At 52.1% G+C, this 68,680-nt stretch overlaps 1 protein-coding gene across 1 annotated transcript; it reads right to left on the reverse strand.

The window, feature by feature from the left end:
• Positions 1-14,687: 14,687 nt before the first annotated feature.
• RHPN1 (rhophilin Rho GTPase binding protein 1) lies at positions 14,688-56,118 on the reverse strand (the record flags this gene model as incomplete). Its single annotated transcript, XM_084260310.1, has 15 exons — positions 14,688-15,013; positions 15,323-15,481; positions 16,892-17,038; positions 18,177-18,253; positions 18,579-18,773; positions 21,916-22,035; positions 24,290-24,446; positions 24,614-24,801; positions 25,489-25,655; positions 25,968-26,092; positions 27,150-27,227; positions 27,583-27,658; positions 34,781-34,909; positions 42,351-42,469; positions 56,017-56,118. The coding sequence occupies 15 exons, from the start codon at positions 56,116-56,118 to the stop codon at positions 14,819-14,821; spliced, it is 2,034 nt and encodes a 677-aa protein (XP_084116436.1). The 3' UTR covers positions 14,688-14,818.
• Positions 56,119-68,680: the final 12,562 nt, after the last annotated feature.

The following is a 68,680-nucleotide window of genomic DNA, read 5'->3' on the forward strand; positions in this document are numbered from 1 at the left end:
GTGGAGGGTGTCAGCTCAGCCCTCCATCCCTGAGGCTGGTGGGGAGACAGGCTGTGGGGTGGTGGAGAGGGATGGGGAGACCAGGGAGAGGCAATGGGTTGGGGATCATGCTGGGAAGCTTCTCCTTGCCTCAAAATTACTCCCATTCTTGACAGAGCTGGATCCTATGGAGCCCAAGGATCAATACTTGTCCTTGCATTTCTGATGGAAACCCAACTGCTCTGCAGGATCCAGCTTGCCCAGTACTTTTCCTGTTGAAGCCTGGGCTTCTGGGATGGGGAAAATCCTCCTTGGGATGGTGCTGCAAGGCAATGGGAAAGGTGGTGGGGGCTCAAGCTGAGCTTGGTCTTCGGTGGTCCTTGTGGCATGGGGCAGCAGCTGTAGATGACAGTGCAATGGGGGTGTTGACCTGTCTGGGGATGCTCATTCAGAGAAATGAGGAGTGTTGAAACCTGCAGCTGCAGCCAGGAGAAGTGTGAAATAAGCCAGGTCCTGCTGAATTCTGGATTCCCAACCCCTTAGCCAGGATATTATAAATGCCTCTACCAAGGGGATGCACTGATTCTCTTCCATCTCTTCCCTTTTCCCATCTCCTCTCACCCTAGATGTGCGTTGAGAAGCTTCCTGCAAGAGCTGTGAGCTGGGTCTTTCCCACTTGAGCAGCAGAGGGGAAGGAAGAGCAAGAGAAAGGTTATAGAATCATAGAATCATAGACTGGTCTGGGTTGGAAGGGACCCCAAGGATCATAGAATTCCAACCCCCCTGCCACAGGCAGGGACACCAACCTCCAGGCCTGGAGCTACACAAGGTTGCCCAGGGCCCCAGCCAACCTGGCCTTGGATACCTCCAGGGACGGGACATCCACCACCTCTCTGGGCAGCCTGTTCCAGCCCCTCACCACTCTCTCTGCAAAGAACTTCCCCCTAATATCTCATCTCACCCTTCCCTCCTCCAGCTTCACTCCATCCCCCTTGTCCTGCCAGTCTCTGCCCTTTGAACAAGCTGATTCCCCTCCTGTTCCTCTGCTCCCTTCAGGGACTGGAAGGCTGCAATGAGGTCCCCCCACAGCCTTCTCTTCTCCAGGCTGAACCAGCCCAGCTCCCTCAGCCTCTCTTCACAGGGGAGCTGCTCCAGCCCTAATACATCATGGACCAAGGACTGTACAAAGTCCCAGCCCAACCATGAGCAAGAGCTTTCCTGCTCCCTATGGATGAAGTTTAAGAGACCAAATGGGATGCTCTGACAACTCACAAGGAATATCCTCATGCCTCAATGAGGGTGTCCCTGGTGAGGGCACCCCCAGGATGCTGTACCCATGTAGGCACTGCTCTGTGCCACCTTAGTTTGATGAGTATCTCTGGAATTAAAGAGCCTCAGCAGCAACATGGACTTGGGCAGGGTAATGGATGGGAAAAGCCAGTTCACTGAGAGGGAAGAAGAAAAAAAAATAGAAGGAATGAAAAATAAAATCAATGAGCAGGATTGCAATGACATCATATTGCCATTATTATATCATCAGCCCCTCACTGCTGATTTATTGCTGGGGTAATCACTCTCCTTCCTCACCCGCTGGCCTCAGCTCGGTGTCTCCTGCCCTACTTACCCCAGAGCTCTCAAAAAGCAGCTCTCTCAGGTTAAAAAGCCCATTATGGGTCTGTGACAACCCTCTGGATGCTTCATGCTCTGCATGTTTCCCCAGAAGGGTTTGGGGAAAACAATGATGCTGTCTCTTCACTATTTGCCTTTACACCAGGGTGCAGTGGGGCATCATTTTGGGGGGGGGAGGGGGGTGACCCTTTGCCTGTCCCAGTCACTTTGCTCATTCTCCTTCCTTTATTGTTTTTCCAGAGGGAAATAAGGAAAGGAGAGCCCAGAACCCTTCCAATGGCCACATCCTTGGTGTGGGGGATCATAGAATCATTGAATCATAGACTGGTCTGGGTTGGAAGGGACCCCAAGGATCACAGAGCTCCAACCCCCCTGCCACAGGCAGGGACACCAACCTCCAGGCCTGGAGCTACACAAAGTTGCCCAGGGCCCCAGCCAACCTGGCCTTGAACACCCCCAGGGATGGGGCATCCACCCCCTCTCTGGGCAGCCTGTTCCAGCCCCTCACCACTCTCTCTGCAAAGAACTTCCCCCTAAGATCTCATCTCACCCTTCCCTCCTCCAGCTTCACTCCATCCCCCTTGTCCTGCCAGTCTCTGCCCTTTGAACAAGCTGATTCCCCTCCTGTTTCTCTGCTCCCTTCAGGGACTGGAAGGCTGCAATGAGGTCCCCCCACAGCCTTCTCTTCTCCAGGCTGAACCAGCCCAGCTCCCTCAGCCTCTCTCCATAGGGGAGCTGCTCCAGTCCTCTGAGCATCTCCATGGCTCCTCCGACCCCTCTCCAACAGTTCCCCATCTTTCTTGTACTGGGGCCCCAGCTCTGGACACAGGACTCCAGCTGGGGCCTCCTGAGGGCAGAGCAGAGAGGGACAATCCCCTCCCTGTCCCTGCTGCCACCCCTCTGCTGATGAATCTAAAGGGATCTACGAGGGATCTAAAACCTTCTTTCAAATCTCCTCCTCATGCATCATCTCCATCTGTCTTGGTATGAGGACAGAAACACAGTTTGTTTACTCTCTCTCTTTCCCAGCCTCCTCTCCCATCCCTTTCTAGTTGGTTTTGGTGGAGATACCATCAGCAGGACACAGCCTGCAGCCCTTCACAGTGAATATGCAAAGGGAAAGCCCATTGAGAAGATGCTTCAGGTTTGGTTTTTTTCCTAAAATCACAGAAATAACCATGTTGGCCTCAGTCTTATTTAAAAATAAACCAAGTCAGGAGAGAGGAAACACACCCAAAAATCTCCTAATTAAGAAGTTTTGAGGCTCTGTAGAAACATTAGCTTAGTAGCATTACACAGGTAAGGCAATTTTTAATGGCTGTTGAAGCAATTTAATGTGCACTTTAATATCTATCAGTCTCCTCCACAATACAGGGCCTGGGTAGGGAGGCTGATTTTCAGCTCAGCAAGGATTAAATGATTTGGTTGTATCACATAAGCAGCTGAGGAAATGCCATCTCCCATCCCTCAAACTGGTGATTAGGAAGAATAAGGGGCAGGCACAGACCCAGCCAAGGCAGCTGCCCCTGTGTGCCTCAGTTTCCCCTCTCCATCAACCAGGCTGCTCCAAGGAAGCAACAAGCACAAGAGATTTGGGGGGGGCTCATCTATAGCCTCCTGTAGCCATGGCTTTTCTCCCTGCTGATGGTTTTATTGTCTTGTTAGCAGTTAAAACAAAACTGGAGGGGGGGGGTCATGTTGGGTTTGGGAGGCCTGATGCCCCGTGAAACCCCTTGGGAGAAGCCCCACTGCCTCACTGATAAATCTGGGGTTGTTAGCCAACCCCCAAAGGCAGCACTTTCAGGCTGCAGTGGTGTTACAACCACAGTGACTCCCTCCCAGGCTGTGCATCATCCAGATGTGTGGGACTCAGCATCCAGCTGTGCTGGATTCGGTACCCAGCTGTGCCAGGTTCCTCATGCCAGTGTGAAGCTCAGCACCAGGCTGAGCAGCATCCTTATAGGCTGAATTCTGTATCCAGATGTGCTGGATTCATTATCCAGCTGTGCCAGGCTCCTCATGCCTGTGTAAGACTCAGCACCAGTCCATGTGCAGCTCAGAATCAGGCCTCACAACATCTGGATGTCCAGAGATCAGCACCCAGCTGTGCCAGAGTAATATCCAGCTCCTTTTCTCTGTGTAGGACACATCACCAGCCTAGCACAGCTCAGCATCCAGCTGTGCAGCATCCAGCTGTGCAGAGCATCAGGACACAGCACATATCTTGCAGGACTCAGCATCCAGCTGTGCTGGATTTGGTACCCAGCTGTGCCAGGCTCCTCATGCCAGGGTGAGGCTCAGCACCAGGCTGAGCAGCATCCTTATAGGCTGAATTCTGCATCCAGATGTGCTGGATCCACTGTCCAGCTGTGCCAGGCTCCTCATGCCTGTGTAAGACTCAGCACCAGTCCATGTGCAGCTCAGAATCAGGCCTCACAACATCTGGATGTCCAGAGATCAGCATCCAGCTGTGCCACAGTAATATCCAACCTCTTATTTCTGTGTAGGACACATCACCAGCCTAGCACAGCTCAGCATCCAGCTGTGCAGCATCCAGCTGTGCAGAGCATCAGGACACAGCACATATCTTGCAGGACTCAGCATCCAGCTGTGCTGGATTTGGTACCCAGCTGTGCCAGGCTCCTCATGCCAGTGTGAGGCTCAGCACCAGGCTGAGCAGCATCCTTATGAGCAGAGTTCCACATCCAGATGTGCTGGATCCACTGTCCAGCTGTGTTGGATCCACTGTCCAGCTGTGCCAGGCTCCTCATACCTGTGTAAGACTCAGCACTAGCCCATGTGCAGCTCAGAATCAGGCCTCACAACATCTGGATGTCCAGAGATCAGCATCCAGCTGTGCCAGAGTAATATCCAGCTGTGGAGGGCTCCTTATCTCTGTGTAGGACACCATCACCAGCCTAGCACATCTCATCTCAGCTCAGCATCCAGCTGTGCAGCATCCAGCTGTGCAGAGCATCAGGACACAGCCTGCATCTTGCAGGACTCAGCATCCAGCTGTGCAGGGCTCAGCACTGGGCTGCTCAGAGGCAGTGTTGAAAGGGCTTGGATGGATATGAGACATCCCCCACCAAGGCAGGAGTCCAGGGAGAGGCAGAGACAATTCACAGCCGGCAGCTGGCAGCAGGGATTCACTCCAGGGAAGGGGCAGGGAAAGCCTTGGCAGGATGGAGATGTTTCATCACTGAGATGTCATCAAGCTGAGTTGGTTCCTTGGGGGGAATTTTTGTTTTAACAAAACTTTTCCAATGAGAATTTCCTTGTCTGAAAGTGTTCATGTTTGGTTGTCTTTGGAACAGTCAGAGCCCTTATGTCACAGAATCACAAGGTTGGAAAAGACCTTTAAGATCATCAAGTCCAACCATTCCTGTCCTGTGCTGAAACAGATCCCTGAGCACCTCTTCTCCCCTCTGTTAAACACACCCAGGGGTGGGGACTCAACCCCCTCCCTGGGCAGCCTGTGCCAGGCCCTGACCCTGCTCCAGGCCCCTGTTACACAGCCCCACAACCCTTTCAGGGAAGAACTTTTCCCTCCCAGCTGAGCTGACCCTGCCCTGGGGCAGCTTGAGCCCATTGCCCCTTGTCCCATCTCCTGGCCCCTGGCTGAAGAGACCATCGCCCACCTCTCTGCACCCTCCTGGCAGGGCAGGGGAGGTGGGGAGAAGGTCTCCCCTCAGCCTCCTCTTCTCCAGGCTCAACACCCCCAGCTCCCTCAGCTGCTCCTCACAGCATTTGCCCTCCAGCCCCTTCCCCAGCCTGGTTGCCCTTCTCTGCACTCGCTCCAGGACCTCAATGTCCTTCTGATGCTGAGGAGCCCAGAACTGGACCCAGCACTCCAGCTGCAGCCTCACCAGTGCCCAGTCCAGCACTGTCCCTGGGTTTCATGCAGTGTGAGGTGCTGCACGTCCATGTATTCATTGCCCCTGGTGGCAGCATCCCTGTGTCTCCCCTTGGCACCGTGCAGCACTCACAAGGGGCTGATGAGGGATGCGAGGGAGGTTAGAAGGGACCTTTGAGACCTCTCCAACTTGCTGCCTGAGTGCTCCCCAGCTGAGTTGGTGGCTGGAGGTGGCAGATGCCACCACCCTGCCCTGTCTATCCACGGCTCTGGAGGCAGCAGTTTCCCCAGGGCTTGGCAGCACAAGGTTATGGACTCTCTGATTTTTAATTAATGCGATTGACTCGGTGCGTGTTGGGAAAGGGGAGGGCTGGGGACGAGAAATTGTCCCTTTGAGGGACAAACCCTGACAACCTTGTCATCCCCAATTAGTGGGTAATTACCTCAATGACGTACATCTTTATTAATCCAATTAATAGAGCGGGTGCCGTGACCTCGGCAGATCTGCTGACTCAGGGTGATGCTTGCCAGGAGGGGACGAAGGAAGGGGGTGGAGGAAGGAGTGAATTCCTCCTCTCCCGACCCTTCTTCTTCATCACTAATTAGAGTGGCTGTTTGTGAGCCCACACGCTGGCACAGTTTGAAGAGGCAGCCTCAACTTCCTCCTCTCTCTACCTGCTGTCTGTCTACTGCCTTGTCTGTCTGTCCCCTTATTAATCCACCTCCCCACAGATGCTTCTCCAGGGAGAAATGACCCTATGTCAAGGTATCTAGCCCCAAATAGTGGTGATACAAGACATGGGAATGTCTCCCAGTCTGAAGTGTGGTCATCCCCAGTGGCTTCTTTAAAGACCTACAAAGGTCTCAAGGTACAAAAGGTTCCCTGGATGGAGAAAGGCTCAGACAGGATAGAAGGATGGACAGACAGACCAATGGATGGATTGAGAGGTGGATGGAGAGATGGGTGGGTTCATGGGTGGATGGATGGATGGATGGATGGATGGATGGATGGATGGATGGATGGATGGATGGATGGATGGATGGGTAGGTAGGTGGGTGGATGGATGGATGGGTGGGTGGGTGGATGGATGGATGGATGGATGGATGGATGGATGGATGGATGGATGGATGGATGGATGGATGGATGGATGGATGGATGGACGGATGGATGGATGGTTAGCTAGATAGATGGGTCAGTAGATAGATAGATAGATAGATAGATAGATAGATAGATAGATAGATCAGTAGATAGATGGGTCAGTAGATAGATAGACAGACAGACTGACTGAGGTGAATGAATAGATGGATGAATTAAAGGATATTGATGGGGCTGAGGCAAATGGCTCGATGATGTTGTTGTGAATATGTATGTCTATGGCTGTACATGGAACCAGTTGTCCAGGGACCTATGGGAATAACTGGTCAGACTGATGGGTGACTAGAGAGCCATGTGCAGGTTGGATGGGTGAGGAGGAGACAGGTCAAGCACCCAGGCCATGCCTCTGATGAGGCCACCACAGAGCTGATGTTGCCCAGTATGGATGGTGGCACAACCTGGGCTTTGTGGCCCATCACCACTTGTCCTTGTTGATTGTGAAGGGGACACCCCTGCAGAAACAGAAGGGATGCCCCATAAATATGTTTAAAAAAAGGGTAGATGAGGTGCTCAGGGATATGGTTTATCTTAGGATGGGAATGGTTGGACTGGATGATCTTAAAGGTCTTTTCCAACTCTGTGATAAATAGGGGTGCCACGTCCCTCTGCAACAAATGCTCTTGGGATGCTGATGTGTCCAGGGAGGGAACATGCTGAAAACCCCACATTCCCAAGGCCAACCAGCTGGGGTGGGATTTGCTGCTGGTAACTAGCCAGCCAGGACAAGAGCAGGAGAAGGTAGAGTGAGCTCTTTTTTTTTTTCCTTCATGGCTCTCTTGTGGAGCGACCTCTCCTCTGTCTTTCCCCACAGATGGAGCCTCAATTAAATTCGGAAATACATTTTTTAATAGGACTTTCACCTCAGCTCCCTCCCGGGCTATTAAAGCCATTATGGCAGAGTTAAGTAAAGAACTAGCAGCCAGGCAATAAGCTTGAGAGCCTCTGTTGCTGTCATCATATGTTTATGGCCCAGGCAATGTTTGCTTTATTAAAGATTCAGGAGCCATTTCCGAACGGCTCAGTTCTGTCCTTCCCATTAAAGACTGGGCTCTGGTGAAGGAAGCCCTTTGTGAGTGCAGGGAGAAAGAGGATGACTGCTCCTGAGGTGGGGGAAGAAAAAGAAGAGGCTGTTTGTTGGGTGGTTCTAAGGGCATGGCAGGAATCACTCCGTGGCAGGGGAGAAAGAGGGAAGAGGCAGAGAAGGGAGAGGCAGAGAGGGAAGAGATGCATCCCACAGCGCTGCTTCACTGACCCCTTTCCTCACACCATGACTCCCATTGCCCCATGGCATGGTCCTCTTGCCCTGTAGCATGCCTGCCTTGCTCTACTGCACCACCTTCTTGCTCCATAGTGTAACAGCCTTGGCCCACAGCATGGCACTCCTGCTCAGTAGCACAAACCCACTGAGCTGTAGCATCATCTCCTTAATCCATAGCACCATCTCCTTAATCCATAGCACAGCCCTCTTGCTCCACAGCAAGACATTCTTGACTGTCACATGGAGGTGTCCAAGGCCAGGTTGGATGGGACACTAGGCAACCTTGTGCAGCTCCAGGCCTGGAGGTTGGTGGCCCTGCCTGTGGCAGGGGGGTTGGAGCTCTCTGATCCTTGGGGTTCCTTCCAGCCCAGACCAGTCTGTGGTTCTATGATCCTCTTGCCCCAGAGCGTGACCTCCTTGCCCTATAGCATCCTAATGTGACCTTCTTTCCTCACTGCATGATCTCCTTGCCACACAGCATGACTGTCTTGACTTCATTACGTGATGTAGGTCCAGACTAGTCTCCCAGTGGATCCTGCAGCCTGGAAAAGTCCTACATCCCTGGTGTGGCTTCAGTCTCCTCTGCCAGAGAAGCTTGAACTGCAGCAGAAACGTTCTCCCATCTCTTCTTGTTGCTGTTGCAAAGTGATGGTCAAGAAGGAGTTCCTCACACAGGGATACAAATCCTGAAGTGGAACAGCTTTGTTCTCTGTCCAGGGCAAATATTGGGCAGATTAAAATAAGGAAGGGGTGGCTGCACAAAAGCTACTAGCTTGGAAATGGTGACCCAGAACCCCTCACACCAAGTTCAGCAGATGAATCCAGTAGAGGACCAGCATCCTCCACCACCCTCCTTTGGACTGCAGAGAACAGACCCTTCAGAAACACTCATGTCCCACAGAAAACAGGGCACAAGGAATTGAAGGAGGTTCCCTCTCCACCCCTGCCCCATTACCAGACCTAGGTCTGCCCTGGCTCAGGTCTAACCTGCTCCCACACAGGAGAGCCTTGCTCCCATTCATGGGAGGGTGGTTGAGCACTCCCCAAGGACCACACAGGGATGTGGGTGTCTCCAGCCACCACTTCTCTCTCTGGTAAGAAGTGGCTGGGGATGATGTGCCCTGGGGACAGGTGGGTCCATGCTCTTGGCAGCTCATCTTCCTTCCTCTCCCAGAAGCACTGGGATGCATGGATTTGCTACTGGGAAGCATCGAGGCAATAGCTGGAGTGAGAAATGAACTTACACCGGTTTGCAGAGCCACATGCATAGAGGGTATGTGACAACTCAAGGCCCCAGCACCCTCACATCCTGTGTTGGGGTGACCAAGGGCTGTCCATGCTGTGGGGAAGCAGGATTGAGCGTGTACCAGCTCTGCCCTCTAGTGATGATGCTGCCAGCTTGCATCTCCACCAGCTCCTGACCTGGTCCTGCTGATCCCTCTCCCCTGCAGCCCCCAGCACCTTGACCTGGACCCCAGCCTAGCCCCATCACTCTCTGCTGTCCTGGTGATGTTATACCCCTCCAGCAAAGCCCTTCATGGAGTATGAGCCTCCCAGGGCTGTTTGCTGCCTTGCAAGGCCATGCAGGAGGGCTTTAGCTCCTCCAAGCTGCTGGGGAGCCATGGCCAAGATGGGAGTGTGGGGGGGACTTTGCAAATCTCAGAGAGAAACTTGGCAAAGGGTCAGCACAGGGGAGCAAGACCCCCACTGCAGCCCCAGAGGGGCCCAAGGGCCAGCTTGAAGGAGTAAGAGGAGCAATCCCAGTGCTCCCAGCAAAACTTCACCCCTTCCTTTATGGGGTGGGTGGAGCTTTCTACAAGATCAGGGTGCTCTACCCCAGAGGATGGAGCCCTCCAATGCTTAGTCTCCTTTCCCTCACACCCCATTAGGACCTCAGAGGATATATATTGATTAAAACTCATTTCCATGCCCTGGTTTGCAATGCACGGGTCTCAAAAGCACCCTGGGGGCACCTCTATTCACCCTTGGGTGACTGGGGGGGAGATTGAGGGATGCCAGCCTCACTGAGCAGAGATAGGGTTCAGGTGCTGGGAGGAGTGGGTGCAGTGGACAGGGTGCTGCTGCCCTCCAGTGGGCTCAGTCTGGAAAGGAGGATGGCTCTGAGCACCCTGCACACGCGTGCTCAGGAGGGGCAAGGTGGGGATATGGGGCTGAGGATGATGCCTTCTGTGGGATGGAGTCAGCACTGGACAAGGGACCATGCAGGGACAGCATCACTCCCCTTCCTGGGAGGGCAAAACTTCTCCTGAGAAGACCCCACTGATGTGCTCCTGGCCCAGGACTGTTCAAAAGCAGCACCAGGTCCTCCTGAAGGGCCTGATCCTGATAACACATCACAGATTTGAGTGTAGGAAGCAGTGAGAGCCCCTTGTATGGAGGCAGTGTCCCAAAACCAAGCAACAACGTGGCTGAGGACCATCAGTCCAGGAACTGCTTCCCTTCTGTTGTCCCCCATGGGCAAGTAGAGACATTAATTTGTAGCCAGAGACAGCTCCAGAGGAGCTATTATGGGTTATGGTGCCAATGAGCTGTGAAGCAAGGAGGCAGGAGCATGGCCACAGCTCCTGACACCACAGGTATCTTCTATTAAGAGAGCTGTTGTGTACCTAATGGAGGGGAAAATCAACACACCTTCCCCCCACACTGGAAAGGCTGATATATGGGCTGGGTGACTTTTATTATTGAGTGGGAAAGCTCTGAAAGGAGGAAAAATTCCACCTCCAAGGCAGGAAACTCAGCTGAAACCCCCTACAGGTTTGCTGGGTTCTCTGTGCTGGGGTTTCTGGGATGGGGAACACCACTGTTTTCTGTGTCAAGAGCTCTAGAAATCAAGAGGGGATTAATAAAAAAGCAGCCCAGCTTTGCACCTGCTGTCTGATCATAAGATGCTCTTAAGAGTTGTGTTCTCTTGCTCCAGCCCAGGTGACCTGGACCAAGGAGCACTGTGCATGACCTCAGCTCCTGAGCCCACCTGGAGCTCCTCTCCACAGGAACCTCAAGTTCTTACTGTAAACCTATTTTTGTCATGGTTCTTGTGCTTTCTACTCCTATTTCCCCCCTCCAACTAGGATCCTACAGGATCCCTCCACCTCCAGGTCCAGATGGAGAAGACAAGCAACAGAGAGATCCAGCTCCCCAGTCTCTGAGCAAAGAGGGAGGGAGCACCAGGCTCTTGCTGATGGAGCACACATCTCCTCTGCAAATATGTCATCAGAGGGGGAGGTGATCCCAGCTAGAGAGTCACGAGTTTCCCACATCCACTGAACGTAGGTGGAGAAAGGATCTACTGCAGCAGAACAACTTGCTGTGGGTGGCTTAAAAAAAAAACCCCCCACCTCGTTAGGGTGCTGGGTACAGGAGGTCTGATGAAAGGAGAAACACTTGAAATTAGAAAAATGTCAAAAGAAAAAGTCAGTTGCCATTTAAACCTTGCCTTCATAGGAGAGAAAAAGAGGCTCCCCACCACCTTCTCATGTATTAATGCAATGGTGAAAGGCTTGACCCTGGTTCACTCCCATCTAAGGGGGGGTTTAATCCCACCTCCCTGCCTCAAGAGGAGTTACTCTGTCCTTTTAACCTCCTGTGGGGTGCATACTCCCTGAGGGATGGACTCATCTGGCTGCCAGGACCCATGGTCCAGCCCCACAGCCATGGGTTTGGTCACCCTCTCAAGATGGTGAGGAGGTAGGGTCCAGTGAATCATAGAATCCCAGACTGGTCTGGGTTGGAAGGGACCCCAAGGACCAGAGAGTTCCAACCCCCCTGCCATAGGCAGGGACACCAACCTCCAGGCCTGGTAAAACAGAGATTTCCAAGGTAAAAAAGAGTAGGGTGGAAGGTATCCCAGTTGAAGGACACTTACCAGCTACCAATGAGCCCCTCAAGCATGAGGATGTGCTCTTCCAAAAACAAGGGGCCTGAAAAACGTGGTTGGAAACCCAAAATATGGGGTGTGAAGCAAAGATTATTTTCTTCAATGGTTTCAATTTTTGTTGGTTTTTTTCCCCTTTTTTTTCCTATCCTCTCTCTCTCAGGAGAAACAACCTCAAGGGATCCAACCTGAGCACTGCTCCCCACCTCCTGCATCACTGCCATCAAATAACTCACATGACAAAGCCACCAGCTCCTGCTACACCATGCTGGAGATGATGGCTCACTAAGGGCTGTTGGGCCAATCTGGAGGCTTAGGAGCTTGGTTTTGCATTGGATTAGGTTGCACAGAGCCAAATGATCTCTTCCAACTCCAATAGCTCTAGATTTGTGTAAAAATGACCCCAAAAATGACCCATTCAGAAGTCCAGTCAGGGTCTCTTCCCCTCCATGGCTGGTGCACCCAAGTCCCACCTGCAACTCAGAGAGATGGACACTACAAAGGGTTTTCCAATCAGTGCTTTTTAATCCATAAAAGGTGAGAATCCACATACAAATTAAAAAAAAACCCCAACAAAGTCCCCCCCCCAAAATACCAGTGTTAGGGAAATTACCCAACTCACACAAAACTCAACCCCTCTGCCAACAGAGGAGTTGGGTGATGAGGGTGGAAGTGCAGGCTCACTTCTTCTGTCCCCTTCTTCTAAAGAAATCCATCCCCAGCTTGGAGATGTCTGGTGTTGGCAACACATTTAGGATCAGGGGGAAGATGTTGCCAGGATGCTTTAATGGCAAGGTGGATTTTTTTTCTGTAGACCTACCCTCTTCCTCAACATAGAATCATAGACTGGTCTGGGTTGGAAGGGACCCCAAGGATCACAGAGTTCCAAACCCCCTGCCACAGGCAGGGACACCAACCTCCAGGCCTGGAGCTACAAAAGGTTGCCCCAGCCAACCTGGCCTTGAACACCTCAAGGGATGAGGCATCTACCTCCTCTCTGGGCAGCCTGTTCCAGCCCCTCACCACTCTCTCTGGAAAGAACTTCCCCCTAAGATCTAATTTAAACCTTCCTTCCTTCAGCTTCACTCCATCCCCCTTGTCCTGCCATTGTCTACCACCACTCCTGCACCAAGCAGCTGGCAAGATTACGTAGCAAATCTGACTGCACCAGATGGCTTTGGGGTGGCAGCCGGATCTGTAATCCAGTCTGATGATGTCTCAGTCTACAGAGAGGCCTCTTGGTCAATAATGCAGTTAGAAAGCCTTCCTTTCGTTCTTAATAGTATCACAGAATGGTAGGGGGTGGAAGGGACCTCCAGAGATCATCAGGTCCAACCCCCCTGCCAAAGCAGGGTCCCTAGGACAGGTCACACAGGGAGACATCCAGATGGGGCTGGAATATCTCCAGAGAAGGAGACTCCACACCCCCCTGGGCAGCCTGTCCTAGGGCTCCCTCACCCTCACTGGGAAAAAGTTCTTCCCCACATTGGTGTGGAACTTCCTGTGCTCCAACTTGAGCCCATCACCCCTTGTCCTGTCCCCACAGCCCACAGAAAAGGGGCTGCCCATTTCCCCATGTATCCCAATACTTCTATAAACCCAGGGGTGAAAGCAAGCTTGGCACGTGGGCACTGACCCACCTAGAAGAAGTCATGGTACAACCCTGGGGTAGGATGGGGAGGGGGATGCTCTCACAACGTAAGCATTCACTTCATTGAGCTACTGCTACAAACACCTCCTGACTTAAGAAGTAGAAAAATACAATTGCATTTCTGAAGGGTATTTTATACCTACCAAGATCATCCAAGCACTGAAGACCAAGACAGCTCTTTAGCCTTCAGTTAAAAAAACAAATAATGCAGGAGGCAGAAATGGGATGGAGAAGATTTTGCCAATAGATCTAAGCACATATCTGGATTCTCCCAGCATTTCCAGTACAATTACCAAGATGCATGTATCCATCAGCCCAGCTCAGGTACAAATGCTGACAGCACAGTGTTAGGGTATTAGCAACGTGTGCAAGATCCAATCCTAACACAAATTTAGTAGTTTAATAATCTGGAGGGGCTATCTTCCTGGAATTTTCATCTCATACCAAGAAATAAAACCCCCAAATAAACAAGGCTCTTAGCTATTAATCTACTCACATATTTAGGGCAATCCACCTCTACTGATTAAAGGAAAAAAAAAAAAGAAATCAAGACAATAAATTCATGTTAAGTCTTTCCCTTTTCTTCCAAAGAAGCAGGCTGAGCAGCTGGGCTGCATTTACTGGGTTGATTTGGGTGTTCATTAAGTAAAAAAAAAAACCAAACAAACAAACACCAAAAAGCACTAAAAAAAAGGTCAAACCTGTCCTAACTTCAACCCATTTCACCAGGACATCCCTAACCTGTACCGTGGCAGAGATCACAGTCCAGTGCTACACCCCATGTTGGTGTCACCACCAGTCACTGATGATGCTACCCCCCCTCTTGAGGGAAAGGGGAGTTGAAGGTGACCTCCCAGCTGGAGCTGCTGAATGATTTGGCCCTGCCAGCAGCTCTCAGCAGCAGCAGTGCCATCTTCTACCTTGCAGAGAAAGCCTAGGAGACACTACAGAAGGTTACAGCTTTTGCTTTAATGGCTGGGGGCTTGGTTGGCTGCTCCTCACAGCGAGCAGAAGACACAAACCCAGGCCCTGCTTTATCCCGAAGCACAGTCCCATCCCCACCCCACCAACACCTGACCCCTTCAAAAGCAAAACCCCCCCACCCCCCAAAAATATTAAAAATTAAAAATACAGCAGTGTTTTCCCCACATTGTTTTAGCTGAGGATCATTTCACACAGGAGGAGGGAGATGGAGGAATCCAGTACTGTGCATCGCTTGCCTCTTCGGAGAGGATCTGACCAGCAGCACGTCCCCAGGGAGGGGTGGGATGGGGTAGGGGGTGTTCCTCACAGCACTGACACCAGTGCAGCCTGGACAGCCCACTGTGGCTTAGGAGAGTCCATGGGCAGCCAGCCTTGGAGCTCACAGGACACCATCTAACCTGGCTGCTGGTGCTTCAGTACATGGCTTCGTTGTCTCCCACCGCAGTGAAGGGGACACTGTAGGTGCTTTTCTTGCTCCTCTTGCTCTTCTTGCTCCACACCAGCAGAGTGCTGGCACTCTTGTTGTTCATCAAGCTCTTCCGACTGTTCTCCTTGTTGCTTTTCAGCAGCCCACTGTCTGAGGACATCGCTGCTGCCTTCTTCTCCGACTGTTTGAGAAGGGGAGGAGAAAGGGGTGAAGTCAGGGTGGCATCTGGGCTGCAAATGCCTAGCTTCAGGCCTGCTCCTCCAGTCTGGGAGCAGGGCACCAGGGAGAAGCTTTGCCCCTCACAGAACTGCCTGTTTTGGGGCCTGGCTTCAGGTTGAGTGCCTGAGGAAAGCTTCCCATCCCTGGAAATCCTCTTTCACATCTACCAAGCCACCGTGATGGAGACAGCACCCTCACTTAAGCAACCCCCAGCTGGTTTCTCCCCTCCCAGAGCTCCACTTTCCCACCCAAGCCTTGGGATGTGACTTACAGCTTTTGGTCCCTCTGAGCCTTGCAGGGTTATCACACCAATCTCCACTCCCTCTTCCCCAGTGCTCTTCAGCAGCTGCACCACCTCAGCGTGCTTGGACCACTTGCAGTCTTTGCCATTGACTGAGATGATGTAGTCTCCTTCCTTCAGCCCAGCTTCCTGTGGGGGTAAAAGAGAAAACACACATGGTTGAGCTCATGGATGCTGCTGTGTGAGGTTTTCTCAGTGTCTACCCAAACCCCATAGATCCCAATCCTGCAGACATAGGGGCTGGGGTCCACCCTCCACCTCCAACACAAGGCAGATGATGCTTTCATCATCCTGAAGATTTTAAATCTCTTTTGCAGCATGGACACAAAAGGGAGATGCTCTACAGACTGAGGATCTGCTGGAGAGATCAGAGAATGGGTTGGGTTGGAAAGGACATCAAAGACCATCTACTTCCTACCCTCCACCATAAGCAGGGACACCCTCCACTAGATCAGCTTGCCCAAAGCCCCATCTAACCTGTCCTTGGGACACTTCTAGGGATGGGGTTTTCACAACCTCTTTGGGCAACCTGTTCCAGTGCCTCCCCAACATGGTCACACTTGACATCCAGTATGCTATAAACTCCCAGCCTCATGAATTTCTGCAGCCTTGCAAAAAAAAAAGTGCATCCAACTCTTCAAGAAAGGTTAAATGCTGCAGGTCTCCAGAAGAATGAAATATCTTAAGAAAAATATTGCCTGCAAGCCTCAATGAGAAAATGGAGCAGGGTCAGCAAAGTCCTGTGCACACCCTTCATCCATCAAGGCATCAACAAGTCTTGACATGCTTGAAGGAAAGCAAATGCCAGCCTGGGGTTGTGGGGACACCATTAGAGCTATGAGCAACTCAGCCAGGCTTGGTCTATATGGAGCCCAATCCCACCCCAGCTGTGTGCAATGGTTGTTAGCAGCCCAGGGGACACAACTGTGGTCCAGATATGGACCATATATAGTCTTTAAGAAGATTTTAAGTCTCCCAAAAAGAGATGTGATCCTGCTTCTAGGGAGCGTGTTGTTACAGAGATGCTGGGCTCTGGATGGAAAGGTTAATGCTGAGCAGTGCTGAAGGAGAGGGAAGGGTTTTCAGTCCCCCCACCACCATGCTCCAGCAAGCTTCTGCTGAAAAGCAGGTGCCCCTGATACCTCAGAAAGCCCATACAGAGGATTTCCATCGAGATAACTCATGTTTCAGACTTGCCAGCTTCTTCCATCCACTGTCTCCTCCCAAAAAGGGGAGAAAGCGGTTAAACACTTGCCAAAGAAAAGCTGCCAGCAGTTCAAAACTAAGCTAAAATCCACATTTTCCCCTTATCTGCCTCCTAATAAACAAAAAATATCCCATTTTTTTCATGACACCCATCTGCAAGGCCCAGGCTGAGATCCATCAGGGATGGATCTCCATCTGAGCACACAGATCCAGTTACCAAGTCATCCAACTGAGCGTTAAGACATAAAAAAAACACCCAACACCCTTTGAGGTAACCCCTGAAATCCCATTTCCAGCATCCTCATGGGACCAGTGAGGATCTGGGGTACTTACAGCAGCACAACCCCCTGGGATGACACCGGCGATGAGGACGGGGGAGTCTCCTCTCAGGGTGAACCCAAAACCATTCTCTCCTCTCATGAGGTGGACTCTCCGCAGTGGGTACCACTTGTTTTTGGCTGAGAAAACTGAGAGGGGGCCCTGGGGTAAGGTAGAAACATAGAAAGCACCTTTTGGTACAAGAACACCACCCTGGGGATGTGCAGCCTTGAAAACACCCACTGATGGGGAGGAGGCAGATCAAGAGAACCCTCATTTTGAGCCTCCTTCATGCCCCAAAATGCAGATTTACCCACTATAAATACAGAGATGCTTAAAAACTCATGTTAGATGTTGGGTCTGTGAGCAGTAGCAGTCTCATGCAGGTTAGGAAGAGCCTAAGTCTTAGGTCTGGACATCCTCCCAGCACTGCCCCACTCTGGCAAGGCAGAAGGAGGTGGTCAGCAAGGTGGCAGCAGTTTAGACACTACAGTCCTGGAGCAAACAAACCAGAAAGCTCCAGTGGACAGAACTGGCTCCTTAAATCCCCCTTCCAGAAGGTAAACCCCATCACCCAAGGAGGGACAAGGAGGGTTGAGGTGTTTCACCACAGCCTGGCTCTGGGGGATGCAGTCCCCCTGGGGTATGAGGCAGTGGGACAGGTCACCTTTTTAGGATCAGATCCCTCCTAAACCTTGTTTTCCTGTATTTTTCTTACTGTACTATGCCTGCAGAAGCAGGATATACCTGTCTGCCCTGAGGCTGTTTGAAAGTAGAGATGGCCAACCTCTTTCTGGGGTGCTAGGAAGCCCTTGGGGTGCCTGGGGGACAGGGGCAGCATAGTTGGATTCCACAGCAGCCCTGAAGCTCAAGCCCTGCTCCCCAGGACTCTGTAAAGCTTAAAGAAGGTAGGGATAAAGGTCTAGTGGGATTTTCCTAGAGCATCCCTAGCTGGCACCATCCTGCTCTGCTCTCCTAAAAGGGGAGAAGGGTCCCTTAGGTCCTTCCTGAGTAAAGATCCCCCCAAACGCTTCTGCCTGCTCCCCCATGCTCCAGAGGAACCTCACGACCCACTTAGGTCTTGGAGACACAGATCTGCACCCTTCCACCCCTCCTTCTGCATGGGTCCCTGCCTGCAAGGAGGCAGCTTGTTCTCCTTGGAGAGCTGCCTGTGAGTGCTGCAGTGGGAGAGGGAGAAGAGGCTGTGGGGAGGAAGGAAGCCATGCAAACAGAGCATGCAGGGGAAGAGGAGGAGAAGTCTGCTTCCTTGGGGCAGCCTCCATCCCACAACTGTACATACCAGCCTATGGAAGAGGTCGGTCACCTTCACCTGGGAGAAGTTGGGGGATTTGATCTCTGGTTTCTGGTGGGTTTTGGCTAGGGAAAGAAAAATACATATGCTGTGGTCAGGCAGAACACAACGTAGGCAGCAGCTGCTGTCTCTGCATTATGTTCCCTGAGGAGGAATGGTGTGACCCATAAGAGCTGGGACCTACTCATGCAGCTGCTGGACACACAGCCCAGAGCCCCCCACTCCCACCCAACGATGCTCCATCACCATGCAGGGAGCTCAGGTCCACACCGACCTGGCACAAACTCACCGTGGAGTTTGCCCACCCCATGCAAACACCCTTCTCAGCAGCACCCTCAAAAAAAAACACCCCTACAGACACACACACACACACACACACAACCCACTTACGGTGAATGTCTGGGGCATCTCCTGTCTCAAAGAAGTCCTCCTCATGGTCGATTTCTGAGTACTTGCTCAGGGAGCGCTTGTGGGCAAAGGAGAGGACCTCCTGGAGGATATCCATCTTCCTCAGGATCTTGCACAAGCCGTGGATCCTCATGGCTTCCTCGTGCTTCATGATGGCTTTCTTCAGGTGAGCTTTGCCTGCCAAAGGGAGCAGAGAGATCACAGCCCAAGCGGAACAAGCCCCGGCTGCCGCCGTTCCCTCCTCTGCTCCGCTACCCACGGATGCCGGCAGCCTCCGCGCCTGTGTCACCCCCGACGTGACTCAGGGACAGCCCAGTCACGTTCACAGCCTGCCAGGCATTCAACGTGCCCTAAATGGAGTAGGTCCCAGCCGTCAAGCTCCAGCCCCTGATGTAGGGCTGGGAAGGGACCTTGAAGGGTGACCTACTTCACTCCCCCGGCGCCGGCAGCAGAGCTGGCAGATGTTCCCAAAAAACTGGTGGTGAAGGAGCAGCCACCACACTGTGCTGCCTCCCCCACCCCTCAAAAAGTCCCTCCTAATGCTTAACCTCATTCTCCTCCCCAAATTAACTTCTCTCCACTGCCTCACGTGTCCCGGGAGGGGGACACAGAGGACAATCGAGCCTTGTCCTCCTGGTGACAGCCCTTTAAGCTTCAGGAAAGATGCAACATGTTTCCCTCTTTTTCTAGGCGAAGCAAAGCCTTCCTTGCCCTCCACAGGTCCTGCTTCCCATCCTCTTCAGCATCCGGCTTCTTGCTTTGCTCCCCTCAACTTGCCTTCAACGTCTTTCCAGCCTCGTGAGAAGAGAGGGGCCGAAAAATGGCCAGAAGAGATGAAATCCCGAGGACCCACGAATGAAAACATCCTTTTTTTTTTTTTGGTGAGAGAGGCTGCAACCAAGACACCCGTTTCCAACGCGAAACTACCCAAAAAGCACTCGCTGTCTCTCTATATATACACACACTGTATCATAGAAACACGTCTGCCTCTAGCACTGCCAGTGCTACGACACACGGTGGCAACATAACCCAGGGAGATGGTAGGAGATTGTTTCAGACTCATGAGGACTGTAGCCAGTGGCCTTGAAGACCTCTGCTTTCCCCCACAAGAGGAAAGAACATTGAGGCTGGATGGAAACCAGACAGGAGACTCTCCAAAAGAATCGTGGCAAATGCAGTCAATCATGTTTTAGCAAAGCTCCCACAGCCACAGAATCACAGGGGTTGGAAAAGACCTTTAAGATCGTCAAGTCCCAACTGCTCCTGGCCCATGCTAAACCAGATCCCTGAGCACCTCATCTCCCCTCTGTTAAACACACCCAGGGGTGGGGACTCAACCCCCTCCCTGGGCAGCCTGTGCCAGGCCCTGACCCTGTCTCAGGCCCTGACCCTGTTCTAGGGCCCTATTCCAGGCCCATCCCAGGCCCTGACCCTGCTCCAGGCCCCTGTTCCACAGCCCCACAACTCTGCCAGGGAAGAACTTTTCCCTCCCAGCTGAGCTGACCCTGCCCTGGGGCAGCTTGAGCCCATTGCCCCTTGTCCCATCTCCTGTCCCCTGGCTGAAGAGACCATCGCCCACCTCTCTGCACCCTCCTGGCAGGGCAGGGCAGGTGGGGAGAAGGTCTCCCCTCAGCCTCCTCTTCTCCAGGCTCAACACCCCCAGCTCCCTCAGCTGCTCCTCACAGCATTTGCCCTCCAGCCCCTTCCCCAGCCTGGTTGCCCTTCTCTGCACTCGCTCCAGGACCTCAATGTCCTTCTGATGCTGAGGAGCCCAGAACTGGACCCAGCACTCCAGCTGCAGCCTCCCCAGTGCCCAGTCCAGGGGCACAATCCCCTCCCCAGCCCTACTGGCCACACTGGGTCTGACACAAGCCAGGATGCCCTTGGCCTTCCTGGCCCCCTGGGCACACTGCTGGCTCATGCTCAGCCTGCAGCCACCCAACACCCCCAGGTCCTTCTCTGCCTGACAGCTCTCCAGCCAGTCTCCCCCAGCCTGGAGCGCTGCAGGGGGTTGTTCTGTCCCATGTGCAGCACTCTACACTTGGTATTATTAAACCTCATCCCATTGGTGTCAGCCCATAGGTCCAGTCTGTTCAGTCAGCCCTATCCACAGGCAAGAAAGCATCAATGTTTTATTGAATATAATTCTATGAATATCATCAACTTCTACTGCCAAGAGATCACTCACAACAGAGGTCAAGCATGGAAGTTGTGTAAGCTTTTGCTCCACTCTGCTGAAGATGGTGGAATATACCCTGTCTGATAAAACATAATGTTGTAAGACTGGAACACAAGGGAAAGAGGAGAGGGGGGAGTTGTAATGTTGCAAGTTTATTCCTTTTCTGTAAACCAAAGCCAGAGCTGATGCTGGCATGATTTGTTCTTCACCAGCAGACATGGAAAGCAGCCTGTTTTCTCCCAAGAAGAGCAGGGAGAGCTGGAAGCCAGGTTGATACAAACCAGGAAAATAGCTGAGAGCAAAAGAGGGTGTGGGGGTGATGTTACCAAAACCTGGTATGGGTTTGGGCATCATTTAAGGAGTCTCCTCATGCATGTCCTCCACCTCCTATCCCCAGCACTAAAACTTTGCCCAGCATCCAAGAGGACTTTGCTGGGGCTGGGGATGTGACAAACTCATTCCTGGTGAGACCTGCCTCCTTTCACACGTGTGCAATGAGGGGAAAGAGCACCAGGAGGCAGCCAGGAGATGACACTCCAAAACCAGGGCGCTGAGCTTGCTCTTGTTGCAGCCTCACTGGGGAGGGGCTGCCAAAACACGACTTCAGCTGAATAAGCAACGCTCTGTTTTTCTCCTGAAGCTGAAAATCTGCATGGGAGGAAGCTCTCGTCTCCCAAGCTTTTTGATACAGCTAAAAAAGCCACCCCCCTGGCATCTGCTGTGTCTTCTTGTCATCAAGCCAAGTCAACAACAAGTCCAAGCTAAGGAACTTCCAGGATCTTTGTGTCCCTACAGATAGAAAACTTGTGTTGGGTGACATCACCTGGCTCAGGACACCTCGGTGCCTAAGGTCCAAATTGGTTGGACAGGTGAGTGCAAGCACCATAAAGTGGTCCTCAACACCCTAATAGGGAACTGTGAGTTTTTTCTGCCTTCCTAGGAAAGAATCTTTTCCAAGAATTACCCCCAAAAGGTGTCTTTGGATGGAGAAATGCCCCCCCACCCCACCCACCCAACAACTCATTGCATGCCTTCATGGAGACCATGCCTACAAGGGGAGGGTTACAATAGGGCTTGCTGCTCATGCATCAAGATTTCATCTCAAGAACTGGGGGGCTTGGCCCCTACTGATGTGCTTACCCAGCTTCCTCCTCTCCTCAGGGTCCTGCAGCAGGATGCGGAGCGATGGTCCCTCTGGCATGGTGATGTGGAACTGTATAAAAGCCTTCTCCTGCTCTGGTAGTTCAGCATCAGATGGCACTGGGTGAAAATAAATGAGTGGGGATGGGCTTAGAGAGAAGAGTCAGGGTATTCCTTGGCCACCTGGACCCCCACGGTGGTGGGGACAAAGGGACCAAGAATTCACATCCACCTTCATGCAGCCCAAATAACTTCAGCAGCAGCTTTGTGTCACCCAACCACAGCCTGCAACGACCACCAAGCCACCACTGATGGGGAGAGGGATGAGTTATCATATTTCAGGCTGCACCAGGCTTTGAAAGTTGAGTGCAGGGTTTGTCCTACGCAGACCACAAGCACCTGACTCTCTTCCTTCCTTCTCTCCCTTGCTCTGGTCTGGAAGCAGGATTGGAAATCAAGAGGCCTGGGTTTTCCTCACCAGCACCAGAGCTGGAAAGCTAAGGGTAATTTGGGAGCTGAGCCCTCCATGTTGTGCCTGGGACCCTGGCACAAGCAGAGAGCTTGCAGTGCAACCAAAGGTTTTCTTCAATGGAGAAAACAAGATGGATAGAGCTTTTACCCCCTTATTTCTAGCCAAAAGCTGCTCCTGATTACCCCTGGCTCACAGGGAGCTCAGGGTTGGATAGCAGCTTCCTCACCTGGGCATTGGGTTTGATAGGAAGGAACCATGAGGGCTCCAGGTAGCCTTGTGGACTTGCTGGTCTGAATGTTAGTTGTTGGGGCCTGGAACAGGCTGTCTAGGGAGGGGGTTGAGTCACCATCCCTGGATGTGTTTAAAAAAAGGGTAGATGAGGTGCTCAGGTGGTTTAGCATAGGATGGGAATGGTTGGACTTTGGACTTGATGATCTTAAAAGTTCTTTTCCAACCTTGTGATTCTGTGAGATCTCAAAGCCTGGTGACCAACCCCTGGTGGGCTGGGAATGGGCAGATCCAAGGCTGGCTCTCCCTGTGTCCAGCTTCTCCATGCCAGCATCCCTGGGGGGGATTAAACTGTAGCATAAGGAGTTTATTGCCAGCTGGTTACAGGAGCAAAAGATTTGTTCTTCTCAACAAGGGGGTCAGGGAGAGGCAGCAAGTGGGGCACGTGAGACCTCAACAGCATGGTCTGGATAGAGGGGAAGAAAAATAATCCCCAAAGCTCCCAAATTAGGCAACTTCTGTGGATTTGTTTTTCCCTCAGCACTGAAGGTTATTAGGTCAGGCAAACAGCCTCAAAATTTTAGGGGAAAGGTTTGCCCTGTCCTTTGGAACTCCAAGCAAACCCAGCCCCATCACCATCCTCTCCTGATTCTGTCTTTAGGCTGCTCCAGCCCCACAGAACCCCAACTCTCTCTTGTCTCTGCCCCAGCAGCTCTCTCTGCTCAATCCTGCTTCTGCAACACCCACACAAGCACAAGCCCAGCAGCAAGATTCTGGGCAGGTTCTGAAGTGGGGGAGGATGCTGGGACAGTCTGGCAACCATCACCAACACAGCACTGCTTTCAGCAACCATCCCTCAAGGCGTTCCCAACCTTGTCCTCAACAACCTCACCAAGTGATAGGTCAGCCCCACAGGTCATCTCGTGCATCAGCTGCCCACCCCCAGATCTTCTGCCTTGACCCAAAAATCACTTGGATGGGGTGTCTGGGATGGCACAGATGGAAATTATAGGTTGCATCCCACGTCCATGCTCCAGCTGGCTTGAGAGAGCTACGTAAGCCCGGCTCCAGCACAGTCATGTGTACCCTGCTGCTAGCACCTCACCACCACGACATGCCCAAGGCAGCTGTCCACAAGGCTGGCAATTCAAGGAGCCCAGAACAGTTTGTTCCATGATATCCTGGGGTTTTTTGGGGGTTTTTTTTGGCTTCTTTTTAGTTTTCAAAGCCCACAGTTAGCCCACCACGTGGACACGGGTGCCTCTGGAGGATGCCTGGCTGAGGACAACAGCACATGAGTGGCCAACAAGCAGCTGATCATCCCTCATTTACCCACCCAACCCCAAAGGAAGCAGCAAATAACATCCCTACAGCACCATTTCACTCATCTTCTTGGAAGAACTTTGCAAATCAGACTCATAGGGTTGGAAAAGACCTTTAAGATCATCAAGTCCAACCATAAGTTGGGAGAAACCTACCCCATGCATGAATTGCTGAGTCAATCGGTGAGATCAACAGCTCAGAGCAGCCCCAAGAACTTCAGGTCTTGAGTCCATCTACCCTGTGCATATGTCCCTTCACCTCTTTTTACTGCATTCCCTCCTAAACACCAGGCTACCACGTGGAGCCAACCCCTGGCTGAACCAGTAGCTACCTCCAAGCTGTAACACTCACCAGGACAGTCGCAGAGAGCAATGGCAGCGAAGTAGTGGGACAGAGCTTTGAAATGCTCTGACTTGACATGGACCATGGTGATCCAAGAGAAAGGAACGTAATCCTTTACGTGGGCCTGGGTCATTGTCTGGTGCACCAGGGAGTAGACGTTTTCCACCTGTTGGGTGTCAAGAGAAACTGCTAAGCCACCGTTTGGGATGTTGGACATCCATGAGGAGACAGTGGCAGGAGGTTCTCCTCTTCTGGGGTGTTCTGCTGACTACAAAAGGAGCCTCTCTATTGGTGACAGCCCCCACCAAGTCTTCTCCTCCCCAAGGTACTCACCCTGGCTGCCTCCTGGGCGAGCTGCAGCCGGGCAAGGAAGTTATGCTGGGCACGTAGCAAGGTCATCTTCTCAAAGACACACTCCTGGACCTGGGCAATCATCAAATGCACCAGCATGTTCAAGGAGGCTGCACTCATATCCAGGCTGGGAGCGTTGGAAAAGTTTTCCTTCAAGTAGTTAAAGGCACCTGCATGAGGGAGAATCTCCTGGTAGCCATTGGGCTTGGAAGCAGGAGGGTCAGAGTTTTGGACCACAAGTTTCCCCACCAGCAACACAGAAAAGAATCATAGAATCATAGAATGGTCTCAGTTGGAAGGGACCCCAAGGATCAGAGAGCTCCAACCCCCCTGCCACAGGCCGGGACACCAACCTCCAGACCTGGATCTACACAGAAGAGCTGTTAACCCATCTCAGACATCAAACATCTCGCTATAAATGGTGGGTAAAAAAGCTGGGGGTCCCTCCCTTGCTATCTAAACCATCCTTGTGCCCACAGATGCTTCCTCCAAAGCCATGGGTGATCACAGCCCCAGGGTCTCTTGTTTTCCCAACTGCCTACAGATGGATCAGCATATCTCCTATCACTGGCTGGGACATCTCCCATCTCTCCTCCCCCAGCTGGGATGTCCTAGCCAGGGTGAGGGGAGATGCTGATGTACCCTCATGATGGGTCATCCCATCTCCTCTTCAAAACCCACAGCACCAGTGTGCTGCCAACCCATGACCGGTTCATAGTCTCTTGGAGATGCCCTATCCTCATCCCTCTTTGACCAACTGGTCCCTCCCCATCCTGCACTCCCGAGGATTATTCCCACCCCAGGAAAACACCACCTGCAAGCCCCTGGGGAGCCAGGGAAAGGGTGAACCCACGTACCGGCCGCCTTCTGAAAGGCATCGATGGCCTGGTTGAGCCCCGGCAGGAAGGCGCGGTCCTGCCGCGCTCCGATCTGGGTGTGGAGGGCTCCGATGTTGAAGAGCACACTGCCCTTCTCAAAGGCCAGAGCTCGCTGGTGGGATGGGACTCCTGTCAGGGAGTCATACCTGGGGAAAGGGAAGAGTCAACAGCTGCCCATCCTTGGGTCTTCACCCACGGATGCAGGAAGAGCTTGGTGTATTTCCATTGTTCTGTGGAGGTTTGCAGCCACCACTTCCATTATGGCTCATCCCCATGGGGCACACACTTCCCCCTGCCTCCCCTCATTAACCCACCCAGGGCAACAGCAAACTCAGCTCCCTGTGTCCACCAGCCCTGGATTTGCTGTTGAGGCAGCCAACCCAGCCAAGTGGAGGCTTGGCCCCAACACCCTCCCCACTGGCAATGGCCCCAGGTCTGATGGGGAAAGTTGCACCAACCAGTGGAAGAAGACACCCAGGCTTTTGTTGGGAGGGAAGAAACGACTGTCAAGGAAGTAGAGCTGGTTGTAATACTCCATCAAGAGCTCCAGACCAGCTTCGTTGCGGCTCGGGGTGCGCATCGCCTGCAAGGACAGGAGAGGAGACTCATGGGAGGGAAGAAGGGTGAAGAAGGGTGAAGAAGGGTGAAGAAGGGTGAAGAAGGGTGAAGAAGGGTGAAGAAGGGTGAAGAAGGGTGAAGAAGGGTGAAGAAGGGTGAAGAAGGGTGAAGAAGGGTGAAGAAGGAAGGGTGAAGAAGGGTGAAGAAGGGTGAAGAAGGGTAAAGGCAGGGAGGAAAGTGAGGCACTGGAACAGGTTGCCCAGAGAGGTGGTGGAAGCCCCATCCCTGGAGGTGTTCAAGGCCAGGTTGGATAGGACTTGGGCAGCCTGGTTTAGTGAGGGTGTCCCTGTCCATGGCAGGGGGCTTGGAACTCTCTGATCTTTGGGGTCCCTTCCAACCAGACCATTCTATGATTCTGGAAGAGGTCTTCTGGGCTTTGAGGTCCCTTCCAACCCAAAGCACTCTGTGATTCTATGAAATGGTGGATTTACAGAGCTCCACGTGCTAGCCAGCCCAGGGAGGGAAGAAACTCCACTTGAGTTATTAGATCAATAGGATCAGATCATTATAGAAACACAGAATGACAGGGGTTGGAAGGGACCTCTGGAGATCACCTAGACCAACCTCCCTAACCAGAGCAGGATCACTTTGAGCAGGCTGCACAGGACAGCATCCAAGTGGGTTTTGAATGTCTCCAGAGATGGAGACTCCACAACCTCTCTGGGCAGCCTGTCCCAGACTGATTGGCCTGTAATATTTTGTAACTTATGAACTGAATCATAGAATCACAGACTGGTCTGGGTTGGAGGGGACGCCAAGGATCACAGAGCTCCAACCACCCTGCCACAGGCAGGGACACCAACCTCCAGGCCTGGAGCTACACAAGGTTGCCCAGGGCCCCATCCAACCTGGCCTTGAACACCTCCCAGGGATGAAGCTGGGGTTAATCCTGCACCTTAAGACTCAAAGATAAGGGAGTGGTTTGGATGGAGGACAAAAGGACCCCAGAAGAAAATGTCACACCTCCAACAAGAGTTTCTGGACAAACCAAAGCAAGACTTTGCAACTCAAAGGACACCCACCTGTCGTAGCTCCATGAACTCTTTGATTTCCTTTTCAAACAAGACTCCCTCCTCTCCATAGTGCTCGCTAATTATATCCTGGATGAGGAAACAAGAGAAGAGACATCCCTGGATTCACCATTGGAAATAAATGTTCAAGATTTAAAGGGTGACTTGGGGTGAATCTGTGTAGACAATAAGCAAGCTATCTCCTCAAGGAAACCCATGCCAAGGAAAGCCATCTTCTTCCCTGCCCAGCTCTTTCTCTCCATACTCTAGACCCCTGTGTCCCACTTTCCCATGTTTTAAGTCCAGGTCCTCCCCATAAATTTATCTCTGGCAAAGATAAGATGTTTTGCCACTGCTGCAGCATCAACTCTATAGCCCCCAACCATACAAAAGCACATGGTCACCCCCTTTCATCACACTGACTGTGCAAAACTCCAACACTCACCTTCAAGGGAAGCAGCAAATCCAGCTCCTTCGTCTCCTTCAGGCCCAAAGGGATCATGGGGACACTGATGGACTCACTGGAAGAAGACATGTTTTTTGTGGTTGGTTTAAAAGCCTTGAAGAGACCCTGTGTGTCAGCAATTAAAGTGAACCTTGAGAAGCCTGGAGAAGAGGAGGCTGAGGGGAGACCTTCTCCCCACCTCCCCTGCCCTGCCAGGAGGGTGCAGAGAGGTGGGTGATGGTCTCTTCAGCCAGGGGCCAGGAGATGGGACAAGGGGCAATGGGCTCAAGCTGCCCCAGGGCAGGGTCAGCTCAGCTGGGAGGGAAAAGTTCTTCCCTGGCAGAGTTGTGAGGATGTGGAACAGGGGCCTGGAACAGAATCAGGGCCTGGTACAGGCTGCCCAGGGAGGGGGTTGAGTCACCATTCCTGGGTGTGTTTAAAAAACAGGTAAATGAGGTACTTAGTGATATGGTTTAGATTAGGACAGAATGGTGGGACTTGATCTTTACTTCCAACCTTTTAATTCTCTGATTCTGTGAACTAGCTCCTTGCCCTGGGCTTGTGCTGCTCTTCTTAAAAGTAAAGCAAGAAGAGGACCCAACTCCACACAGTAGAAGGATGTTCTTCCCAACGTGATGGCAGGAATGGCAGAATCATAGAATCCCAGACTGGGTCTGGGTTGGAAGGGACCCCAAGGATCACAGAGCTCCAACCCCCTGCCACAGGCAGGGACACCAACCTCCAGGCCTGGAGCTACACAAGGTTGCCCAGGGCCCCAGCCAACCTGGCCCTGAACACCCCCAGGAATGGGGCATCCGTCACCTCTCTGGGCAGCCTGTTCCAGCACCTCACCACTCTCTCTGCAAAGAACTTCCCCCTAATATCTCATCTCCCCCTTCCCTCCTCCAGCTTCACTTCAGCCCCCTTGTCCTGCCAGTCTCTGCCCTTTGAACAAGCTGATTCCCCTCCTGTTCCTCTGCTCCCTTCAGGGACTGGAAGGCTGCAGTGAGGTCCCCCCACAGCCTTCTCTTCTCCAGGCTGAACCAGCCCAGCTCCCTCAGCCTCTCCTTGTAGAGGAGCTGCTCCAGCCCTCTGACCATCTCTGTGGCTCCTCTGACCCCTCTCCAACAGTCCCACATCTTTCTTGTACTGGGGCCCCAGCTCTGGACACAGGACTCCAGCTGGGGCCTCAGGAGGGCAGAGCAGAGAGGGACAATCCCCTCCCTGTCCCTGCTGCCACCCCTCTGCTGATGGAGCCCAGGATCCCATTGCCCTCCAAGCTCCAAGAACTGCTGGCTCATGTTCAGTTTCTCATCCACGACAAGAGGTGGAATGTGAAGTAAATAACCTGCAACCATCACCCTTATTCTTCCTGCTTCCCTCTCTACAAGTCCAGTAGCAACAAAACAGGCTTCAGTAACAAATCTGCTTTAATTACCAACCCTTGGCAACCCAGTGTGATGTGAGCCCAGGTCACAGATTCACCCACTCCAACATGCTAATCTGGGCTTCAGCACTGATAAGGACTTGCTTGGGCTGCAGCTCCCTTGCCTGACAGAAGTTTTCTACCTCTATTAAAAGCAGCCTAATAATAGCTCTTTATCTTTGATACTGTAAAATGCTGAAGATGATTAGGACTCTGGGAACACCCAGTTGGGGAGTGGTGTGTGTGTGTTTCAGCAGCAAAACAGGGCAGTTGGGCAGCACCAAGGAAGAAGTGCTGCAGGATGGATGCCAGGAAAACACATCCTTTGAGGGATTTAGAGGTCACAAGGGGGTTTAAAAAGCTTTCCCCAGTACCCATCTATCCCTCAGCAGGTAGCCAACCCTTGCACCAAGCTGCATTGCTGCATCCCCAGACTCTTGGCCTCTCAGGGTACCAATTTATGGCGATGCAAAGAGTTTGATAGAGAAATTGATACTGTGATAATGTGAGGCCACAGCATGAACACACACAATATCCAGGTAAAAGACACCTGCTGGTTAACTATTGCAATGTGATTTGGAACTTGTTTTGATCAGTATAAGCTCTTTGCTTGGTTAATGTAACCTCTTTTTTTGGGTCACTGCATAAAATGACAGATAAAAAGATGCCTCTTTGTACTAGCCCAGGAGATGGGTATTTTGGGGGTGGTATTATTGTCTTCAGCAGAGTGAGGATGGAAGTCCTGTGCATTACCAGTAAGAAATCAAACATGCACTTCTGAGCTGAGGTCTAGATCTTTTTGTGAGGGGGAAAAAGGCAATGTCAGTGCCTCCTGGCTGTTGGCAGGGTGACAAGGTCACCCACTCTGACACTATTGGGCTAATATCTGGTTTTTTTTCAAAACCCAGTCCTTTAAGATTACTCAAATCATTAGGAAGGGGAGAACTCTGACAATACCCAGATAATCCTTTGTCAATACAGACTTGCTGAGACTCAAATGCATCTTGTAGTTATTTTATAGGGAGTGAAGATCAGAAGGTCATGCTGCTGCTTTGCAAATGAACAGTCCACCCAAAACCAACAGAAAAAGAAACTGGGATACTGCATTTAGTCAAATTCTCCAAACAGGCATGTGAATATAAAATTCTGGGTTAATTAAAGTAAAAAAATGCATACCTAGATGGTCTAGATAAAAAAACCTCCAGGATCAAGCTGGACTTTGCAGCTCAACCTGGGACCTTCCAGTAAACAGAGAAAATGCCATGGCTGTCACATCCAGTGGAAACACTTGTGAAGTTCACTAGTCCACTGAAATCAAGATCATAGAATCATAGAATGGCATGGGTTGGAAGAGACCTCAAGGATCAGAGAGCTCCAACCCCCCTGACACAGGCAGGGACACCAACCTCCAGGCCTGGAGCTACACAAGGTTGCCCAGGGCCCCAGCCAACCTGGCCTTGAACACCCCCAGGGATGGGGCAGCCACCACCTCTCTGGGCAGCCTGTTCCAGCCCCTCACCACTCTCTCTGCAAAGAACTTCCCCCTAATATCTCATCTCACCCTTCCCTCCTCCAGCTTCACTCCATCCCCCTTGTCCTGCCAGTCTCTGCCCTTTGAACAAGCTGATTCCCCTCCTGTTCCTCTGCTCCCTTCAGGGACTGGAAGGCTGCAATGAGGTCCCCCCACAGCCTTCTCTTCTCCAGGCTGACCCAGCCCAGCTCCCTCAGCCTCTCTCCATAGGGGAGCTGCTCCAGCCCTCTGATCATCTCCGTGGCTCCTCTGACCCCTCTCCAACAGTTCCCCATCTTTCTTGTATTGGGGGCCCCAGCTCTGGCCACAGGACTCCAGCTGGGGCCTCCTGAGGGCAGAGCAGAGAGGGACAATCCCCTCCCTGTCCCTGCTGGCCACTCCTTCCTGATGGAGCCCAGGATCCCATTGTCCTTCTGAGCTGCAAGAGCCACTGTGGCTCATGTGAAGTTTCTCACCCACCCTGACACCCAGGTCCTTCTCAGCAGGGCTGCTCCCCAGGAGCTCTTCTCCCAGTCTGTATCTGTGTCTGGGATTCCTCCAGCCCAAGTGCAACACCTCACACTTCACAGTACTGAACCTCATTAGGTTCACCCAGGCCCAGCTTTCCAGCCTGTCAAGATCCCTCTGGATGGTTCCTTTCCTTCTGCTGTGTCGACCACACCACTCAGCTTGGTGTCATCTGCAAACTTGCTGAGGGTGCACTCAATTCCATCATCCATGTCATTGATAAAGATGTTACACAGCACCAGTCCCAAGACAGACCCCTGGGGGACCCCCCTTGTCACTGTCCTCCACCTGGACATAGACCCATAGATCTTTTTTAAGAAGCATGTGAGTCTCAACACAGAGGCCTCTTGCAATGAAATACAAGCTATGGAAAGGATTGAACTATGTCTCTCCGTGGGTCAGGCAGGATCAAGCCCTCACCAGCCCAGTTTTGCATAACAGCTCCTTCTTGTTACCTCCAGAAAGTGCTGATAACTTATTAGCACATCACTCATTAGCCCAGGGAGGAAAAGAGGCAAAGAAAGTTGCAAAAAACCTGGGGCCAGGGCAGGGAGGTTGCACCTCCATTGCCATCTGTTCAGACTGAATAAACAGCTTCAAGAGTTATAATTAGTGCTGCAAAACCATTATCACTTCCTTCCCTAAGAGTTCCACTTGAATCCAGTGCCCAGAGTAAACAAAGGGGCTTTTGTTTGGCCTGGGCAGGGTTTGAGGGTTGCTGCTGCTGGTGGTTTCTTTTTAAACAAGGGCAAACAAGCAATGGGTTGGAGAAGCTGAGCATCCCTGATAGGGAAGAGCTTGGGGATGATGCCTACAACATGGGAAAGAACATCTCTACTTCTAGGACAGAAGCAGCAGCATCAACATCCAGGATGAGATTCAGAGACTGAGAGAGACCCTCTGGGTGCAGCAGACACCCAATGGTGGTAGAGATATATGGGGTCCTCCATCTTTATCCCCAGAGGTGATCCCCTGACTTTAACACAATCCTGCACCAAATCATCCTGGTCCTACAGGATAGAATCATAGACTGGTCTGAAGTTGGAAGGGACCCCAAGGATCAGAGAGCTCCAACCCCCTGACACAGGCAGGGACACCAACCTCCAGGCCTGGAGCTACACAAGGCTGCCCAGGGCCCCAGCCAACCTGGCCTTGGACACCCCCAGGGATGGGTCACCCACCACCTCTCTGGGCAGCCTGTTCCAGCCCCTCACCACTCTCTCTGCAAAGAACTTCCCCCTAAGATCTCATTTCACCCTTCCCTCCTTCAGCTTCACTCCATCCCCCTTGTCCTGCCAGTCTCTGCCCTTTGAACAAGCTGATTCCCCTCCTGTTCCTCTGCTCCCTTCAGGGACTGGGAGGCTGCAATGAGGCCCCCCCACAGCCTTCTTTTCTCCAGGCTGAACCAGCCCAGCTCCCTCAGCCTCTCTCCATAGGGAAGCTGCTCCAGCCCTCTGATCATCTTTGTGGCTCCTATGACCCCTCTCCAACAGTTCCCCATCTTTCTTGTATTGGGGCCCCAGCTCTGGACACAGGACTCCAGCTGGGGCCTCCTGAGGGCAGAGCAGAGAGGGACAATCCCCTCCCTGTCCCTGCTGCCACCCCTCTGCTGATGGAGCCCAGGATACCATCAGCCTTCCAAACTGCATCATGGATGCTCTCCTGGTCTTTACACCTCTCTGTCCCCAACAGCAGAGCAATTCTTTCCCTGAGGAGGACCAGGCACCAGGAAAAGCACATGGATGGATGGATGGATGGATGGATGGATGGATGGATGGATGGATGGATGGATGGATGGATAGATGGATGGCTGGATGGATGCCATCTGCTCATCCATCTCAGGAAGGGAAGGAAAGCAGTAGCTCCCATGTTGCTGCAGCATCTCCAGTCTTTTCTGCCTGAGGGATCAGTGCTTTTCTCACCCAGCAGAACAGCACTGCTGAGCAGTCCCAGCACGTTGGTTTGCTGCTGACGAGCGTGGTAGGATTACTGCTCCGGTGAGTCAAGCCCAAGGTGGCTGGGTAAGCATTTCAAAGTGACATTTACAATTAAACAAAAGGTCTAACCTTAGAAAGGGAAGGGAAATAAAAAAAAAAAACCCTAATACCTTCAATGGGAAAAGAAACCAGTGAGTAATCCACTCTGGGAACAGCCAGACCAAGGAGGATGGACACCTGGGCAGCTATGCTTTCAATTTCTTCTGCTAAAAACCCTATTCCACCCATTGGGAAAATAAACCCCAAATAGTTCCATCAGCAGAGGGGTGGCAGCAGGGACAGGGAGGGGATTGTCCCTCTCTACTCTGCCCTCAGGAGGCCCCAGCTGGAGTCCTGTGTCCAGAGCTGGGGCCCCAATACAAGAAAGATGGGGAACTGTTGGAGAGGGGTCAGAGGAGCCACAAGGATGATCAGAGGGCTGGAGCAGCTCCCCTATGGAGAGAGGCTGAGGGAGCTGGGCTGGTTCAGCCTGGAGAAGAGAAGGCTGTGGGGGGACCTCACTGCAGCCTTCCAGCCCCTGAAGGGAGCAGAGAAACAGGAGGGGAATCAGCTTGTTCAAAGGGCAGAGACTGGCAGGACAAGGGGGATGGAGTGAAGCTGAAGGAGGGAAGGGTTAGATGAGATATTAGGGGGAAGTTCTTTGCAGAGAGAGTGGTGAGGGGCTGGAACAGGCTGCCCAGAGAGGGGGTGGATATCCCATCCCTGGGGGTGTTCAAGGCCAGGTTGGCTGGGGCCCTGGGCAACCTTGTGTAGCTCCAGGCCTGGAGGTTGGTGTCCCTGCCTGTGGCAGGGGGGTTGGAGCTCTGTGATCCTTGGGGTCCCTCCCAATCTGTGCCATTCCATGATTCAATTCATGCTCTAGTGGGATGCTCAGGAGAGAGGTATGACACAATTGGAGATGGTTGTTTCTGAGTTATTCCTCCTGCTTTAGAACACTGGTGTCCAGAGAACACAGAATCACAGGGATTGGGAGGGACCTTCAGAGATCATCGGGTCCAACCCCCCTGCCAAAGCAGGGTCCCTAGGACAGGTCACACAGGGAGACATCCTGATGGGGCTGGAATATCTCCACAGATGGAGACACCACACCGCCCTGAGCAGCCTGTCCCAGGGCTCCCTCACCCTCACCAGGAAGAAGTTTTTCTGCATATTTCTGCAGAACTTCCTGTGCTCCAACAAGGCCACTGCCCCTTGTCCTGTTCCCACAGGCCACTGAAAAGGGGCTGGACATTTCCCCCTGCGTCCCACACGTCTGATATTCACAAACATTAATAAGGTCCCCCCTTAGTCTTCTTCTCTCCAGGCTGAACAGCCCCAGCTCCCTCAGCCTTTCCTCACAGGGGAGATGCTCCAGGCCCTTCAGCATCTCCATGTCACTCCTCTGGACTCTCTCCAGCAGATCCCTGGCTTTTCTATCCCAGGGAGCCCAGAACTGGACACAACACTCCAGGTGGGGCCTGACCAGGGCAGAGCAGAGAGGGAGGATCCCCTCCTGTGACCTGCTGCCCACACTCCTCCTGATGCCCCCCAGGATCCCATTGTCTCTCTCAGCCCCCAGGGCACGCTGCTGGCTCCTGCCAGAAGGACAACCCCTGAGCAGGACAGGGAAGCACAGTAATGGGTACAAGGCAAGAGGCTGCCCTGCTCCCCCACCAAAAAAGAAATGAAATAATAAAATAACACCTGAACAAGCTGGTCTTCACCATGCTACAGGCAGCTGCCTGCCACCCAGCTTACCTGTCATTCTGGTAGATATCCACACTGCTGTTCAGCTCCTCCAGCTCCTCTTTCAGCAGCTGCAGGTTGGAGTTCACGTAGCTCAGCTCCAGGGCAACTGTCTCTTTGACCTTGTGGTTACTGGTGGCCCTGCAAGACAAGAGCATGCAGATCAGATCTCCCACATTTCATCATTTGTTTGTCAGTGCTGAGCTGCATTGATAAACAGGTTCAATTATCCAGCAGTACAATGCCACCTGCATCCCTTCAAACCTTCCACATCTCTTGCTCAACACATGAACATTGATTGGCTTGGGTTGGAAGGCACCCCCCTGAAATGAGCAGGGACATCAGAGCATCCCTCAGGGCTCAGTCCTGGGTCCAGTTTAGTTCAACATCTTTATGAGTGACCTGGATGAAGGGATTGAATGTTCCCTCAGGAAGTCTGGAGATGACACTAAACTAGGAGGAAGTGTTGATCTGCCTGAGGGTAGGGAGGCTCTTCAGAGGGGTCTGGACAGGCTGGACCCATGGGCTGAGCCCAAGGGGATGAGGTTTACCAAGGCCAAGTGCAGAGTGCTGCCCATGGGACAGAACAACCCCCTGCAGCGCTCCAGGCTGGGGGAGACTGGCTGGAGAGCTGTCAGGCAGAGAAGGACCTGGGGGTGTTGGGTGACTGCAGGCTGAGCATGAGCCAGCAGTGTGCCCAGGGGGCCAGGAAGGCCAAGGGCATCCTGGCTTGTGTCAGACCCAGTGTGGCCAGTAGGTCTGGGGAGGGGATTGTGGCCCTGGACTGGGCACTGGGGAGGCTGCAGCTGGAGTGCTGGGTCCAGTTCTGGGCTCCTCAGCATCAGAAGGACATTGAGGTCCTGGAGCGAGTGCGGAGAAGGGCAACCAGGCTGGGGAAGGGGCTGGAGGGCAAATGCTGTGAGGAGCAGCTGAGGGAGCTGGGGGTGTTGAGCCTGGAGAAGAGGAGGCTGAGGGGAGACCTTCTCCCCACCTCCCCTGCCCTGCCAGGAGGGTGCAGAGAGGTGGGTGATGGTCTCTGCAGCCAGGGGCCAGGAGATGGGACAAGGGGCAATGGGCTCAAGCTGCCCCAGGGCAGGGTCAGCTCAGCTGGGAGGGAAAAGTTCTTCCCTGGCAGAGTTGTGGGGCTGTGGAACAGGGGCCTGGAGCAGGGTCAGGGCCTGGCACAGGCTGCCCAGGGAGGGGGCTGAGTCCCCACCCCTCAGTGTGTTTAACAGAGGGGAGATGAGGTGCTCAGGGATCTGGTTCAGCACAGGACAGGAATGGTTGGACTTGATGATCTTAAAGGTCTTTTCCAACCTTGTGATTCTGTGATCGTCAACCAGATCAGGCTGCTGAGAGACCCATCCAACCTGACCTTGGATGCTTCCAGGGATAGGGCATCTACCTCCTCTCTGTTTCCTGTGTCTCACCACCCTCATAAAACATTTCTCTTCCTTATATCCCATCAAAATCTCTCCTCTTTTAGTTTAAAACCCCTTGTCCTGTTGTTACAGGCCCTGGTAAAAAGTCATCCCCATTTTTCTTACAAGCCCCTTTATAGTATTGAAAGGCCACAGCAAGGTCTCCTTGGAGCCTTCTCCAGGCTGAACCACCCCAGCTCTCTCAGCCTTTCAGGACTAAGTTAAACCAAGGTATCCAAACCTCTGTGCCATGAAGTCAGAGGCCAGGTAAAACTCATTCCAGTGTTGCCTCCTGCTCACATGAACCTGCTATTTCTCCCACAGAGCAACCTTCAACCTTCCTCTTGCCCATCCATGCTCCCATTGCAGCTTCAATCACTCAAGGTGATTGCCCACAGCAAATAAATGTGCTTTCTAGTTGGGTTTGAGGAAGAAAACCTCATTTTGGGGGCACAAATAACCCTTCTTTAAGGGAAGTGGCATGCTGGGCTTGCTCATTAGTAGCTCTGGACCCTGCCCTCCCTCCTCTGCTCATGCATGTCAGGAGATGTAAACACCAAAGATTGATTTCAGCTGCCTGATCTCAGCAAGAAAAGCTCCCAGGCTGCTTATACCCTTCTTATCTGCTCCAAAGGGAAGCAGGGAGAGATAAAACCCAGTTGGTGGCTCAAAGAGGCTCTGGCTGCTTGTGCTAAGTCACACTGGGCTCCAGGAAAAGCAACATGTGCCTGAGCTCTTTTGGGGCACAGCTTTCCCCCAGCTTTTGCAGAGCAAATTGCCATTGACTTCTGATTTTTGGGGGTTTTATTTCTTTGTAGATGGTATTCTTCAGAGCCCTTGCTTTGACCTGGCTTAGGGCAGCAGCAGGAGCTCCACTGTTTTAATTTTAGGATGCTGGTCTTCTGGTGTTCCCTCCCCTGATTCCCCTTTGCTGTGATTTCCCAAGAGCAAAGCAAACCCACAGCAGGTCCAAAGATCTGAGCAGCCACTTCCACTTAAACATCCTTTGGCAGTACATAACTCCCCATACAGCAATCACCCTCTTTTCCATAGAAAATGGAATTTAGTCACTGGTTTAGCTCTCCATGCATCACACCAGCTCCAGGGCACAGGTGCAGCACTGCTATCACTACAACCTTCTTCCAATGCTAATTAAGAAGATTCTCCTTATTGCTTCCAGCTGTTAACAATAGATATATATTTAATTTCTCATATTACAAATGATTTAACAGAATTTTAGAGATTGGAAGGGACCTCCAGAGATCATAGAGTCCAACCCCCCTGCCAAAGCAGGGTCCCTAGGACAGGTCACACAGGGAGACATCCAGATGGGGCTGGAATATCTCCAGAGAAGGAGACTCCACACCCCCCTGGGCAGCCTGTCCCAGGGCTCCCTCACCCTCACTGGGAAGAAGTTCTTCCCCAGATTGGTGGGGAACTCCCTGTGCTCCAACTTGAGCCCATCACCCCTTGTCCTGTCCCCACAGACACTGAGAAGAGGCTGCCCATGTCCCCCTGTGTCCCACCCTTCAGCTATTGATAACCACTGATCAGATCCCCTATCAGGTTTCTTTTCTCCAGGCTGATTTTGTTCTGTTTTCCAACCCAGCAACACCAGGGCAACATTTGCCTATAAAGACAATACACTTCTGACCAGGGCTTTCCCCCCAGCTCTGCAGCCAAAGGGACACATCACCCTACAAAGCTGGATTTCGCCCCGTGGGATTTTCCATACACATGTCAGATTTCTCCAGACATGTCACCAGGTTCAAGTTTTAAAGCCCAGTTCACACACTGCCATAGTAGAGAATCCCAGACTGGTCTGGGTTGGAAGGGACCCCAAGGATCATAGAGTTCCAACCCATCTGCCACAGGCAGGGACACCAACCTCCAGGCCTGGAGCTACATAGGATTGCCCAGAGCCCCGTCCAACCTGGCCTTGAACACCTCCAGGGATGGGGCATCCACCACCTCTCTGGGCAGCCTGTTCCAGCCCCTCACCACTCTCTCTGGAAAGAACTTCTCCTTAATATCTCATCTCACCCTTCCCTCCTCCAGCTTCACTCCATCCCCCTCATCCTGCCATTGTCCTGTGGCAGGGGGCTGAAACTCTCTGACCCTTGGGGTCCCCTCCCACCCAGACCAGTCTATGATTCCATGAGCAGGAATTAAAGAGCACAGCACCCTTGAGAAAGGTGATTTAGAGGAGCACTATCAAGCTGAGGCACTTTGTACACCCTGTCCAGGGCAAGCACTGATTGCAGAACGAGCACGTAGTGCTTGTGTATCTCCACCCACAGCACGTAGAGCTTGTGTACCTCCACCCACCTCCTTGGTGAAGTTCCCAGCTGTTTGCTGAGCTAAAACACCAAACAAAAAAAATAAGAGATTACTGATGACTTTTTTATTTCTTTGTAAGAAACTGGTTTATTGGCAACACCTTTATCTCCCCAATTGCTTTGGGCAGCCCCAGTATTTGAACAAGAAAGGAAAAGGTTTCCACTGCCTCTGCCCATTTATTTACTCAGCAAACAGACCCTCTTAACACTGCTGAGCAAACACCACGTGCAGGTTTTTTCCTCCCAACACACCATTCATGGCAGCTTCTCCAGGAAAGGAGACAGATACGCTGAACAAAACAGTTCAGGAGGTTTTTTTAAAGCACTGATCGCTGTTTTGGGGCTTGATTGGGTTGGTTTTTTTTTTTCCCCTTCTTTTGCAGAGGCAAAGAAACCAGCAAGTTCAGCTGGAAACTCTGCTCTGGGCTGGGCAACCCACAGGTTTTTTTCCCCTTTGCATTTAGCATTGGCATAGAGAGAGATGCAGAAGAAGCACAGGGGTTGGAAGGGACCTCCAGAGATCATCAGGTCCAACCCCCTGCCAAAGCAGGGTCCCTAGGACAGGTCACACAGGGAGACATCCAGATGGGGCTGGAATAGCTCCAGAGAAGGAGACTCCACACCCCCTGGGCAGCCTGTCCCAGGGCTCCCTCACCCTCACTGGGAAAAAGTTCTTCCCCAGATTGGTGTGGAACTCCCTGTGCTCCAACTTGAGCCCATCACCCCTTGTCCTGTCCCCACAGACACTGAGAAGAGGCTGCCCATGTCTCCCTGTGTCCCACCCTTCAGCTATTGATACCCAGTGATCAGATCCCCTCTCAGGCTTCTTCTCTCCAGGCTGAACAGCCCCAGCTCCCTCAGCCTTTCCTCCCAGGGGAGATGCTCCAGGCCCTTCAGCATCTCCACGTCCCTCCTCTGGACTCTCTCCAGGAGATCCCTGGCTTTTCTATCCCAGGGAGCCCAGCGCTGGACACAACACTCCAGCTGGGGCCTGAGCAGGGCAGAGCAGAGGGGGAGGATCCCCTCCTGTGACCTGCTGCCCACACTCCTCCTGATGCCCCCCAGGATCCCATTGTCTCTCTCAGCCCCCAGGGCACACTGCTGGCTCATGGCCACCCTGTCACCCACCAGCACCCCCAGGTCCTTCTCCACAGAGCTCCTCTCCAGCAGATCATCCCTCAGCCTGTCCTGATTCCAGCAGTTATTCCTTCCCAGGTGCCAGACTCTCCACTTGCTCTTATTAAACCTCACCTGGTTATACAGAACCTGAGCACTGCAAAGTGGTCACATACAAGGTGCCACCATCCCACATCTATTGAGTGCTTGTATTTGGTTTTTTGGTCATCATTAATAGTTTGAATGGTGATACTAAGTGGGTGCTGTCACTGGAAACAGCAGATTTAACTTTAATCATCTTCATACCCTCTCCCTGTAACTCAAGTCTGGATTTTAAAGCAACAACCTTTAGACATAGATCATATTCCCTTCTCCTCAGCCCTATCCCAGCTTTTAATTTAAGGCACAGCCTTGGCTCTCCAAGATTTCCCATGTTTCACAAGCTCTGATCACCGCAGAGCCCAGAAACCCACATTATTACTCAAAGGGGACTTGTGGGAGGGAGAGAGAAGCTACTAAAAAGACATTCAAATTGCTGATCCAGCAGACAAAACTAAAGAGCCCCATCAGGGCATTTCCCTGGCCAAGTAATTAAGATGTGTTTTGCATCACATATTTTTTTGCTCACTCCCCTGCACGCAGCTTTGATTCCTGCTGTTTGCACCAAAATTGCAGCCAGGCACATTTCTGCTGAGCCAGCACATTTCTCCTTTATTATAACAAAGGAGAGTCGTGTGGGGCAGTAAACAGACTCACAGAATCACAGGGGTTGGAAGGGACCTCCAAAGATCATCAGGTCCAACCCCCCTGCCAAAGCAGGGTCCCTAGGACAGGTCACACAGGGAGACATCCAGATGGGGCTGGAAGATCTCCAGAGAAGGAGACTCCACACCCCCTGGGCAACTTGTCCCAGGGCTCCCTCACTGGGAAAAAGTTCTTCCCCATGTTGGTGTGGAACTCCCTGTGCTCCAACTTGAGCCCATCACCCCTTGTCCTGTCCCCACAGACACTGAGAAGAGGCTGCCCATGTCCCCTGTGTCCCACCCTTCAGCTACTGATACCCAGTGATCAGATCCCCTCTCAGGCTGCTTCTCTCCAGGCTGAACAGCCCCAGCTCACTCAGCCTTTCCTCACAGGAGAGATGCTCCAGGCCCTTCAGCATCTCCATGTCCCTCCTCTGAACTCTCTCCAGGAGATCCCTGGCTTTTCTATCCCAGGGAGCCCAGAACTGGACACAACACTCCAGCTGGGGCCTGAGCAGGGCAGAGCAGAGGGGGAGGATCCCCTCCTGTGACCTGCTGCCCACACTCCTCCTGATGCCCCCCAGGATCCCATTGTCTCTCTCAGCCCCCAGGGCACACTGCTGGCTCATGGCCACCCTGTCACCCACCAGGACCCCCAGGGCCTTCTCCACAGAGCTCCTCTCCAGCAGGTCACCCCCAGCCTGTCCTGATTCCAGCAGTTATTCCTTCCCAGGTGCCAGACTCTCCACTTGCTTTTGTTGAAAACAAAACATTGGGATTCCATGGCCTTTATTTTTTCAATTAGATGAGCCATGGAAGTCTGATTGCAGCATCAGGGGGGATGCAACCTGATCTGCCCCAGTAAAACATCATTTCATGCTGTAGTTCAGCAGAGCAACTACTGCTCCCTTCTTCCAGGTGCACAGCTCATTAAATCATTCAAGTTCAGAAGTGAAAAGTCAAGCTTATTTTTTAGGGTGGGGAGGAGAATAATAATTAAACTGGGGAAATAAGAAAAAAACCTAAAGTTAGGGCAGCCTTATGGTTTCCATGGGAATATAAGGAGAAACTTTTTCACTGTGAGGGTGAGGGAGCACTGGGACAGGCTGCCCAGAGAGGTTGTGGAGTCTCCTTCTCTGGAGGCATTCAAACCCCAATTGGATGTGTTGCTATGTGACCTAATCTACATGATCCTGCTCTGGCAGGAGGGTTGGACTAGATGATCTTTTGAGGTCCCTCCCAACTCCTAATGATCTGTGATTTCCTTTTACTAACAGACCTTCCCAACCAGCACGTGTGCTCCAACATCCCTACAGGAACATGAGATTCATGTAAGAGCTACAAAAAAAGGTCATCCTAGGGTTAAAAGCAATAAAACAGCTGCAATAAATCATGCTATTGCATCATGATTACATCACAGACACTCTACAGGGGAAGGCAGGAATGCACTGGCTCTGCTTGTGCTGGACCAGTTGCACTCTAGAAGGGGTCAACTTCTGCACCATCCCATAAATACATCTTCCCAAGAGGGTGAAGAGCCACCAGACTGTACCCAGAGTGAAGTTTTAAAGCCCAGTTCTGCAAAGACAAACCTGAATGTTCAGATTCTGCTCTGGGGAAAGCACTGGGATGGTGATTTTTGGAAGTAAAGACGGGTTTGACCCACTTTCTGGGTTACAATGCAAAAGAATCCACACTCCAAGACCAATCCCAGTTCAGCATTTATTCCCCCTGCCCACACCCTGCTTTCTACCAGGTTTCCAGGACAGAAAAGTGATGATTTCTCATTAAAACACACAGCATCAGCATTCCACCAAGCAGAGGTCAGGCATTTCTAGGATGAATATTGCAAAGTCAAGGGAAGACCGAGCAAGCCTCCCCCAACACAGACATCAAGACCATATTTCCCTCCACCAAGCAAATTCCTGGAGCAGAGGGATGGCTCCAGGGGACCAGGACTCACCTAAAGAGGTTTTCTGCTCCTGCTCTCATCCTCATCTCCTTGTTGATCTGTTGATTAATCCGCGCCCGGCGATGCTGCAGTTTGCTGCGCTGGGTCTGAGCAAAGGGGTCACAACCCTGCTGAGAAAAGAAAAAACCCAACAACAAAACACCATTTTGGGGGTTAAAATGACACTTTCAGAGACTGGAGCTGCCAAAATAGAAGTTTTATTACCTAATACCACACGTTGTTTATAGCAATTCATTTTCTAGGCTTCCCAAATACAAGAGTGAAGCATCTCCTAAGTATCTCCTCCTCAAAGTCTCACCATCTGCACAAAAGACAAGACCCAGAGGGCTGGAGAAGAGCTTAATATAACCCTCAAGCTCAGGAACACACGTGATCCTATGTCTATAAGTGCTCCCATCTCCCTCTGGCTATAGGGGATTGAGTGCAGGCAGCGAGTCAAGAGTTCATGGGGGTGGAGGGATGAGTTGCAGAGAGCAGCAAATTAATTCCATCCCTGCCTCCTTCCTTGGCTTCAGCTTGAAATTTCTGCAGACATGGAAAAAAAATGCTTAATCTCTGACTTCAGGAAATAATAGACAGCAATATCCTTCTGTCTCACTGGGGCAAGAGGTTATTATCAGGAGGAGAGATTGCCACAAGGAGGGTCTCTGAATCCAGGGCCACAAGAGCTCTCTGCTCCAGCAGAGATGATTTTTGTTACGTGAGCAGAGGTTCAGAGGGATGAAATGAGCCTCTAGATGACACCTGGACTTAAAAAAAACCCCAAAGAACCCCAAAACAAGCCAACAAAACGCTCCAAACAAAACTCTGAGGGCATAAGGCTGAGCAGTTCAAGAGAATAGAGACCTCAAGCTGGCTTTTCTTACACCAACCACAGGCAGATCCTTCAAGACTGTATTAAGATCTGCTGTAGCAATGAAAGAAACTACTCAAAGTCACTATTTCACTCTCTTATAAAGCCTCCATTTGTTATGTACAACCAGCCTGGAACACCTTTCCTATGGAGACATAGTAGGAGTGGTTCAGCCTGGAGGAAACTCCTGAGACACCTTAGACCTCCTTCCAGTACCTAAAAGGGCTCCAAGAAAGCTGGAGAGGGACTGCTGACAAGGGCATGGAGTGTTAGGACAAGGGGGAATGGTTTTGAACTGCAAGAGGGTTGATTTAGATTAGATAATGAGGAAAAAAGTCTTGGAAGTAGATGGATCTTTGAAGTTCCTTCCACCCAAACCATTCTGTGATGAATCTTGCTCTGCTCCTCACAGCTTTAACCTCCAGTGCTGGTGTCCTCCTTAGCTCCACATCAAGAAGGGGTTTTGCAAACCCACTCCCATCCTGCCCAAAACACTTTTTCAGTTCATTTGTTCCAGGTAGAGACCTCCCTGGGTTTTACCAGGTCTCACCTCTTCATCCACTGCTACTGTTGGTTACAACAGTTTCATATCAAGACGCCAGGGCAACAATTAGTTACCATTCCCACTGTTACTTTGGGAAAGACTTCCTCCTAACAAGTTATTTTACTGGGAAAATGGGAAAGGAGATGGAAAAAAAATAAAATCAGCATTTTCATAGACTTCAGCTTTCTTGGAAATTAATTTCTTCTATTTGAGGTCCACTAAGTGGTGCCACATGTGAGGAGGGTATAGGATTAGCATCAGCATGTCCATTTAAGTGAAAGATTTGAGCTCCTAATTGGTACATTGGAGACTGAGGAATCAGAGTCAACCCATCTGGTCCATAAATCCCCAGGCTCAGTGCTTTACAGTAATCTATGAATTTGTTGAAATTACTGAGGGAATAAGCTGAAAGCAGGAGGTCCCAATTACGCTGGTAAAGCCATTAAGTGGGACATTAATGAAAACACTCCAACAGCTGCACAAATCTGTGTTCAGATGCAAATATGAGAAGTGGAGTCTTGGGAAGGAATCAGGACAGGCTGGGGGTGACCTGCTGGAGAGGAGCTCTGTGGAGAAGGACCTGGGGGTCCTGGTGGGTGACAGGGTGGCCATGAGCCAGCAGTGTGCCCTGGGGGCTGAGAGAGACAATGGGATCCTGGGGGGCATCAGGAGGAGTGTGGGCAGCAGGTCACAGGAGGGGATCCTCCCCCTCTGCTCTGCCCTGGTCAGGCCCCAGCTGGAGTGTTGTGTCCAGTTCTGGGCTCCCTGGGATAGAAAAGCCAGGGATCTGCTGGAGAGAGTCCAGAGGAGGGACATGGAGATGCTGAAGGGCCTGGAACATCTCCCCTGTGAGGAAAGGCTGAGGGACCTGGGGCTGTTCAGCCTGGAGAGAAGAAGCCTGAGAGGGGTTCTGATCACTGGGGATCAATAGCTGAAGGGTGGGACACGGGGACATGGGCAGCCTCTTCTCAGTGTCTGTGGGGACAGGACAAGGGGTGATGGGCTCAAGCTGGAGCACATGAAGTTCCACACAAACATGCAGAAGAACTTTTCTTTTTCCCAGTGAGGGTGAGGGAGCCCTGGAACAGGCTTCCATGGGGGGTATGGAGTCTCCTTCTCTGGAGATATTCAAGACCCATCTGGACACTAACCTGTCCTAGGGACCCTGCTTTGGCAGGGGGGTTGGACCCAATGATCTTTGGAGGTCCCTTCCAACCCCCATAATTCTGTGATTCTGTGAAGTGCCACTTCTGAATTCACTCCAGTGAACCCACCCCTCCTGCACACACCATTGGCTCCCCAGGGAAACACCCAAAAATTAGGAAAAATAAGAAAAAAATAAGAGTAATCCCACGCCATGGAGACCACCAATGGACCACATCAGTTTTTCTCCAGCAAGGAAGAGCCAGACCACTCCTGAACATGCCCCAGCCCTGCAGGCACCTCAAATCTAAGCAGCCAGAGGCTCTCAAATCTAGGGAGACAGCACCAAACCCTTGTCCAGAAAGCTCACAGAGATGTAGTCCAGGAAACCACACCAGTATTTTTTATTAATGCAGGGCTGATTACAAATATTGTCCCTTCAATGATGTTTCTTCATGCAGTGAGACATTTACCTATGTATGGAAATTAAAGCTTCAGCAGTGAAGGACATCACAAAGAGAAGGTGGTACTTCTTAGAACTTCAATAACCCCTCAAGTTTATGGCTGAGAGCTCTGTATGCTTGTCTGCTCCAGAGACACACAAGCCAAATACAGATGAGAACACTACAGAATCACAGACTAGGTTGGAAGGGATCTCAAAGACCATCTAGCTCCAACCCTCTGCCATGGGCAGGGATACCCTCCACTACATCAGGTTACCCAAAGCCCCATCCAACCTGACCTTAAATGCTTCCACAGGGTGGAAGCAGCCACAGCAACTCTGGGCAACCTAAGCCTTGTTCAGTTTACAGCCATTGCCCCTTGTTCTATCACTACACTCAGTCCTTGTCCAGATTTCTTGTAGGGCCCTTGAGGTACTGGGAGGCTGAAACAGTGTCTCCCCAGAGCCTTCTCTTCTCCAGGCTGCAGAAGCCCAGCTCTCTCAGTCTGTCTTCATGACAGAGGTGCTTCAGCCCTCTCATTTTCATAGTCTCCTCTGGACTCACTCCAACATCTCCACATCTTGTGCTGTGGACCCCTGAGCTGGATGCTGTTCTGCAGCTGGGGGGTCTTCCCAGAGCAGAGGGGTAGAATCCCCTCCCTTGAGCTGCTGGGCACACTGTTGGGGATGCACCCAGGACACAGGTGGCTTTCTGGGCTGTGAGCACACCTTGCCAGCTCATCTTGAGCTTGTCATTGATCAGCACCCCTGAGTCCTTCTCTTCAGGGCTGCTCTCATCCCACTCTCTGTCCAGACTGCAGTTGTGCTGGGGATTGCCAAGTCATGTGCATGACCTTCCACTTGGCCTTGTTGAACTTCATGAGGTTCACATGGGTCTCTCTCAAGCCTATCAAGGCTCCTCTGGACACCATCCCTTCCCTCCAGCATGTTGACCTCACCACACAGCTTTGAGTCACCAGCACTCTTGCTGAGGGTGCACTCGAGCCCACTGTCCCATGCTGCTGACAAGGATGTTCAACATTGCTGGTCCCATTACTGACCCCTGAGGAATGCAATATAACCAAATACATGCAAATGAGAAGGATCTGGGCACCTCCCTCTGCCTCTGGAGCTACAGAAATCTACCTAAAACTCAACAAGCAACCACTGGAGGCAGAAAACACATCATCTCTGCCTCCAGCTCTTCTTGCAGCAGCTTCTATAGTCTTGGGGATGTCTCCACTTCTTTCAAAAGTTTGATTAAAAAAACAGTCAGAGGTTTCCAAGACCTTTTCCAGGGGTGGAAGAAGAGCAAAGATCACCAGATTACACAGGCAGGAGGCCAGAGTAACTGCAGGTGAAAGATGATAGGAAGGGCAGAAGTAAAAGGACTGTTCAAAACCCACAGAGAAGGTCCACGAAGGCTTCTTTGACTAGAGGAGAGAGAAGAAACTGAGTAAGGAAACAAGCAATATGCAGAGCAGCATGAGAAGGTGCAAGGATGGCTCCACAAGATAAAGAGAGCATGGAAACCTTCTCACTACAAAAGCAATTAAGGGGGTTACCTAATAGACTTGACAGCTCCCCACTTCTCCTGAGACAACAGCAAGAGGCCAAAACTGAAGTTACCACAGCATCAAAGCTGATAAAGAACCCTCTCAAGCACACAGACTGATAATAATTAGGCACTTCACCTTTCCACAAAGGTGATGCTCTCCAGGGAGGTTACAAGCAGTGATGCAGCTTGAGACCAACCAGTTCAACACCATCCCCAACATCACAGCATTTGGATTTGCCTAGACTCCTCCAAGAGACACTCCAGGTATTTTAGGAGCTGGGAGGTGGGTTTTTTTCCTCCATCATGTCTAAAGCCTGTCTTCTCAATGGGATTTAATGGATCAATTTAAGGTATTAATTCCCCATCCAGTCTCCTAAGCCAACAGAGAGAGTGGTGAGGGGCTGGAACAGGCTGCCCAGAGAGGGGGTGGATGCCCCATCCCTGGAGGTGTTCAAGGCCAGGTTGGATGGGGCAACCTTGTGTAGCTCCAGGCCTGGAGGTTGGTGTCCCTGCCTGTGGCAGTGGGGTTGGAACTCTCTGATCCTTGGGGTCGCTTCCAACTCAGACCATTCAATGATTCTAAGGTACTGGGAAGTCAGGTATTGGATCACCAAGGCCTTGTAAGGACGTTGAGTCAGGGTGCTGAGACTTACTGTCCTCAGGCACTGATGGCTCCTCAGCTTGTTTTCCTCCTCACCCTTTATAAGGATGGCAACTACAGTAACCCAGGGGACTGCAGCACATCTCACCTCCAGAGGATCCACTGTCAGCCCCAAAGCATCAGCCCCAGCCAGCATAGACTCAGATAAGCATTCCACACAGTAGTAATAACCAAGCCTAGTCTGCAGCTGCTCCTGGAGCATGGCAGAAAGGACATTATTTCACAGATATAGGACCAAAAAGAATCAGAAGCTAACTGCAGCACAGAGCTTCTACAGCAAGGAGTGATGGAGTTAAGCACTCCTTACATAAAGGGGAAAACCCCCCACCAAAAGCTACTGTTAAGTTACAAGAGGGATTTTCCTTCCTTAATTCTTCTTTGTGCAAGCTCCTGAGGTCAACTCTCAGGTCAGCAGAAAGAGGTGTTATTTCAAGCAGCCTCTTGGGCTTCAAGGGTGCACCTAGGGACATGGATTGAAGAGCCAAGGTGGGTGCTCAGGGCTTGAATGGGAGATTTCTTAGCTTAAAACTCTTGCAAAGGGAGAGGCTGGGAGTTGTACAGCAAGCAAGGAAGAGCACAGCTTGAGAAGCTTCCCCATGAGCAAGCAGTGGCTCTTGCAGCTCGGAAGGGTGATGGTATCCTGGGCTCCATCAGCAGAGGGGTGGCAGCAGGGACAGGGAGGGGATTGTCCCTCTCTGCTCTGCCCTCCTGAGGCCCCAGCTGGAGTCCTGTGTCCAGAGCTGGGGCCCCAGTACAAGAAAGACGGGGAACTGTTGGAGAGGGGTCAGAGGAGACACGGAGATGATCAGAGGGCTGGAGCAGCTCCCCTATGGAGAGAGGCTGAGGGAGCTGGGCTGGGTCAGCCTGGAGAAGAGAAGGCTGTGGGGGGACCTCATTGCAGCCTTCCAGTCCCTGAAGGGAGCAGAGGAACAGGAGGGGAATCAGCTTGTTCAAAGGGCAGATAATGGCAGGACAAGGGGGATGGAGTGAAGCTGAAGGAGGGAAGGGTGAGATGAGATATTAGGGGGAAGTTCTTTGCAGAGAGAGTGGTGAGGGGCTGGAACAGGCTGCCCAGAGAGGGGGTGGATGCCCCATCCCTGGAGCTGTTCAAAGGCCAGGTTGGCTGGGGCCCTGGGCAACTTTGTGTAGCTCCAGGCCTGGAGGTTGGTGGCCCTGCCTGTGGCAGGGGGGTTGGAACTGTCTGATTCTTGGGGGTCCCTTCCAATCCAGACCAGTCTGTGATTCTACATACACAGAGTATGGCATATGTTAAGAAAGCCATGGGAATGAATGAGATGTGGGTTATTATGTTATATGAGTTGTATCCAGCTCTGAAGTTTATTGCCTCTAACAAAGGGATGAGAGCAAATATTATTGTAGCAAGGCCATTTTATGCTCAGAAGACATCTGCCAAATAACATTGTGTTCAGACCTCGGCCTGGAAAGAGGACAGCATAAGAGGAAGTGCCACTATCTCCACATAAGGAAGAAGAGGAAAGAGTCCAGAAGATCCCTTCCAGAATCATAGACTGGTCTGGGTTGGAAGGGACCCCAAGGATCAGAGAGCTCCAACCACCCTGCCACAGGCAGGGACACCAACCTCCAGACCTGGACACCAACCTGGCCTTGAACACCCCCAGGGATGGGTCACCCACCACCTCTCTGGGCAGCCTGTTCCAGCACCTTCCAGAGGACAAGCCAAGCCAATCCCTTTGAGGGATGTCAAGGCTTCTGCCAACTCAAATCCTATCTTTGTAGGGAACACATACTGTGATGTTATGGTGTTGCTGACTCCCCAACACCTCTCCCAGTTCAAGAGCACCCATTTGGGGTGTTAAATAGGGCAATTAGGCAGTCATGCTCCCTTCTATAAGCAAGTCCTGAGGGAACATTTGTTTACAAGTAATCACCAAGTGCACTTTGCACCTCTCATGTCCCATAAACACCAGGAGATGAAGGCTAGATATGTACTGGGAGAGGAGACACACCTAGGGCAGTACTGGTGACCCTGGTGCCAGCACAAGGCCACCACCTCCCAGCTTTCCCAGCACTAATGATAAACCTAATCACCTGCAGAAGAGGTGGATGCCAACAAGTTCAGAGGGCAGAGACATGCGGGAAAGGTCTAGTTTCTCCTCTTTCATTTCTGGTAGAACAGGAGCTGGGTTGCTGGAAGCAATTAAGCAAAAGGAAAAGTGAAAGCTCTGAAGTGATCAAAGGACAACTGCCAAGCTGTTACTGTGATACATGTGAGAAGGGAAAGCACGATCCCAGGACATACTGCTAAAGTTATAAACAGGAGAGAAAGGGAAATCACAGAATCATAGGGGCTGGAAGGGAGCTCCAGAGATCATGGGGTCCAACCCCCCTGCCAAAGCAGGGTTCCTAGGACAGGTCACACAGGGAGACATCCAGATGGGGCTGGAATATCTCCAGAGAAGGAGACTCCACACCCCCCTGGGCAGCCTGTCCCAGGGCTCTGTCACCCTCACTGGGAAAAAGTTCTTTTACATGTTGGTGCAGAATTTCCTGTGCTCCAACTTGAGCCCATCACCCCTTGTCCTGTCCCCACAGACACTGAGAAGAGGCTGCCCATGTCCCCCTGTGTCCCACCCTTCAGCTATTGATACCCAGTGATCAGATCCCCTCTCAGGCTTCTTCTCTCCAGGCTGAACAGCCCCAGCTCCCTCAGCCTTTCCTCCCAGGGGAGATGCTCCAGGCCCTTCAGCATCTCCATGTCCCTCCTCTGGACTCTCTCCAGGAGATCCCTGGCTTTTCTATCCCAGGGAGCCCAGCACTGGACACAACACTCCAGGTGGGGCCTGACCAGGGCAGAGCAGAGGGGGAGGATCCCCTCCTGTGACCTGCTGCCCACACTCCTCTTGATGCCCCCCAGGATCCCATTGTATATCTGGCTCCTTAGAGGGGCTGATGCATCCCAGTCTGGAGGAACAGGCACAGATGAGGAGCATGCCAATAAAAACCCAGGCATGGATCTCTTCAGAGAAATGAGGACAGGGTCTGTAGCTGGGAGTTCAGTTGCAGCCCCAACAGGTATCACAGAAACAGCTCCCAGCTACCTGCAGAGCTTGGCCAGCTCACAGGAGGTGCTACACAGCCCATCTCCTGACAAACAGGCCAAGCCATGCCATCTCCCTGACCAACTTCAACCACAAAACAATCACCATCAGGATTACTGCCAGAGCAGAGCAGAGTTTCTCCAGCTATTCTCTGGGCACTCAAGAAACTTCATTTCCACAGAGACATCCATAATACAACAGTGGTGAGATGAGTCATCATCTGACAAGCTGACCTAGGCTCTACAACCAGTCCCACCACCAAGCAGGCAACCTTCACATCCCCCAGGGCAGGGAAGTTCAGGGAGAAAGCTTCAAGGGGAGCAGGGCACCAGCCAGCCCTGTATCTCTGCCATGTGGGTATACAAACAGACTGAGACTCTTGGTGCCAGCATTAGGACTGGTAGTAAAGTCACCTCAGTTTCCATTACTCACACCGACTCAGGAGACAGTGATGTTGGAGAGAAGCTCTGCTGAGAAGGACCTGGGGGTCCTGGTGGGTGATAGGGTGGCCATGAGCCAGCAGTGTGCCCTGGGGGCTGAGAGAGACAATGGGATCCTGGGGCCATCAGGAGGAGTGTGGGCAGCAGGTCACAGGAGGGGATCCTCCCCCTCTGCTCTGTCCTGGTCAGGCCCCACCTGGAGTGTTGTGTCCAGGTCTGGGCTCCCTGGCATAGAAAAGCCAGGGATCTCCTGGAGAGAGTCCAGAGGAGGGACATGGAGATGCTGAAGGGCCTGGAGCATCTCCCCTGGGAGGAAAGGCCGAGTGAGCTGGGGCTGTTCAGCCTGGAGAGAAGAAGCCTGAGAGGGGATCTGATCACTGGGTATCAATAGCTGAAGGGTGGGACTCAGGGGGACATGGGCAGCCTCTTCTCAGTGTCTGTGGGGACAGGACAAGGCTGATGGCCTCAAGTTGGAGCACAGGAAGCTCCACACCAATATGTGGAAGAACTTCTTCCCAGTGAGGGTGAGGGAGCCCTGGGACAGGCTGCCCAGGGGGGTGTGGAGTCTCCTTCTCTGGAGCTATTCCAGCCCCATCTGGATGTCTCCCTGTGTGACCTGTCCTAGGGACCCTGCTTTGGCAGGGGGGTTGGACCTGATGATCTCTGTAGGTCCCTTCCAACCCCTGTGATTCTGTATCCACCATTCCAAGTGTAGCCCAGCTGCAGTTGGCAGAGGTACATGTGATGCTCATCTGCTACATCCCCTAAAGCCTCCACTGCCTACAGCATTTCTATTCCCCCAAGGGGAACATACATTCCTCAAAGCCTTAAGGGCTATTTAGGTTTAGTTTTATAACCCAGGAAATAGTTTATTTTTCAGGGGAAGGAGCAAAAAGGCATGAAGAGTGTTTCTATTCAACCCTTTCACAGGGAAGGAAGAATCACAGGGGTTGGAAGGGACCCCAAGAGATCAAGTCCACCCCCCTAGAAGACATCATTCAACTCATCCATTGGACAACCCATTGGGATTTCCCTCTCCTGACCTCCACAGTGCTGCCTTATTCCTTCCTCACATCCACCAGTTATTGATGTTTGGGGCATAAAGACACCCCTCAGCTGAAACAGCAGGAGCTCTGCTGGAACATGGCTCTCCATGCCTCAGCTCCATTTCACCTCCTCTGACCCACAACAGCCACCCCAAGTGCTCCTTCTACACACACAGAGAACTGGCAATAAGGATTAAATAAACAAAATATTTGGAGTCAAAGGCAAAGCCAATCAGGGATACACAACAAGCCTGAGATATCTTGGTTTGACACCTGATAGCCATGAAAGCCATACTCCAGGTAGAGCCACAGCAACCTTTGGATAGCATGAGTCAGCTCACCTGCAGGCATCTCATCCTGAAAGGAATTCCTTTAGGTAGGACTGGGATTTGTGGGTGATGCCAAATCCATGCCAGTGCTGGATATGGTTTGTTGCTAATCCTAAAGGTCCCCAGTCTTCAGAGCTGTCTACTAAGTGGGTCCTGGATGGTGAACACCTACAGCATCCAACACCACCAATCCAGTGACCAAGCAACTTTCCCAGCACTACCAGGAGAACCAAAGACCAGTGCCAGGGAGGGTCAAGCACCAGCCACTAAGCATAATTCAGGCAGAGGTGGACAACTACAAATAGTGTGGCCAGTAGGTCTGGGGAGGGGATTGTGCCCCTGGACTGGGCACTGGGGAGGCTGCAGCTGGAGTGCTGGGTCCAGTTCCGGGCTCCTCAGCATCAGAAGGACATTGAGGTCCTGGAGCGAGTGCAGAGAAGGGCAACCAGGCTGGGGAAGGGGCTGGAGGGCAAATCCTGTGAGGAGCAGCTGAGGGAGCTGGGGGTGTTGAGCCTGGAGAAGAGGAGGCTGAGGGGAGACCTTCTGCCCACCTCCCCTGCCCTGCCAGGAGGGTGCAGAGAGGTGGGAGATGGTCTCTTCAGCCAGAGGACAGGAGATGGGACAAGGGGCAATGGGCTCAAGCTGCCCCAGGGCAGGGTCAGCTCAGCTGGGAGGGCAAAATTCTTCCCTGAGAGAGTTGTGGGGCTGTGGAACAGGGGCCTGGAGCAGGGTCAGGGCCTGGAGCAGGGTCAGGGCCTGGAGCAGGGTGCCCAGGGAGGGGGCTGAGTCCCCACCCCTGGGTGTGTTTAAAAAAGGGGTAGATGAGCTGCTCAGGGATATGGTTTAGTACAGGACAGGAATGGTTGGACTTGATGATCTTAAAGGTCTTCTCCAACCTTGTGATTCTGTGAAATCCACGAGAGCTGGTCATGCCCAAGCTGCATTTGCTCTCCACCAACCCCCCCAGTTTGCATCCAGGCAGACTCCAGACTATCTGCAGTAAAAGCCAGAGCAAGATACACTTGCAGAGACAAGGAACAGCTAAAGACAACAACCCCCACACACAGAAACAAGCTTTAAAACTCCTCTTTTTAAGAGATTACTGATAATTTCCTTCTCCTCCCAGCCAAGGGCATTTCAGAAAGTAACATGGGCCGTTCCTATGAGACAGCCAGTAGGTCACAACAAATAGACTTTGCTCCCTGAACATCTATTTATGCCTAAAAAGTCCCTATATTGAAACTAATCTCATGAAGCTCTCCAGCTGAAAGCTGTTTTTCTGTGGGAGACATCAGCAGCTAAAACCTCTAAACCCTTTTATTGAGAATATGGTTACATCACACAGCCTTTGAACAAATGAGGGGAGGATTAAGGCTTTAAATTTCCCAATGAAGTGCCCTCACTGTTGGCTAATGCACTCAGCAAGAGGAAAGGATAATAAAATAGAGGAGGGATAAAAAAAAATATCTAGGGGCTTGGGGGGGCTTTAAACAGCAAAACCTGCACCCAGAGCTTGAGTTTCAGGAGAGTGAAGCTGCTCCTGGGAGCTGGGGGAGATATAGAGCATCATGAGAGTTGGGGCAGGCTGCCAGCAGGAAACAGATGTATTAAGTCTTCAGCCCCAGTACATGAACCCTGGCAAGAAAAAAAGGCAGCAAAACACGATTGCAACAGCATCCAGGATTCCCTGTATGGGAGCAAACATGCCCCAAATATCCCCAGCCCCTGCTGGGGTAGGAAAACCTCAAACACACAACTAGAAGATGCTGTATTGATAGTTTCTTCAAACTAAAAAAGTTAATATCATTACTAGGAAAGCTAATCAGGTCTTCTGCTTTTAATTTAAAGCAAGTAATCATGTTGTGACAGGTGCTGCACATCTCCTGCTAGTCCCAACCCCCCAATAAAAAAGCTTCACAATATTTTCCTATGTTATTCTCCCCTGTGCTACCATCCCACAGCTCCAAACAAGGTAAACTGAGGGCTCACACAAAGGAAATAGTGTGTCTGTACACAGAATAAACTGGAAAGGGGAAAAAAAAAACAAACCACCCTAACCCTCCTGCTAAGCTTCCAAGCAGCACCTGCTATTTCAACAAAGCTCTGAGTAAACTCCAACCTGGTTTAAGGTTGCAACCTCTTTAGCTGCAGTCAGTGAGGCCAGGCTCAAGTGACTCAAGATCAGATTGATCCTTGTTCGCTCAAGGTTGTGATCTCAATACTCAGGGGATGAAAAAAACCCCTCTAAAGACTGAGTTTTGGGGGATTTTTGGGTCTTTTTTCCCCCCTGGTTTAGCTTCATTTCTCACCCCAAAGCGCTGTAGAAACGCAGCTCCCTGCTGAAGAACAAGTTTTGAAAGTTATATACTTGAGAGATCAGATGACAGGGTAAATTCACAGCAGGTTGAGAAAGCCAGGATAGTCCTAACGGGTCTGAAACACACTTAAAACTCAAAGTTCTCCCCCAAAAAAACCCTCAAGTTCACCCATCTTCCCTCACTTCACACCCTCTTCAGACCCTTGGAGCATTCCTGGATGCCCAAGGGGATGGCAGGAGAAGTTGAGCAGCAGGGTGAAGTGGCAGCCTGAGGACAGGTTCATCCCCCCACCAGCTCCTTGCTCTCACCCCACTGTTATTAATTAAACAAGTGACTCCAGTGGAACTATCAGCCCCATCTCACACGCACAGCCAGGCTGCTGGTGCTCTGGCTTTTACAGGCAGCTCCTGGGGAAGGAGGAGTGTGCCAGCAAGCCACATGCTGCCAGGTACATCTGATGGTGATGGGGGGGGGACTGGTAGTGCTTGACTGCACCATCCTCCTATGAGGAGGAAGGAGAAAGAGCCAAAAATAAGGAGAAGTTGGTTCTAAATAGTCACCAGGAAGCTTGTCAGTACAACCAATAGAGGAAGATGGGATAGAGGAGTGGAGTTGAAGAGGTGAGGAGTGATCAGAGAGCTGTGTAGGACTACTTAGGGATGAGCTACTAAACACAGGTCTATCACACATCAAGAACTCCCCCACCCTAAGCAGCCCTCCCCATGCCCTGATACCCCCAGCAAGGTTTGATGGTCAGGATGGACCTGCATCCTCATAGGGACCACCACCCCCACAGGGACCACCACCCCCACAGGGACCTGCAGCCCTCCCCACGCCCTGATACCCCCAGCAAGGTTTGATGGTCAGGATGGACCTGCATCCTCATAGGGACCACCACCCCCAAAGGGACCACCACCCCCACAGGGACCTGCAGCCCTCCCCACGCCCTGATACCCCCAGCAAGGTTTGATGGTCAGGATGGACCTGCATCCTCATAGGGACCACCACCCCCACAAGGACCACCACCCCCACAGGGACCTGCAGCCCTCCCCACGCCCTGATACCCCCAGCAAGGTTTGATGGTCAGGATGGACCTGCATCCCCATAGGGACCACCAGCCCCAAAGGGACCACCACCCCCACAGGGACCTGCAGCCCCAAAGGGACCTGCAGCCCCATGGAGCATCAGCTGGGTGCTTCACCACGCTGCCCCCCACCCATAGCACCCCACCACCGTGCCTCACCTTCCGGGTGCTGCTGCTGCTGCTCTTCAGAGCTTGCAGGAGGATGAGACCACCGTCCCCCTCCCTGCCGCCGGCTGGGCTCTCCTCCTCGGGGGGCATCATCTCCAAGGGTGCAGCATCCACAGGCTGAGGGTGGGTGGGGGGGCTCCTACCTGACCCAACTGGGTAGTTCTGGGGCTCAGCGACCCCTCTTTGTGCTGCTCTGCTTTCCCTGGCTTAGCCCACCCCCCACCTTGCCAAACCCCAAGGGGGTTCAGTCCTGGGTGGGGGCTTAAACCACCCCCCTACCCACTGGTGCTCCAAACCCCCCCACACCTCACCTCTAGCTAGATGTAGAGTGTGGGGGGGAGGTGATAAAGCCCCAAACCCCCTTTGCAGCCCCCCCCCCCTTCTCCCTCAGGGTAGAACCCCTTCCAGAGCTCCCTCAAACAGGAGGTGGGGGGGAACCCCCCCCCACAGACTCCCTCACAGATCTATCCCCCTCCAAGGGTGGGCAAACCCTAAAGACCCCCTTTACAACGCTACCCCAGCTGCAAACCAGGACAACAACCCCCCCCCAAAACAACCTCTTACAAGAGCCCGAGGTGGAGGAGGTGGAGGGGGCACAGGGACCCCTCCCCAAACTCCCTTACAGAGATGCCCAAGACAGGGGGGGCAAAGCCCCCAGCCCCGCTACGGCAAACCCCACGCTACTGGGGGGATTAAGCCCCAGCCAGCCCCTCCCGAGAGCCGGTATCCCCTCGGTGCCCCCCACTCGCCCCCTCGGTGGCCCCCCCGCTCGGCGCTGCCAACCCGGAGCGAACGCAGCGCCGGCCCCAGCGCGGCGAGAGGCATAAGCAGGGTGATGGGGCGGGGCGGAGAAAGGGGGTGACCAATGGGAGATGGGGAGGGAGTGGATTGGCGGCAGCAGCACCCAATGGGAGGGCGGGGCAGGAAGAGGCGGGCGGGGAGGGGGGTGTGGAGGAACGGAGCGTCTCGGGGAGGGGAGGGGCGATGGAGGGAGGGGGGGGAACTGTCGCCTGTGGCAACGGTGGGAATTAGAACGCTGATGACGTCGTGGGAGGGGCGGGGCGTCGCGGGGAGCCGGGCCCCTCCCCATTGCCACAGCCGCCACCCCCCTCCTGCCCCCCCAGTTATCACAGCTGGGGCTGCCCCCAGCCACATCTGGACGCCCCCACCCCCGAACGGACGCCCCCCCCTAAAATATCTGGGTGCCCCCTTTCCATATCCAGCCTTTATAATCCCCTCCTCCCCCATACAACGCCCCCCTCCCTCTCCTAAACCCCCCCATTTCCACATCTGGATGCACGTCCGCTCCCCCCCGACCACATCTGGACGCTCCCCTAAAATGTCTGGGTGCCTCCTTTCCACATCCAGCCCTTCTAATCACCGTTTTCCCCATGCAACACCCCCCTCCCTCTCCTAACCCCCCCCATTTCCACATCTGGATGCGCGTCTGCTCCTCCCCCAGACACATCTGGACGCTCCCACCTCCAAACGGACATCCCCCCTAAAATATCTGGGTGTCCCCATTCCACATCCAGACCATATAATCCCCACTTTTCCCATACAACACCCCCCTCCCTCTCCTAACCTCCCCATTGCCACATCTGGATGCGCGTCTGCTCCTCCCCCGGCCACATCTGGATGCCCCCACCTCTAAACAGACGCCCCCTCCAGACATCTGGGTGCCCCCCCCCCTTCCTCATCCAGCCCCTATGATCCTCACCACCCTCATGCAACACACCCCCTCTCCCCCTCCCTCCGTCCCCCCACAACATCTGGGCTGCTGTGGCAGGGGACTGCAATAAGGCAGCACCCACCATGCACCCATCCTCCCTCTCAGCCAGCTCCAGCTGCCCCCAGTGATGTGCTCCCTGACCAAAAACCCCCAAACACACCCCAACAAACAACCCACCGACCCACCAAACCCAAAAGCACCACATCTGGATGGTGACCCTGCAGCTTGCACAGCTGCCCAGCAACATCTGGGGGCTGCCAGGCCATTGCCCTGCTCTCCCCATTAGATGCTGCTCCTGGACAGCCCTGTGCAAAGTATCCTAGAGTCAGAAATGCAATATAAAGGTAAGGAAATGAAATCAAATCCACTTTCCAACCAGGCAGAGGGAATTCCTACCCCACTTTCCCCACCTCTGAGCTGTTTTGGAATGGTTTTACTCTCGAGCAGGCTTATAAAATAAGAGCTGGACTGGGCAATGGCATTAAATCTGGTGAAATTTTATGGAAATCTGGCAAAATCCTCTGGAAATCCAGCAAAAAAAGTTATGGATAAACATCCAGGAGTTGGAAAACTGTGATTCCAAGATGTAAACAGGACCTTAGAAGCATGTGGTACCCAGGGTAGTGATGCTGAGCTGGGTTGTCACCAGGATGTATGACCACAAATAGGGTCCTTCATCTTTATCAGGGTCTGGCTTCATTACTGTAATGAAGTTAACGAGACCATGCTTATGCATGATGATGAATCCACTTCATGGCAACAGGCCATAGGGAGTGATCATCTGAATGCTGATTAATAAAGGGGGGGAGGGGGGAATTAACCCAGTGTACATTAAAACTTCACAGAATCATAGGGGTTGGAAGGCACCTCCAGAGATCATCAGGTCCAACCCCCAAAAACTTATATTACTTGGATTTATTTTATAAGTCCTTTGATATATCACCTTTCCACCTTTTCTGGGCCTTGCTGGGGCTTTGAGGACTGCAGGCAACCCCAGGGAAGGCAGTATTTTAGGGAAGGCTTTTCTCTCCCTCCTGAACTTCCCAATCTGAAAATAGGTGCTGGACTAGGAAGGTGGAATCACTGTTTGATCTGGAATGGTAGTGATGCTTTTCCTGATGAATATCCCAGAATCACAAGGTTGGAAAAGACCTTTAAGATCATCAAGTCCAACCATTCCTGTCCTGTGCTGAACCAGATCCCTGAGCACCTCATCTCCCCTCTGTTAAACACACCCAGGGCTGGGGACTCAGCCCCCTCCCTGGGCAGCCTGTGCCAGGCCCTGACCCTGCTCCAGGCCCTGACCCTGTTCTAGGCCCCTATTCCAGGCCCATCCCAGGCCCTGACCCTGCTCCAGGCCCCTGTTCCAGGCCCTGACCCTGCTCCAGGCCCGTTCCAGGCCCTGACCCTGCTCCAGGCCCCTGTTCCACAGCCCCACAACTCTGCCAGGGAAGAACTTTTCCCTCCCAGCTGAGCTGACCCTGCCCTGGGGCAGCTTGAGCCCATTGCCCCTTGTCCCATCTCCTGGCCCCTGGCTGAAGAGACCATCGCCCACCTCTCTGCACCCTCCTGGCAGGGCAGGGGAGGTGGGGAGAAGGTCTCCCCTCAGCCTCCTCTTCTCCAGGCTCAACACCCCCAGCTCCCTCAGCTGCTCCTCACAGCATTTGCCCTCCAGCCCCTTCCCCAGCCTGGTTGCCCTTCTCTGCACTCGCTCCAGGACCTCAATGTCCTTCTGATGCTGAGGAGCCCAGAATCACTGTGGTTTGCAAAGAAAAACACTTTAATAATCCAGTGACTCCAACAGCCAGCATGTCAGAAGAGGTGTTTATTCCTTTGCTGATGAGGGAACTGCCTTCATCCCTACTGGAATCAAAAGCTCGTGGGATATTGCCACCAACATGACCTTCAACAGCTTGCTGGGGTGTCACCAAACCATGTGAAGACCCCATTTGCAGCCTGGTTTTCCTCAAGGTTGAGCCAGACCCTCTTTGTTGTCCATGATTCCCCACTGCAGAGCCCCAGATGAAGCCCTCCTGCTCCCCATCTCCCCCAGTGTGAAGAGGAAACTATATCTAAAATATATATAAACCCTATCTTCTTATTAAGAAGTTTAACTCAGATTGTGCTTGGGGAGAAGAGGAGGCTGAGGGGAGACCTGATGGCTCTATGACTATCTGGAAGGAGGTTGCATTGAGATGGGGGTTGGTCTCTTCTAAGTACCAAGCAATAGGATGAAAGGAGATGGTCTCAATTTGCATTGGGGGGGGGGGGGGGGGTTAGATTGGATGTTTGGAAAATATTTCTTCACTAAAAGAGTGGTCAGGGCATTGGAGGCTGCTCAGAGAGGTGGTGGAGTCACCATCTCTGGAGGGGTTCAAATAACATGCAGATGTGGCACTCCAGGACGTGGTTTGGTTGACATGATATTGGACTGATGGTTGGACTTGATGATCTTAGAGGTCTTTTCCAACCTTAAAGACTTTAGGATTTTAGGATATATAAGCAAACTGGAGCTGGTCTAGGCTAGGACATGTTTCTCCCAGCTCTCCAACCCTGCAATCCTTATCGTTTCCCATCATGGACACCCCAACCAGTGTAGAGAGTTTGGGAGAAACCTTCACCAAGCCTCAAGTGTTGAATACATCTATATGGGAACCAAGGTGAAAAAGGAAGAAAATCAAATTAATGCCTGTCCCTGGCTTGGCAAGAAGGTGGTTGAGAGTGAACAAGCCCTGGCATGAAGTCATCCTCTCCTGCTCCCTACCCTGGGGCTGGCTCCCATCCCTTGACAACTTTTACTCATCCAGCAAGAAAGGTGGCTTGGATGCTTTTTCTCCCCCTGGATGGATGGCGCAATGGGGGATCAAAGAGGTTTTCCAGGAGCCAGCCCTGCCCCTGGGGGTTTCCGCTCCCGGCCGCAAACTGGGTGTCATCTTCCCAGGAGAACTCATGGCCCCGCTACTCACCCCAGCCAAGGACCTCAGTTTTATGCCCCAAACTTCATTGTTTTAAGGGAAATCTTTGTTGTGTAAAGCCCTTGGAGCCCCTCTGCAAGCAATGCTGCTTGCACCAGCTTTGAGGATGGTTGAGGTTCAGCTGTGATGAGGGTCTTGATGGCAATGAGGGCAGGTGAAAGCAATATCTCACCTGCATGAATAGAGCTGGAGAAGGGTGGGTGAGTGCTTCAGGATGGGGGTTGTGGGTTACAGCATGGAGTACATCACAGGATCTGGCCTCTGTACCTGGTACTTGGGTTCAAGGACCTCCACAAATCCAACTGTGGGGCTGTGATGGGTAAGGAGCAGCTGAAACTGGGTGGATTTTAGGGCTAAATTAATAGTCTAATTGTAGAGGGGGATATCTCTGAGAAGGGAAATTGCTTGGATAGTGTGTTTTTAAAGTAATGTAATTGGTTCAAGGCTACACCTGAAGTGCAAAGCATCCCCTCAGTAAGTTCTCTTACCAAGGGGACATTACTGGTTCTCTTAAAATTCAACTTTTGTGCTCAAACTTCATTTCCCAAGGTGCATCATGACCTGGGAACACCCAATCAGTGCTGAGGGAGTCTTTAAATAGGCTGCTTGCAAGGAGGGGGCATTGCCTTTGGGGAGGTAGCTGAGAAAGAGGTGGGGTCTTGTCCAGCTTGGGTGGCTTTGAAGGAGGTGTTTAATGGTGTGTTGAGTGAGTGTGGCCCCACCAGCAGTTGTAAGTGCTAACAGCTTGGCAAAGACTGGGAAAATATGGAGTTTTTCAGGGTGTTTTCTGCTTCTTGAGAAGCTTTCAGGATGCCTTGTATGGAGCTCTGTAGCTTGTACCCCTCTCCTTGAGGAACCTCCTTGTTTACTCAGTGGTAAAGGCCCTTCATGGGTGGGGAGCACCTTGGCACTGATTGAATATGATCTTTATTTCTTGTGATTTCTGAGGCCCTTAACTCTTAGGGAGGGTGGTAATCTTTGTTTTCATGTTTTTGGAGGGGGTGGTGGCTGCTCCAGCCATAAGAAGGAGAGCTTACAGCTGGGAGATGGCTGCCTAGCTCCTTCATTTGGTGGGGAGAGTCAATATCTCAATTTTCCCCATGCCTCTTTGCTTCTTTTATTATGTGGTGGCTTTCTGAGTGTAATTAGGGCCTGGATATTACTTGCTGCATACCCTGGGCTGTTCTGGGAGTGCAAATCCCCACCAGCCCTCAACCCCATCTACCTATGTGGAGCTGTGAATTCTATTTTGGGGGGGGGGGGTGGTGCTTTCCTTTTGTTTTAGCAGCAGTTTTGCTCTTACCACCCTTGAGAGCAGCTCAGGATCCGAGCTCAAGCCTTTATCATGTAATATTCTCCTTCAGTTCTCCTGAAAGCTGGTATTAACCCTGTGGGTGACTGTGGACTTCAGGGTTGAGTTGTGGAGTGAGAACCTGTTGGGGTTTCCCCCCAAGAGCAAAACTGGGGTGCTGCTAGCCTTCTGTCTCCCCCTTTGTTGCAGTGACCATCCTCAGGGACACTGCCTTAACCCTTTCTTGTGCCTCAAAGAGCTGGTAGAAGACTGAGCCATGGGCATCACAAGGGCTGGTGGGGTGAAGAACAGTAGCAGCAGGTGGGTAGTATGGGGCATGACAGGGGATTTTTGGGGGGAGGGGGCATTCTGGTGTTTGTTTTATCATGCTTTTTTGCTGTTGAGTAGCTCAACTCTAAGTGGGCAGCAGGGAAATCCCTCCAAATTTCCTTTTGGGACCCCATTTTTGGTGCTGCTGGCCAGAGTGAAGCATTGTGGCACCATGCCATGACTTATCTCCACCACACCAAGGGGGTTTCTGCTTGGGTTTGTCCCCAGGAAGCGGAAGAGTGAGTTGGGGAAGGAGCAGGAGGTGTCAAAGGGACCCAGGAGAAAAGCTGTGAAGAAGGATCTGGAGGAAACACCTTGTGTGGGTCAGGTACCAGACAGCCCCTCTCTATGCCCAGGCATTGGGATGACCCTTGTGATTGTCCCAAATGTTTTGTGGGTGTTGAACCCAGCATGTGAACTTCCTTCTGTCTTCTCCCCCTCCACCCTGATGTGCAGCCCACTGCAGTAAAAGGGAAGAAGAAGAAGAAGAAATTGCCAGGGGTCGAGGAGAAGCCACTGCAGGAGAACATCATCAGCAGGTAACTTTTTGGCTCGATGGGCTGCTGATCTATGGAACAGATGGGAGCTGCATGGCTTTGCCCTCCTGCCATGCTGGGGTTCCACATCTGGGTTCCCAAGTCATGCATTGAAGTGTTGCTTCCCATGCTGCTCTCCTTGTGCTCCTTTGATTATCAAAAAGGCTCTTTAACCAGGGAAAATAATTAATATGTTCTTTCTCTGTCTCCTTTTTGGCCAAGAAGCTCTCTAAAGCAAGAGGCCACAGAAGGGACAAGTCTTGGCTTGAACTTGCAAGATGGGATCCAGGCAGAGGAGGGAGCTGCAGCTGAGTTGGTATGTGGTGGTCTCTGCACTGAAGGATTAAGGAGCACTCACATGGTTTGCTTCCAAAGGAGTTGTGGGGACAGTGTCCTACAGCTTGTGGTTGTGAGAAAGCCCCTAAAAATGGTCCTTTGAGCATCTTGAATTAAAGTACTTGAAGCTCATGTGCTCCATTGACGGATTCACATGGAATTAGGGTTGAATGAGTCATGTTTTGGTGCTGGACCAAGAGTATGAGCTGGTATGAATGGGGAGCACCAGGATATGGGTGACTCCATCACTTTCCAAGCATGAGGTAGGGATTGGTCTCATCCTGAAGACACCCATTTCTGTGACCACTCTGCTTTCCTCCATTGTCCCAAGAATAGATCCTGCCTGATTGCCCCCAACACTTTGCTTTGCCCACATAAACCCCTTGTGCTTGTCCTCTTGGTGTGTAAAACCAGCAGAGATGCTTTTTTTTCTCTTCCCTATGATGAATCTCCACCCCTCTTGTGTGTTCAGACACTTTACCATCCAGACTCTCCTGGATAGATGCAATTGGAGCTTGAGGAGTGGTTCTCAGCAGGATGGGTCAGTCTTTTTTTTGGTGGTGGACAGGGACAGGAGAAGGGACAACAGGCACAAACTGGAATAGAGGAAGTTCTACCTAAACATGAAGAGGAACTTCTATACTGGGAGGGTGGCAGAGCACTGGGATGGGCTGCTCAGAGAGGTTATGGAGTCTCCATCTCTGGAAACATTTAAAACCTGCATGGATGCTCTCCTGTGCAGCCTGCTTGAGGTCATACTTCACTGGCACAGGGTTTTGGGTTGAACTAGATCATCTCCAGAGGTCTCTTCCAACCCTGATTATTCTCTGCCAAGGGTTCCTGCAGTCAGTGTCCTGGTGTTCCCAGTGCAAGCATCATGCATTTGCATCTAGGATTTTTGGGGGAGAAGAGCATGGCTTTCTGCTCTTGGATTTACTAACCTGATTCCTTACAGCAGCTGAAGGATTGTGAATTTGAGAGCAGGAGTATTCCCAGGGAACCAAAGTGTATATTGCTGTAACCAACCTATAATTAACTCAAGGTTGGTTTTTTTTTTCCTCCTCCTTAATGAGTTTAACCCAGCAGCTTCTCAGCAGCAGCTTTCAAGAAAAATCCCATGTGTGGTTTTGGCCACCCTTGAAAGCCTTCGAAAGAGAAACTTGGGGAAGTTGGAATTTAGAAGGAGAGACCTGATGCTGGGCAAGTGTCAGGTGAAGCTGGGATGGGTTTTAGGGTGCTGTGTGGTTATACATAGCTTTGTACAGCCAGGAACAGAAGAACCTGGTGTGGTAATATTCCTGGTGGCTGCCATGGTTGGTTTTTAAGGCATTGAGTTCCATCTGAGCTCGCTTTCCTCTAGGTCTTGTCCCCATTTTCCTTCTGTTTTGCTTTTCCTTTATCCTGGCCCTTCTTTTCCTTGTCCTCTCTTCACCCTTGTGTTTCCTACCTTGTGGCTTTGCCCTCCACCTCTCTTTCCTGCTTGCCATCTGCTACAAGGGTCATTTAATCTTCTATGGACCAAGCTGATGTGGATGCACATAAGCTTTCATTTCATGCATCATTGTTTTGGAGCCCTCCTATCCCTTCTGCTGTTCTGGGCTGGTGTTCCTCATGGCAGCACCATATCTGAGCATAGAATCATAGACTGGTCTGGGTTGGAAGGGACCCCAAGGAACACAGAGCTCCAACCCCCCTGCCACAGGCAGGGACACCAACCTCCAGGCCTGGAGCTACACAAGGTTGCCCAGGGCCCCAGCCAACCTGGCCTTGAACACCTCCAGTGATGGGGCATCCACCCCCTCTCTGGGCAGCCTGTTCCAGTCCCTCACCACTCTCTCTGTAAAACACTTCTCCCTAATACCTCATGTAAACCTTCCTTCCTTTAGTTTTAATCCATCCCCCCCTTGTCCTGCCATTGTCTATCCTTTCAAAAAGTTGAATCCCCTCCTGCTTATAAGCTCCCTTCAGGGTCTGGGAGGCTGCGATGAGGTCCCCCTGCAGCCTCCTCTTCTTCAGGCTGAACAAGCTCATCTCCCTCAGCCTCTCTCCATAGGGGAGCTGCTCCAGCCCTCTGATCATCCTTGTGGCTCCTCTGACCCCTCTCCAACAGTTCCCCATCTTTCTTGTACTGGGGCCCCAGCTCTGGACACAGGACTCCAGCTGGGGCCTCCTGAGGGCAGAGTAGAGAGGGACAATCCCCTCCCTGTCCCTGCTGGCCACCCCTGATGGAGCCCAGGATACCATTTGCCATCTGATGAGCTTGATGGTTTGGGAGGGGTGAGAGTTTTCAAGTATTTGAAGATATAAAATACCTTTTCAGTGTTAGGGGAAGTAAGCCAAGGATTTCCTAACCCCATAAAATCTGAAAGCTCTCTTCATGGCTGGAAAAGCTTGCTGGTTTTGACTCCTGGCTTCTAGTCCAAGGTGGCTTAGGAAGGCCAAGGTGATGTCCATGGGATGTGGAACGTCTGGCTGCCATCACAGGGGATGGGTGTTTGCTTGGGGGTGACGTTGCTGTTGGGGTATCTCTGCCAGCTACCCTCTCCCTGATCAAGCCTGTTCATATCTTTCAGGGGGAGACTGAGTCAACCCTTCAAGGGCCATCAGTGGGGCTGGAAGACTCTTCAAGGTAAGCTGGGCTACTTTCTGAATGCTTTTTGCTCAGGGAACTAGAAGTTGGTCCCTTTTTGCTGTGGGGTTGCCCAGCCTTAGTTTTCCCTCCTGTATCACTGAGCCCACCCTGCTGCTGATGCCTTCACTGGGCAGCTTGGCTATTGTCCTGGTGCCTTCAGTGACCTTAAAGCTTGCAAAAAAACCCAAGGCAAGTGGTATTTGAAGCCTCATCCTCAGGCTTAAGGGTGGAAAGGGAGGTCCCATCCTCAGGGATGCTCAAGTCAGCAGGGCGCGAGGCACATACCTACATAAATATGAAGGTGGGTGGTGGGGTGATGCTAGTGGGGACAACCAGCTTTGCAAAGCCTGGGAAAAGGGTGGTTGTTTCCCTTGCCCTGTGCTAGATCTGGACAGAGATAGGAAGTGGAATTCATCAAGCTGTCCCTTAGCAGGCTAATCCACCCTGCATCTTGGAGGCAGAGGGTTTCATGTGTGGTGAGAGGCCTCTAATAAAGACCTTCTGGGGAAGGAGCCCATCCCAAAAGGCAGCAGGACTTGACCTTCTGAGTCATGAATCTGCTGGTGCTCAGCTGCTAATGAGATTGGAGGGGCTGAGCGTGTTTTGCTGGGCCTCTTGCACTAATGAGTTTAGCTGAGATGGTGTAATGTGTGCTCTGGCTGTGTGGCAAAAGCATCTGGTCCCAATTTTAAGGTGTTTTTGGGGGGTGGGGGGACAAGGATTTGCTGCCTCCATCTCAAGCAGGCTTGAAGGCTTTCCTGAGCTCAGTGTTGGTCTGATGTCCCACAGCCTGGTAACTCAGCATCAGCCTAAACTAGGAAAGGGCCAGAAATATCTTTGTAGAAATGTCATCTTCAAGATGTTCTGGCTGAAAGTAGAAGTTGTGGCTCAGCTTTCTTTGTGCTCACCAAGAACATGTAGGAAAGCTATCACCACCCTCCTTAGGAGGAGAAACCTGGCTTCCTAGTTCCTTCCTGGGTGGTATTTCCAAGCTGGCCCTACTGAGGGGTGCCAGGAGTGGGGAAAGGCAGCAATGGGTCTGACCCATCTCATGCAAGGGCATGAGATCACCTCCAAGCTTCTTGAGCATGAACCTGGTGCCTTTGCAGCCTGTTGGGCATCTCAGCTGGGAGGTGGTAGTGATCCAGCAGCCCCAAATTTCCCCTGTGGTCAAGGGGCCACCATCACCTCAACCCTGTGGATAGGTGTCTGGTTTAGGCTGTGCTTGCTAGTCCCTCATTCACCTCTTGCTTGGATTTATTTTGGAGCACGAGCAAATCTAAGATGAGATTCCCAACTCCTTGCCTTGCAAATCCCACAGGAATTCCCCAAATTCACCTGACCTCTCTGCTGAATTCCTGCCTTCCCCACCCATATGGCTAATTGGGAGGTCACATAACCAGCTACTCCTGGTCCTGCAGCTCATTGCAATGAGGAGGTTGTGTCCTTCCCTGTTGTACCAACGCTCAAGCTGCCTCCTTGGGCAGGGAGTAGAGGAGTCCCCAGTCCCAGGAGATGTATCCCATCACAAAATCTCCTTCACCGGTGTGTCAGTGATGCTCAGTCTGATGCCATCTCTGCCTTGCTGTTCTGTTGGTGCCTTGCAAACTGATCCCCACCTCTGGGAAGAGGTGTCTCTATGGGACACTTCCTTGAGACTTCCCCCATTTGGTCTGGACACCTTGTGGTCCTCCTTATGTGAGCTTCCTTACTCCAAGAGCTACATCCTGAGACCATCTCCTACAGGAGACTGTCACCACTGCTTTGGGACATCTCCATCTCCCACAGCCCCTGTGGTGCTGCCATGCTTGAAGAGAAACAAGGGTTTGTTTGGGATCAAGCTGCGAATTTCATGTTTAAGAGGTGGAGGCTGCTCCTCCCAGTGCAGTGAGAAGTGGTTGTGCTCTTACCACAGGTCCCAGTTTAAACCTCAGGGAGATGGACCAGTGGCAGAACAGCAGCTGTCATCATCCAAGGATGGACTTGGGGTAGGAAACCTGGGGGGGACTGGCACCTTCCAGACTCACCCCTCTGTGGGCATGACCCTTGGCATCTCCATGCACCTGGGTTTTGGGATAATCACTCTCCTTTCCCATCTTTAACCTTTCTTCCCTTCTGGCTGTTTCCCACAGCTCCCAAAGCCAAGTGATGGTGTTACTGGTGGGGCTGCATCCATCTCAGGAGAGTCTGGAGCCTCAGAGATGGCTAAAGGGGTCACCACAATGAGGGAGAGTGAGGACAAGGAGGTCTCCCAGCACCAAGGAGGTGCCAGAGATTTGGGAAGGAAAGGAGAAAAGAAGCAAGACCAAAGGAGGCACCAGGAGAATGGATTGCTGAAGAAAAGAGGGAGGAAGAAGAATGAATTTGAGGAAAAGCCTGGAGATGTGATGGAGGGCATTGAGGAGGGTGGTTATGGGGGCAGGAATCAGGCAGTGGGACAGGGTAGAGCCAAGCAAGGGAGGAGCAGCACCCAGGGACAGGGTGATGGGAGGGAAAAGCAGGAGAAAGGAAAAACAGGGAAGCGTAAGAAGGTGGAAGTAGAGGGAGTGGAGAAGATGAGGAAGAAGAAAGTAAAGAAGGAAAAAGTGTTTGGAGAGGAGGAAGTGCTGAGGAAGAGAGATGATGAGGAGGAAGGAGTGGGAGAGGGACTGGAGGAGAGAGAGGGAAGTGAAGATGGAAAAGGAGTGAAGGAGGAGGAAGTGCATGAGAAGGGGTGTCTTGTCATCCTTCATCCCCTGAGTGCTGAGATTGGGCAGGAGGTGGAGGAGGATGAGGCAGGGAAGGGAGATGGGCCAGGCAAAGAGAAAAAGCAGAAAACCAAGG

Source organism: Gallinula chloropus (genome assembly GCF_964237585.1).
Source record: "Gallinula chloropus genome assembly, chromosome: 2".
NCBI classification, from domain to species: Eukaryota; Metazoa; Chordata; class Aves; order Gruiformes; family Rallidae; genus Gallinula; species Gallinula chloropus.